This window comes from Nicotiana attenuata, unplaced genomic scaffold (assembly GCF_001879085.1).
Source record: "Nicotiana attenuata strain UT unplaced genomic scaffold, NIATTr2, whole genome shotgun sequence".
Lineage (NCBI taxonomy): Eukaryota > Viridiplantae > Streptophyta > Magnoliopsida > Solanales > Solanaceae > Nicotiana > Nicotiana attenuata.
This window is the reverse complement of record NW_017672174.1, coordinates 56,166-128,254: the sequence shown is the minus strand read 5'-3', so window position 1 is coordinate 128,254 and position 72,089 is coordinate 56,166. Positions and strand designations below refer to the sequence as shown.

The 72,089-nt window shown below is 37.9% G+C and overlaps 3 protein-coding genes across 4 annotated transcripts; 1 reads left to right on the top strand and 2 right to left on the bottom strand.

Annotated features, from left to right (window-relative positions):
* The first annotated feature begins 27,446 nt into the window (after nucleotides 1-27,446).
* LOC109212165 (thymidylate kinase-like) lies at nucleotides 27,447-32,327 on the top strand. Of its 2 annotated transcripts, none has more exons than XM_019375785.1 (6): nucleotides 27,447-27,615; nucleotides 28,218-28,628; nucleotides 29,782-29,893; nucleotides 29,971-30,030; nucleotides 30,306-30,410; nucleotides 31,598-32,327. In XM_019375785.1, the coding sequence occupies exons 1-6, from the start codon at nucleotides 27,578-27,580 to the stop codon at nucleotides 31,742-31,744; spliced, it is 873 nt and encodes a 290-aa protein (XP_019231330.1). In that variant the 5' UTR covers nucleotides 27,447-27,577; the 3' UTR covers nucleotides 31,745-32,327. The 2 variants fall into 2 exon arrangements, with proteins under 2 accessions (XP_019231330.1, XP_019231331.1); XM_019375786.1 differs by having other exon boundaries at nucleotides 27,482-27,615; nucleotides 28,254-28,628.
* A 729-nt stretch (nucleotides 32,328-33,056) lies between these two features.
* Nucleotides 33,057-36,631, bottom strand: LOC109212166 (BTB/POZ domain-containing protein At5g48130). The gene is made up of 4 exons (XM_019375788.1): nucleotides 36,329-36,631; nucleotides 36,178-36,247; nucleotides 34,562-35,740; nucleotides 33,057-33,943 (listed from the first exon to the last, which is right to left on the bottom strand). Exons 1-4 carry the CDS (start codon nucleotides 36,415-36,417, stop codon nucleotides 33,218-33,220), a joined length of 2,064 nt encoding a protein of 687 aa, XP_019231333.1. The 5' UTR covers nucleotides 36,418-36,631; the 3' UTR covers nucleotides 33,057-33,217.
* A 5,034-nt stretch (nucleotides 36,632-41,665) lies between these two features.
* Nucleotides 41,666-49,868, bottom strand: LOC109212159 (probable serine/threonine-protein kinase WNK11). The gene is made up of 2 exons (XM_019375778.1): nucleotides 49,800-49,868; nucleotides 41,666-42,037 (listed from the first exon to the last, which is right to left on the bottom strand). Exons 1-2 carry the CDS (start codon nucleotides 49,866-49,868, stop codon nucleotides 41,666-41,668), a joined length of 441 nt encoding a protein of 146 aa, XP_019231323.1.
* Between the last annotated feature and the right edge of the window lie 22,221 nt (nucleotides 49,869-72,089).

Genomic DNA, 72,089 nt, shown 5'->3' with positions numbered 1-72,089 from the left:
CAAAATGTGTCACACCCACAACCTCGAACGGGCCACTCCATTTAGACTTCAACTTTCCCGAAAACACCCGTAACCGAGAATTGAACAACAACACAAGATCACCTTCTTTAAACTCCTTGTTCCGAATGTACCTGTCATGAAGGTACTTCATCTCATCCTTGTATAAGGATGAACTTGTGTATGTATGATATTGGAACTCATCTAACTCATTCAATTGTGCCACCCTTAAGTAGGATGGTTCAAGGTTTGACGGAAAACCGATCCAAATCGAAAGCCGAATCAAATCGATTAAGTAAACCGATATGTTTCTTGATTTAGATTGGTTTTGTTTTTAAATTTTAAACACTGATAATATTTAGTTTGGTTTTGGTTCTATTATAAACAACCGAAAAATAAATCGAACCAAACTGATAAATTATATACAAAATTTAATAATTATTCATATATCGTATAATATCTTTTTGTAAATAATTTTAAATATTTTATGCATTTCAATTATTATTTTGAACTTTGGTTTATTCTACTTATATCTTTAAAGATTGCATAAGCTAAAACAATAGGAATCAACAAATTTTCTTTTCCTTACGAGACTCTAATTCTCTAATTCTACACACAACTTTGGTCTACTTTTAGTTTGTTTTTGGTTCATTCTTTTCATAGAGTCTCTAATCCTACGCACAACTTTGGTCTACTTTTAGTTTATTTTTTGTTCATTCTTTTCATATAAACAGGTAAAAGAACTTTCAGTGCTAAAAAAATATATAAAAGCATAAATTTAGCATATTATTTTCATATTGTTGCCTAGTGTTGTTTTACTATTATCGACTTATTATTAGCTTGCTAAGAACCGAAAAATTGAACCGATCCGAACCAAATCAGGAACAACCAGACCGATGGTTTGTATTTAGTTTGGTTTGGTTTTGGTTTTAAAATTTTAAAAACCGATTAAATTGTTTTGGTTTTGGTTTTAATCTAAAACCGACCAAACCGAACCGTGAATACCCCTACCTTTAAGTTGGCGGCGACATCCCACTCAAGATTAAACTTCTTTAAAGATCACATGGATTTGTGCTCAAGTTCCACCGGAAGATGACAAGCTTTTTCGAACACCAACCGGTATGGAGAAATTTCGATCGGTGTTTTGTAAGCCGTCCTATAAGCTCATATGGCATCGTCAAGTTTCTTTGACCAATCTGTCCGGTTAGCAATCACTGTTTTGGACAAAATACTCTTTATCTCCCGGTTGGATACTTCCACTTGACCGCTTGCTTGTGGATGATAGAGGGTCGTGACTTTATGAGTGACACCATACTTGGTGAGTAAGGTGTCAAAAGCTTTGTTGCAAAATGCGATCCCCCATCACTTATGACAGCCCTTAGAGTATCAAATCTTGTAAAAATATTCTTCTTTAAAAACGCCACCACACTTCTCACTTCATTGTTGGGCAAAGTAACGTCCTCAACCCATTTGGACACATAATCAACCGCGACCAAGATGTAGGTGTTTCCACAAGAATTCACAAAAGGACCCATGAAGTCAATACCCCACACATCGAAAATGTTAATCTCGAATATGGTGGTGAGGGGCATTTCATTTTTCTTTGAAATTCCACCGGCCCTTTGACATTCATCACAACGCTTGACGAGATCACTTGCATTCTTGTAAAGAGTGGGCCAAAAGAAACCGCAACTTAACACTTTGGCCGCCATTCTTGCTCCACCATGGTCACCACCATACGTCGAAGAATGACAAGCCCCAAGAATTTCAACTTGTTCATCCTCTGGTACACATCTTGTAATCACTCCATCCGTACTCTATCCATACGAATCCGGAAAAGGTATGGTTCATCCCAATAATAGTCTTGACAATCCAGTTTGAGCTTCTTCCTTTGGTTTGAAGAGAACTCAACCGGAATGATACCACTCACAAGATAATTTGCTAGATCCGCGAACCAAGGCACCTCTTTCATAGAAATAGCCAAGAGTTTCTCATTGGGGAAGGAGTCATTGATTTCAAGGCCATCATGCGGCCTCGCCTCCTCTTCCAAACGAGACAAGTGGCCCGCTGCTTGGTTTTCACCCCCTTTTAGATATTGGATGTCTATATCAAACTCTTGCAACAAAAGTCCTCGTCTCATCAACCGGGCTTTGGAATCTTTCTTGCTCATGAGATAATGAAGTGCCGCATGATCCGTACGGACAATTACTTTTGCACCCATCAAGTACGGGCGAAACTTCTCAATAGCAAACAAAATGGCAATGAGCTCTTTATCTGTAACGGTGTAGTTGACTTGGGCACTATTCATGGTCTTACTTGCATAATAAACTAGATGAAAATTTTTGTTGATGCGTTGCCCCAAAACAGCCCCTACCACTACATCACTTGCATCACACATGAGCTCAAAAGGAACACTCCAATTTGGAGCGGTGATGATGGGAGTAGTAGTCAACTTGAGCTTTAGCAACTCAAAGGCTCTCATGCAATCATCATTGAAATGGAACTTAGCATCTTTCTCCAAAAACTTGCACAACGGGTTTACCACTTTAGAGAAGTCCATGATGAAATGCCGGTGAAATCCCGCGTAGCCTAAGAAACTCCACACGCCTTTTACTGAGTTGGAGGTGGAAGTTTAGAAATCAACTCAATCTTTGCCTTGTCGACTTCAATGCCATTCTTTGAGATCTTGTAGCCAAGGACAATGCCTTCCTCAACCATGAAATGAAATTTCTCCCAATTGAGCACCAAGTTTGTTTCTTCACATATTGCCGACACTTTATCCAAGTTTGCTAGACAATCATCAAAAGAATTCCCAACCACTGAAAAGTCATCCATGAAGACTTCAAGGTAATCCTCCACCATGTCCGTGAAGATCGCCATCATACACCTTTGAAATATCGCCGGTGAATGGCATCCGCGAGAATGTGAAAGTACCATAAGGACATGTGAAAGTAGTTTTCTCTTGATCCTCCGGAGCAATAAGAATTTGATTGTAGCCGGAATACCCATCAAAGAAACAATAGAAAGCACGACCGACCAATCTATCAAGCATTTGATCTAGGAAGGAAAGTGGGAAATGATCCTTCCTTGTGACTTTGTTGAGCTTACGGTAGTCCATACACACTCTCCACCCGGTCACCGTTCTTGTAGGAATCAAGTCATTCTTATATTTGGTGACCACCGTCATGCCCCCTTTCTTTGGAACACATCGAACCGGAGAAGTCCACGAACTATCGAAAATGGGGTAAACAACCCCGGCATCCAACCACTTGATCATCTCCTTTTTGTTAACCTCTTGTATGGCTTCATTGAGTCTTCTTTGATGTTCAATAGATAGTTTGGCACCTTCCTCCAAGTTAATCTTGTGCATGCAAAATGTGAGGCTTATTCCCCGAATATCCGTCAATGTCCATCCAATAGCCTTCTTCCTCTTTTGTAGCACCGCCGATGTAGAATCTACCTGCATGTTAGTCAAACAAGAGGAAATAATAACTGGTAAAGTAGAATAAGGGCCCAGAAATTCATACCGAAGATGTGGAGGCTGTCACAACCCAAAATCCACTAAGGGTCGTGACGGCGCCGGACACCACTGTCAGGCAAGCCTGTTACCAAGAAGTTAATTAAATTCCCGTTTTAGTTTATGTTGAAATCATTTTTCTTTTATACATTAAACAATAATAATGAAATTTGCTGAAATAATAATGGTGTCTTTAACAATTCCTGAATACTGAATAATCCCATAATCATCACAGAACCCGGTGTCACAAGTGGATGAGAAATTTCTAGGAAAAAACAAGGTATAATACAATAACTGTCTGGAATACAAATTGGATAGGAAGTAAATACAATACGCTGAAAGAGACTATACTAGCTGCGAGTCGCCTCGAGGAATACAGCTCGCCTAGTCTCTGTATCATCCATGCTGCTACGCCCAGTAAGCAACTAGAAATACATGTGCCTGTGCAACAAACATGCACAGCAAGTAGCATGAGTACGAAAACAACGTGTACTCAGTAAGTATCCCGTCTAATCTCGAAGAAGTAGAGACGAGAGGTCGACTTCGACACTTACTAGTGGTCCAATAATGGTACACAATAAGATAATGAATCGAGGATTTTTATAAACATGATGGTAATTCAATAGAGTGAAGTAAGTAAACAATCCTTTCTTTTATAGGAAATTCCCAAATTTCTTTTTCATCATTTATACATATATTCTCAAACCGAGAAGAAACAATATCAACTTCAATTGATTTCAAGGCAAGCAACACAAGCATGCGCTAATCACGCCGAGGACGTACGACCCGATCCAACAATATTTAAACCGTGCACTGTCAGAGGGTCGAATGGCACGAACCATATATGCATCTATTTAATCTACCGAGGCGTTTGGCCCGTTCCACAATAGATAAACACATTCAACAGTCAAATTAATAATTCATCGAGGAGTAATTATTCAGGAAAAGGCAAGTTTCTCTTTTAAAAGTCAAGTAATGATATCTAGTCTTTTAGAAATTCATTTACACGTTCGATGTGTTTTAAGCATTTTTATATTTGTCAACAAGGTTGCATTTATTACAAGTAAGCATGCTATTGGGTCCTAGACTACCGGGACATAGACATAATAGTAGCTACGCACGGATCTCGTTACCTCGTGCGTACGTATCCCCCACAATTAATAGCACATATTCAATTAATTCACCTATGGGGACAATTCCCTCTTACAAGGTTAGAAAGGAGACTCACCTCGCTCCGAAGTTCCATAACCGGCATTCCACACCCTTCCGAAGACTCAAATCGATGAAAAATGCTCCAAAACTAGCCAATAATTATGCAAATCCATTAATATATACTTAATTACTCCTAATGATCCAATCTATAACAATTCCTAACTCCGATCGAAAAGTTGACAAGAACGTACTCGGGCCCACGTGCCCGGATTCCGAAATTTTTCGAAGACAAAGTTTACCCATAAACTCACGAACTCAAATATATAATTTACTCTCAATTTCATACTCAAAATCGTGGTCAAAATCCAACAATACAAATTCTAGGTCTTTCCACCAAAACCCCAAGTTTTCCACTAATTTTCGTGTTCAAATCCATATCTAAATAATGTATTTAACTTGTAATGAGTGGGAACAACTTACCTTGAGATATTTGAAGAACATTTCCCCTTGAAGCTCTCCAAAATCGTCTACACCAAATGAAAATGGGAGAAAAATGACAAATCCCTGATTTTAAAAGAACACACTGCCTCCAACCTTTCCGCACCTGCGGTCAATTGACCGCTTCTGCGGTTCCGCGGGTGCGGCCCCACTACTGCATCTGCGGTCGTTCACCAGGCCCCCTATTTACGCTTCTGCGCTCCTCCTTCCGCAGGTGCAGTCCCGCTTTTGCGGCGACTTGACCGCATCTGCGGTACCAGCCTTCTCCCTTCTCAATTGCATTTGCGCTCCTTTGTCCGTTTCTGCGGCTCCGCACCTGCAGCCAAAACCTCGCAGGTGCGGTTACACCAGATACCAGCCGCTGAAGCCCTTCTTCAAACTCCAAATTTGATCCGTTAACCATCCGAAATCCACCCGAGACCCCTGGGACCCCAACCAATCATGCCAACCAGTCCCAAAACATAATGCGGACCTGCTCGAGACCTCAAATCACATCAAACAACGCCGAAATCACGAATCACACCTCAATTCAAACTTTATGAACTTTAGAACTTCAAACTTCTACATTCGATGTCGAAACCTATCAAATCACGTCCGATTGACCTCAAATTTTGCACACAAGTCATATTCGACATTACGGACCTACTCCAACTTCCGGAATTGGATTTCGACCCCGATATCAAAAAGTCCACTTTCGGTCAAACTCCTCAAAACCTTCAAATTTCTATCTTTAGTCAAATGACTCCAAAATGACCCACGGACCTCCGAGTTCACTTCCGATCGCGCTCCCAACACCAGAATCACCATACGGAGCTATCCCTAGACTCGGAATCCCAATCAGACATTGATAACACTGAAATGCACTTCAACCCAAACTTATGAAATTCTTCCAAAAATGCTAACTTCCACAATAGGTGCTGAAACATTCCCGGGTCTTCCAAAACCCGATCCGGACATACGCCCAAGTCCGAAATCATCATACCGACCTGCTGGAACCTTCGAATCCTGGTTCCGAGGTCGTTTACTTAAAAATCCAATCTTAGTCAATTCGTTCAACTGATGCTTCCGAAATGAGAATTCTCTTTCCAAATCAACTCCGAACTTCCCGAAATTCGATTCCGACCATGCGTATAAGTCATAATACCTGAAGTGAAGCTGCTCATGGCCTCAAACTGCTGAACGACGCGCTAGAGCTCAAAATGACCGGTCGGGTCGTTACATTCTCTCCCACTTAAACATATGTTCGTCCTCGAACGTGCTAAGAACTGCTTTGGAGTTGTCTGAAATCACAATTAAACACCTCGTGCACCTATCCGTTCTACCACAACTCAGTTGAGAACATTAGCTCGATCAATTCTAAAGATATTCCCTTTTATTCAAGCAAATAAGTTTAGAGCCCAATTCCAACATCCGGAATTCTCTGCCAGGCCTGCTTACAATATATGAACACTGTATCAATCACTACACGAGGTACCAGAACATGACTGCATGCCTTTGCTGAATTCTCAACATGCACCACCTCATCCACAGGACCATAGTAACATTCTCTGATCATAATAACCGACATTCCCCGAATCTGATGCTCACAATGCACTTCATGATATATATATATATATATATATATATATATATATATATATATGTGTGTGTGTGTGTGTGTGTGTGTGTGTGTGTGTGTGTCTTATTCCAGCCCCCGTAATACTGCCACGATGGAAGAGATGTGTAGAAATTCATAACCAAATGCCGAGTCAACAAATCATTGAGTATACACTCCTGACAAGATCATTACCTCATTCTGAACCAAATAATGATCTTTGCTCTTTAATATACTTCATACACTCCAATTGCACTGATCTAGATCTAATAACCTTGTTTCACCTAGTACGAACTGCTCAGGCAACAAGCCACCCCAGACATGACCAAAAGTCTCATTTGATGCCACAATGTGCCAATAGGCTACGAACTCGAACGTGATACATAAGAAAGACGAGCTCTGGAAGGGACTACTCCACTCACGCAGCTAATATGAACTCTCCTCAGAAAAATGGAAACAAAACACACAGAATAAAATATAAGGGACTGTAATTATCATCACACTGTTGCGGCGTGCAACCCGATCCGCACATAAAATTCACATAAGGAGATACACATCGAGCTAAATTGCTCATTACAACAAAATACCGAATATCGATCACAAGCACGCTAAGTGCATAATACCATCTCTGAGGAGACATATAGCGCCATAAGCTAACAAACTCAAGCACAACTGAGGTGCGATATATGTTCTGAAACTAAAGAGCCATCCTGCTCACATAACACCATTGCTACGCGAAACCACAACAAATAAGAAAATTATCAAGCCGTTCACAACTCACACGGCATAATACAACGTTACATGAAATAGCCGATGATGAAATAACATCCAACATCCGAATACTGCTCCATGAGGAGAGCTATGCTGAAACGAACATAGAGCCCATATTCATATTTAAATCCATCCACAGACCTTAAGCCGATTCTGATCGTACCGAACTAGGCCAATAATCTCTTCTAGGTCCATAACAACCCTTTTTTCCCATAACACACAAGAACAACCATCATAACCGAAGTAATCCTCCACAGTCCACAACCCAATAAATCGAGTGCCCTCCATGCAAAAATTCTCAAATTAACAATATCACCACAATCTTCATACTTGGTTTCATTCTCCAATCAATCAGTGACTACATGCCACACTTATACAATCTTCCCGTGGAACACGCTCCCACGACCTTCCGTAATAGATAACAAGTCTGCACATCCATACCACCGGCCGCACTAACGCTGAAAAGCGATCAAGAATCCATAACCAGGATGCAAAGCCTCTTTCACAAAACACTGACCCAGGTGACGCTGAAGACAATGCCAGCTTACTCAAAACATTCAAATCCCTTTCATGCTCATCCGAGATCGTGACACCCTTGTCAACACCCAACCGCAACCTTGATCCTCACCTTCAAATTTCATAACACTCACTGCACCTAACAAGTCAGCATGCGATAGTACAAGAAATTCACCGCAACTCCTGGACCACTAACATCGTAAACACTTCCTCACATGGAAACTTTTTACTTAACTCATTCCAAGAGAACCATAGCAACACACGAGTGAATTCTCACAACCGTAGAAGGTGCAATTCTTCAAGTAGTGACCTAAGCCACCATAGCTCTTTTCGGGATCCACCTACACATAGCAAGCCATAATACTAGAATACTTCTGAATAAAATAAATTACGGGGGACGACAAGCCTCACACGTACCATCACAAATCACTTGCATAACTTAATCACGCTGAAGGAACTGATCACTGCCACCAGTATGCCAAATCAACCATGGCAATCAATCCAACCTCTTCCAATTTACCCTTAATTATCTTGGAATAATGATAACTTCATTCAACACATAATACACTCAACCCGAGTGGCCTTGTAACACGAGACCATGTCTTCTCAAATCCCACGAACCATATCATACCTTCCTTGTGCGCATATTCGCATCTCGACTGGTACATCCATCCTGATAATTCCTCTACGAATTCGAAGTCTTTTTCTCCTTTTCCTCCCAATGCTACATTGCAAGTCAAAACATCATAGAACATTCTGAGCCCCTTATCATAAGTTGTTTCACAGGCTCGATTCTTAAACATATCGCGGGCTTGAATCCTTAGGCATCGCATTATTTTTTTTAACCTTTGAATTCACTAGGACTGTCATTGAGAGTCACCCACTATGACATGGTCCCGAATATAATCAACTGCGAGGCTCCGCTAGCCCATGACCACCCTCTCAAAGAAGCACCCGGCCGAATCACCTTCCTTGCAACTCACTTCAACGCGAAGCATAATTCCTGAGTCTTCCCAAAGCCTGAACATGAATCGATGATGCCAATTGTAGAACACATTCTTCAATTCCTTTGCTCAAATTACTACCGATGTTCTCTTTCCTTAGCCGAAACAACTTACCAATACGCCGATAACTTGAAACCTCACAAGAAAATAATCATACAACCCCATCGTAGGCAGTGGGACTCTCCCACTAAGCTTGAAGCCACCATTACACAACCTTGGAATCCAACAAGATTCTTTCTCTCTTATTGACATGACCTTGCGCAATTAAACCGCCAGATTCCTCGAAATCCTTCCTTTAGCATTTCATGAACACTCTGAATCTCTAGCAACATTCACATATTAGACCTCTTACCGGATAGTTAATAAAATCCTTCGCCGAAGCTTTGCCAACCGCGCGACCGCTGATATGCTCATAGGAGGCATCCCCAAATGTGGAGACTACGCGCCGACATCTTCCAACGTCGCTGCACGGGGTATAATTACTACGACATCAATAACCCCATCTTGAGCTCGTGCTCATCCACCAGCTGCACAAGTCCATTCACTCCCCGTGGACATTAATTAAATGTGCGACAATATCTTCCAATTCAAAGTTATGTTGTATCCTTCTTCATATCAAGCAGCTCCTTTCCGTCATATTAAATCTCCCGCCGTCATGCTAATATTTCCAATTAAGCTCGTAGACCCAATCACCGTCCACTAAAATTCCCAAATCACTCCAAACTTTCCTCAAGGGTGTAGTTATCCTGCCACTGAATCCACGTGCTGCTCTGCCACTCTCCCACTTTGGCCAAACCCTCTTTTTTAAGCAACTATTCGACTTCCGCTTCTTACACTTGGCCTTCTATAAATTTAACCACCGCATGACACCTTCCACATGTCCTTCATCACCTTTGTTGCTCAGCTGATGCCTTAGATCGACATCTATCTCGGTAGCTCTTGAGACAATATACCGCTACTAACTTTTAAACCTTTTCGAAGATCATCTTTCTCGAGCCGTCAGCATTAGAAATACACATTAAATCCTGAACCACCGCACCCCAGGATCTCTGACAGCCGCTTCTCCAATACTATCTTAAAATATCCTGCCCCAAAGGCAAATTGTTGAAGGTCTTAATACCGGTGAACTTAGTACATTCAACAAGGACAACGACACCTCATCACAGATGAAAATTTCACCACGCTCGCAAATACCAAGCCTTGTTACTCCATCAACCCAAATCTGAACATCCTTAGCCCAATTGCCTTTCCCCCGCCGGGAATAAAATACCGAATCTCTAAATCATGCACTGAGTAAACCTCCCTTCAAGTCATTCACTGCCCCGACACGTAGGCAAGCATCCTACCATCACATCAATACTGTGCGACAATCGTTCATAAGCATCATGGCAACTTGTGCCTAGCCTCAGAGCTCTCAGAAATACAGTTACCAAGCTGAAATGACAGAATATCCTTCCACAAGGCGACGACAATAGTCAAATCAACTACGCCGGGAGAAGCATCCCGTACCACCTCTGTAGTACCTTTAAAATTTCTCAATTCCTGATTTATAATAAGCGCTCCATGTCACACCTCCTTTTTTACACACCTACCCCGAAGGATAAATGTACAAGGGAGTTTTTCCATTTAAAGTGACATTATTCGAAATGGGATTATTTATTTATTTTTCAGAGTCGCCACTTGGGATAGGATTGGCTCTTGGTGTCCCAAGTCACCGATTTAATTTAAATCCCAAATCGAGGAAAATTTCGACTTCCCAATTGGAGTCTGCGAACCAGAAATTCTGTGTAAGGAATTCTGTTGACCCGAGGGAAGGTGTTAGGCACCCCCGGATCCCGTGGTTCTAGCACGGTCGCTTAAATTATCATAAATGGCTAAAAATCTGATTTTAATACATATTCCAACCTATAATGTATTACCGCTTTTAGTTATCTTGTTTTTACGAAAGTGAACGCCGTTTAAGAGCGTGCTTTTGGATCACGTCACATGAAATGCACCCGGATCCTCAACACCTCTTATTCAACGTTTTGGAATTTGGATTTGGGTTGCATGAAATGCACACCCAGGTTTAGGAAAGTAATATTATTAAAAGCGTGCCTAAAGTGACTAACGGGTTATTAACTTTGCGGGAGGCCGTGAAATTCGCTAAACAACACGTCCCGAATTCTAATATTTTAATATAGTATTTAATGAGGGCCCCACAATTTACATGTTTTGTGCGGCGAGGCTCGTCTCATGTTTTATTTAAAGGTCATCCTGAAAGAAAACTATGATTTTCTATTACAGTGTTGTCTCTAAACGGGCCCTAATTAATTCGCATTTATAAATTAAGGCCTCAAGTTCAAGTCCGAATTCAAACAAAAGGGAAGACCCTCTTAATTTGAACCCGCCGCCTAATTTGAAACCCAAATTTATATTTGTGAATTAATTCCCGATGTTTTAATGTAGTTTTTAAAGACTTTTGGACTTAACAATTAGGATCTTGAACATTAGCCCAGGGTTTTGCGAATGCTGCTGTGTTTCATTTAAAGTTGGCCCAGCTTTGGGCTTCTGATGTCGTCCTTGGGCATAAGTCTGTCCTATTTTATTTGCAACACCACCTGCAAGGCTGCCCAATATCCAGGCCATGGCACAGGCCCAAGTCTCATTCACAAAAGCTGGACAGCCTGGGCCTGTGATAGGCCTAAAGACCTGATGCTAAATTAATTTTTGGGGCCTGTTAAATTGCTTTTTCATGGCTCTAACAGCCCAGGCATTTATAACCAAACTAAATGTTTTTGACAAAACATTAGCGTTTTAAACTACAGCTATCATCAGGAATTAATTCGTTGCATAAAGCGTGGAACTAAGCCTCAAATACGGTCCAGATTCTAAATATTTTACTAAGCTGAGTTAACACAAACAATGATAGAAAATATGGTTATATTAGAGTTATTACCATATGCAAGCATCAAACTTATCTGACACGTTGAAATGCATACTATTAATTATTCCTTAGGCCTATTAATCCTGAAGTTAACATGGATACAAATATGTACTAGCCTCAGGATCAGTTGCAAATTCCACGCTGTTCTTCACGGTTTAGCAAATACTCCGGCGTGAGATGAAATCTAAACAAACATCTGAATTAACCTACGCTAGAACTAAATATTACTGAATAAATACACACTAGTATAACAGTCCAGTTATTACAATTGTCAAAAGGTCCAGGTCGTCTAGGTTTCAAATGCTACTACCACATAATCTATTGTGTAAGTTAATGTGTACACAAACAAGCTAAACATGAAACTGATATGAGTAATTTGTCATTTATTCAATAACTCGAATACACTTGCAGATTTAGTCCTTCATACTTCAGTGAGATTGAAGAATACCTGGAATTTATTAAAAGGAGAAGGAAAATTGAGGTCAGCTTTGAGCAATAACACAACGGCAGTGAAATTTCAGCAGCAACAAGGATAATTTTGAATCAAAATTTCTTCAACAATAACCCAGCATCATAGCACAGCAACACAGCACTCAATTTGATCCAAAATTGACTCAATTAAACTCAAAAACCCACGTGAAATCAACTCTAATGAACCTTTGAAACTTCAGCTGACAGAAACTAAGCTAGAAGATGTAATTCACTCCTAAAAATGGAAATTAAGCTAAGGTCTTTAATGAAGCAGTAATTTTTGGCTTTTTCTACTGGATTTTCTATTGTTTTTGGATTTTTGAAGGTTGAAATTTCAAAATCAGATCTGATATTAGAGAAGGGACCTTTTGGGGAGAATTTTTGGAGGCTCCAAAACTCTTGGAATTTTCAGAGGGTCTCGAAACTTGTTAAACAAGGCAATGGGTGTGCCTTTTATAGGCAAAGCCTAAGGCTTCCTTCAGATTTTTGTTTTCTTTTTAGTCCTTCTCATTTTCAGCTTTTAGTCCCTTATTTTTAAACTTGTTACCCAAGTCACAACACCTATTTTATTGAAAACTATACTAAAGTCTATTCTAGAAAGTCCTATACCCATTACAATTCCTATACTATCCCTTCCCTACTTTAAAAATTGCTATTCCTAATAAAACTACCCTTTTCTATGCCTAAATTACCCTTTTATTTATTCTGAAATTACTGGACCCAACAAACTAAACCTGAACCCAGTTAATCCTTAGTCCCAAACTAACCATGGTTAGTCAGTCAATGGTTAGGGTATTCAGCTATATCCAAACCAATCCTAAAAATCAATTTAACTAATCACATTAATTCTACTTATAACCTACGCTGTTCAGTGAAAAAAAAAAACGAACCGGGTTAAAATCAAATTAACAGTAATAGCTATAGATCAACTAATCGAAATCAAGCACAAAACATGAATCAAAATTGTGTCAAAATTAACTCTAAGAACGACTGCAAGGATAAACAAAAAATTAAATCTAACTAAACTAATCAGTAAAAATTAAAACCTATACTAGTAGAAACAAACATTGGATCACACAAGACCAAAAAAATCACGAGAATAGAATCAACCATAAAAGATATAATCGAACAAGGAAGAAAGAACTTACTGACTTGGCCTTCATTTGACTAATTCAAGTCTGATGAGTTTTCTTGGATTTAAATGGATTATAATCGTCCTTAATTATGTGTTTTCATGAGAAAACATATAATTAAAGGCTATTATAGCCTAGACCTCAATAAGCCTCAAGTTTATAAAATTAGGGTTCTGGACGAACTTTCGATCTGAAATTCGAGGCATTAAAGGAATATTTGAGAGAAGATAAACAAGTATTTAAGAAGAGGAAAGCGAGGAGAGTTCAGGGTGTTATTTTTAAGTGGTTTGGAAGGTGGCGCCGCCGCACACGGCGGTGGAGGCGCTAGGGTTTGAGTTATTTGAAGAGTTGGGATGAGATTTGGAAGAAAATAAGTCCAGATATGCACTGGGGAGATGAAGAGGAAGGTGTGGTGTGAATTTGGGATCGTTTGGAGAATCGCCGCCGGCAGAGGCGATTTCCGGCCGGCGGCGGACGGTGGGGGACGGCGGAGACGCGGTGGTGTCGAACAGGGTACGAGGAGGGAATTTCTGGTCTCTAGGGTTTTCACATATTTCAGACAGTATTATTCAAAATCAAGGAGAATTATGGGCCGTCGGATTGGGGTGGATGGATGGCTTGGATTGATTTGGCACTAATTCAAAACGACGTAGTATCCCTCCTATACTACGTCGTTTTATTAGTCTCAAGGGCATGATCGTTTGGACCGGGTAGGGGTATGGATTTGGGCCATTTTGGCCGAATTTGGGGCTTTAGCTTGGGGCCTGGATTGATTTAAAGGGGGTTTGAGGTGGATTTGGCCCAAGTTCAGGTCTTTTATTAAGGAATCTATTTTTCTTTCCATTTTCTTTTCTTTTTCCTTCAAATTAAAACTAAGATCTAAATTAACTCTAAAACTAAATTAACCTACCCAACTATATTAAGTTCTAATTAATAATCAACACAAATTAATTAAATACCAATTTAAATGAAAACTGAACAAAATTCAAAGCTAAAGTTAAACAAAGCAAATAAATCAATTTTTGTGATTTTTGTATTTTTGTAAAACCCTAATTCCTAAATGCAAATGCAATGCGTAATTTTGTATTTTTTATGAATTTGTGTTAAATTAAAACTGCAAATAAACACGAAAATTATGCAATTAATTCCTACAAATTAAAAGTAAAAAAAATCCTAAATCTAAGAAATCTGTAGGAGTAATTCATGCGAGGCAAAAATCACATGCTCACACTCCACGTCGCATAAGATTGAATATGAAGGAAATAAAGGCATAAGCCTCGAAGGAATCAAACCGCACGATGAGGAATCAAGAAGGGAAGTACTCCTAACAGCCCTGTAGCCTACCGAAGATAAGTACAGACGTCTCTGTACCGATCCGCGAGACTCTACTAGACTTGCTCATGACTCATGAGACTTAAGGGAACCTAGTGCTCTGATACCATGTTGTCACGATCCAAAATCCACTAAGGGTCGTGATGGCGCCGACACCACTGTCAGGCAAGCCAACACCAAGAAGTTAATTAAATTCCCGTTTTAGTATATGTTGAAATCATTTTTCTTTTATACATTAAACAATAATAATGAAATTTGCTGAAATAATAATGGTGTCTTTAACAATTCCTGAATACTGAATAATCCCATAATCATCCCAGAACCTGGTGTCACAAGTGCATGAGCAATTTCTAGGAAAAAATAAGGTATAATACAATAACTGTCCGGAATACAAATTGGACAGGAAGTAAATACAATACGCTGAAAGAGACTATACTAGCTGCGAGTTGCCTCGAGGAATGCAGCTCACCTAGTCTCTGTATCATCCATGCTGCTACGCCCAGTAAGCCACTAGAGATACTTGTGCCTGTGCAACAAAAATGCACAGCAAGTGTAGCATGAGTACGAAAACAACGTGTACTCAGTACGTATCCCGTCTAATCTCGAAGAAGTAGAGACGAGAGGTCGACTTCGACACTTACTAGTGGTCCAATAATGGTACACAATAATATAATGAATCGAGGATTTTTATAAACATGATGGTAATTCAATAGAGTGAACCGAGTAAACAATCCTTTCTTTTATAGGAAATTCCCAAATTCCTTTTTCATCATTTATACATATATTCTCAAACCGAGAAGAAACAGTATCAACTTCAATTAATTTCAAGGCAAGCAATACAAGCATGCACAAATCATGCCGAGGACGTATGGCCCGATCCAACAATATTTAAATTGTGCACTGCCAGAGGGTCGAATGACGCGAACCATAGATGCATCTATTAATCTACCGAGGCGTTCGGCCCGTTCCACAATAGATAAACACATTCAACAGTCAAATCAATAATTCATCGAGGAGTAATTATTCAGGAAAAGGCAAGTTTCTCTTTTAAAAGTCAAGTAATGATATCTAGTCTTTTAGAAATTCATTTACACGTTCGATGTGTTTTAAGCATTTTTATATTTGTCAACAAGGTTGCATTTATTACAAGTAAGCATGCTATTGGGTCCTAGACTACCCGGACATAGGCATAATAGTAGCTACGCACGGACTCTCGTCACCTCGTGCATACGTAGCCCCAAAAATTAACAGCACATATTCAATTAATTAACCTATGTGGATAATTCCCTCTTACAAGGTTAGAAAGGAGACTCACCTCGCTCTAAAGTTCCATAACCGGCATTCCACGCCCTTCCGAAGATTCAAATCGATGCAAAATGCTCCAAAAGTAGCCAGTAATTATGAAAATCCATTAATATATGCTTAATTACTCCTAATGATCCAATTTATAACAATTCCTAACTCCGATTGAAAAGTTGACAAAAACGCCCTCGGGCCCACGTGCACGGATTCCAAAAATTTTCGAAGACAAAGTTTACCCATAACCTCACGAACTCAAATATATAATTTACTCTCAATTTCATACCCAAAATCGTTGTCAAAATCCAAAAATATAAATTCTAGGACTTTCCACCAAAACCCCAAGTTTTTCACTAATTTTCATGTTCAAATCCATATCTAAATCATGTATATAACTTGTAATGAGTGGGAACAACTTACCTTGAGATATTTGAAGAACATTTCCGCTTGAAGCTCTCCAAAATCGTCTACACCAAATGAAAATGGGAGAAAAATGACAAATCCCCAATTTTAAAAGAACACACTGCCTCCAGCCTTTCCGCACCTGCGGTCCATTGACCGCTTCTGCGGTTCCGCAGGTGCGGCCCCACTACCACATCTGCGGTCCTTCACCAGCCCCCCTATTTCCGCTTCTGCGCTCCTTCTTCCGCAGGTGTGGTCCCGCTTCTACGGCAACTTGACCGCATCTGCGGTCCCAGCCTTCTCCCTTCTCAACCGCATTTGCGCTCCTTTAGCCGCTTCTACGGCTCGCAGGTGCGGTTACACCAGATACCAGCTGCTGAAGCCCTTCTTCAAACTTCAAATTTGATCCGTTAACCATTCGGAATCCACCCGAGGCCCCGGGACCCCAACCAATCATGCCAACCAGTCCCAAAACATAATGCGGACCTGCTCGAGACCTCAAACACATCAAACAACGCCGAAATCACGAATCACACCTCAATTCGAACTTTATGAACTTTAGAACTTCAAACTTCTACATTCGATGCCAAAACCTATCAAACACATCCGATTGACCTCAAATTTTGCACACAAGTCATATTCGACATTACGGACCTACTCCAACTTCCGGAATTGGATTCCGACCCCGATATCAAAAAGTTCACTTCCGGTCAAACTCCTCAAAACCTTCAAATTTTTATCTTTAGTCAAATGACTCCAAAATGACCCACGGACCTCCGAATTCACTTCCGATCGCACTCACCACACCAGAATCACCATACGGAGCTATTCCCAGACTGAGAATCCCAATCAGACATTGATAACACTGAAATGCACTTCAACCCAAACTTATAAAATTCTTCCAAAACTGCTAACTTCCACAATAGGTGCTGAAACTTTCCCGAGTCTTACAAAACCCGACCCGGACATACGCCCAAGTCCGAAATCATCATACAAACCTGCTGGAACCTTCGAATCTCGATTCCGAGGTCGTTTACTCAAAAATCCAATCTTAGTCAATTCTTTCAACTTAAAGCTTCCGAAATGAGAACTCTTTTTCCAAATCAACTCCGAACTTCCCGAAATTCGATTCCGACCATGCGTACGAGTCATAATACCTGAAGTGAAGCTGCTCATGGCCTCAAATTGCTGAACGACGCGCTAGAGCTCAAAACAACCGGTCGGGTCGTTATAGAGCCAATGGCTTCAACTCCAAGATGGAAGGCTCCTCAATTGAAGGCTTTGTTGGAGGAGTGGTTATATTTTCAAGATCCAAGGAAAATTTGTGGGCTCATAAGTGTACAACCCCATTCCTTGCAAAGAGTTCTCACGTTCCACGAAACCCTCCATTTCTTCATCATCACAATTGAGCAAAACGGACTCCAATGTATCATCAACATTCATCACATCACTTGTTTCATCCACAATCACATCGGTCACCAAGTCCACGAAAGAGCACACCTCATTGCTATTGGGTTGCCTCATAGACATACACACGGGAAAACCATTTTTTCATCACCAACCCAGAAGGTAAGTTCTCTGGCTTCAACATCAACTAGAGCCTTCCCCGTAGCAAGGAAAGGTCTCCCAAGAATAATCAGCACCTCATAGTCAACCTCACAATCAAGAATGACAAAATCCACCGGAAGAATGAATTTATCAATACAGACCAACACATCATCAATCACTCCCAACGGTCTCTTCATGGTACGATCGGCCATTTGTAATCTCATAGATGTGTGTCTTGGTTGCCCAATTCCCAAAGTCTTGAAAATCGAATAAGGCATCAAATTGATATTTTCCCTAGGATCACAAAGAGCTTTTGCAAATTCGGCACTTCCAATGGTACAAGAATTGTGGAAGTGCCGGGATCTTCCATTGTAGGAGCCATTGAATGCACAATTGCACTCACTTGATGAGTCATCTTAATAGTTTCACAATTCATCGACCGCTTCTTTGTCACCAAATCCTTCATGAACTTTGCATAACCGGGCATTTGCTCCAAAGCTTCAACCAATGGCACATTGATAGATAGACTCTTCATCATGTCAGTGAAATTTTTGAATTGATTCTCGCCATTTTGCTTGGCAAGCCTTGAGGATATGGAGGAGGAGGCCTAGGCATTGGTGCTTTAGTCTTTTGCACTACCGGTTCCGGTATGTCAACAATGTCTCCCTAGAGCTTCCTCCACATTGTCATCGATATCGATCTGCACTTCAACATTTGCCTGCACCACATGTTCTGGATCTCATCTTCTTATACCACTTGCTCATCATCCACAAGTTTTCTTTGACTTGAGGTGGGTGCATCCCCACCTTTTCCACTCGTTGTAGTAACGGCCATGGCATGTCCCATGTTATTCCTACCCTTTAGGTTCACCACCGTGTCACTTGGTAGTGATCCCTTAGGACGAGTGTTTAAAGCTTGAGATATTTGCCCTAATTTAACTTCCAAGTCGCGAATTGATGTGTTGTGTGAGGCTAGTTGGGCATCGGAATCGGCATTCTTCTCCATCATTTGTTTGAACATATTCTCAATTCATCCCATCTCATTGTTGGAAGAACTTGGACCATAGGAAGGATAAGGAGGCGGGTTGTTTTGTTGTTGATACATCGGAGCCTTTAAAAGCCTGACCCCCGATTGCCTTGGTTATTGTTCCACCCCCTTGGTTGTTGCCTCCCTAATATCCTTGGTCGTTGTTACTCCAATTGCCTTGATTGTTCGAATTCCAATTACCTTGATTACCTTGAGGTCTCCATTGTTGTTGATTCGGGCCTTGAGAGTTGTTTCTTTGCCCTTGAAAGTTGTTCACGTATTGCACTTCCTCCTCTTGTTCACTGTACGATTCATCCTGATCAAACCCGCTATCTTCTTGCACATAATTCTCCACACAGTTTTACACTTGTGGACCCTTTTGCATTCTCTTATTTACCATCATACTAACTCCCTTCATTGCATTGACTTGCCTAGGACCTTGCACTTGTTGAAGTTGAGCCTTAGCTAATTGATTCATCGTGGTGTTCAACTCGGCAATGGCTTGCCAATGATCATGCATTTCTTTATGCAGGTGAATCACATTCAGATCACCTTGAGGAACATTTGCTATACTTTGCCATGCCAATGAAGTATCCTCTATTTCATCTAAAATCTCACAAGCTTCCGCATATGGCGTTGTCATGAAATTTCCACCGGCAAGTTGGTTGACCACACATTCATTCGTAGTATTGATCCCCCGATAGAAAGTTTGTTGAATCATAGCCTCCGTCATGTCATTATTGGGGTACTCTTTGACCATTATTCGGACCTCTCCCATATTTCATGGAACGACTCATTGGGTTCTTGTTTGAATGCTATAATCTCGTCTCTAAGAGTAGCCATATGCCTGGGAGAAAAGAACTTGGAAATAAATTTCTCTGCCAATTCATCCCATGGATGGATGGAATGGTTTGGCAATCTTTCTAACCAATCCAAGGCTTTCCCCCATAGAGAGAAAGGAAATAGCCTCAACCTTAAAGCATCCTCGGATACGTTTGTCTGTTTACTCCCCCAACAAGTGTCCACAAACCCTTTCAAGTGGTTGTATGCATTTTGACTCGGAGCCCCGGTGAAGAATCCCCGTTGCTCTAGCAATGTGAGCATTACATTCGTGATTTGAAAGATTCCCGCCCTAATGCGGGGCGGGACTATGGCACTTGCATAACCTTCATTCGGCAACACCCGGTGTGGAATTGCTCTTGGTGGAGGTGGGGGTGGAACTGGGACATCGTCTTGAGGCTGTCGACCTCTTCTTTTTGCTTGAGGTTCAAGAGGAACCTCTTCAACTTGGTTGTCCTCAACGTCCACATCCCCCATAGGCATGTTTTCGAGTGGATCATTATTGAGAGCCATTGTTTCACCTACAATTATTTCACAAAAAAGATTAGTAACACGGAAGAAAAAGAAGACAATTCACACGCAAAACCAAATATATAGCTAAATCCGTTTTAGCTCCCCAACAACGATGTCAAAAATTGAACACGTCCAAATGCACGCCTCTAACGAGGTATGACACAGTCGTTTGCAATAATAAAACCCAACAAGGAGTCGGGATTGAATCTACAGGGATCTGAGATAGGAGTTAGTAGTATATATTCGGAGTGAGTATGTGAAGTATCTAGATTTAACTTCAACAAACAGGATTTTGTTTTTACTTCTAAAATTACACTAAGGATTGCAATCTTAAAGGTATAAAACTAGAGAAGATTGTTTTTGAATGTTTTTCAAAGATATAAAAAAGCATAGGGCTTTGACCATGACCTAGGTGTTTTCCTAATGGGATAAAGCCGTTTATGTTGTTTTGTTGATTGGGGTATATTATAGCTCACAACACTACGTTACCCACTCAATACCTCTCGGTCAGAGAGTGGTTTTGCCCAATTTATTTTTCTCAAGTCCAAATGGGTATCTACCAAAACGGTTGATAATAGCTCAAGTCGGGTTGTTACTATCTCTAGGTTGAACCCTTTAATTGGGTTATCTCTCAATTGACCCAATTTTTTTTAGCTAAGTTAACCTAGACTAGGTATCTCTTTCTAAAGAAGAGAATAAGTCAAATAGGCATAAATCAATATTTGCAACCAATTGAAGTATGAACCTAGCTAAATAACAAACACCCATTCATAAACAACCATAAAATTAATCACCCATAAGGTTTTACACACTAGGGTTGGGTAACAACCCTAGTAAAAATCTAGCTACTCATAGTGGGTGTAGAAGAAAACAAAGAAGAAAATAAAATAAAACTCATATTGAAAGATTACAATATAAAAACTCAATGTTAAATCACCAAAATAAACTAAAGTTGCCTAAAGAAGCAAGGATAAACGGCTACAACACTTTTAATATTCAAAACTTAACCTAATTTCGTGAAACTATTCTATCTATACAAGTCTGGAATTTTCGAACAAAAATGCCCTTTCGGAGGTTCTGCGACCGCACAATTCCATGTGCGGTCCGCACTTTGCTTCAGCTTCACAGGATTGAATCTTTATGGCCGCACAATTCTGGACCGCGACCGCATCTCTCTGTTTTTGTGGTCCGCACATTTTTGGGTGCGGCCGTGTAGGGCCTGCTGCGGACCGCACACTTCCCTCGAACTCGATATGCAAACTCTCTGAACTTTTGCTCTTTCTTAGCTTCTGCGATCGCACAATTCATGTGCGGACCGCACTTTGCACTTGGTCTTTGATAAACTTTCATTCACAATCTGTGGCTGCAGATGAAAATCTATGGTCCGCACTTTGAGCTTTTGTGCCTGATTTTGTCATTGAGTTCATATCGCTCCTTCTTGAGTAATTTCATCTTAATGGCTCATTTTCCAATACTCCTGCAATTAAGCATATTTTATCTATTTTCGGGAATACAATTAAACGCTTTTGGACTAAAACAAAAGCTAATAGGTGTTAATAAGTAGTCAAAATTCCAACTTATCATGGCGCTCCTTTCTTCTTCTTCTTCATCTTCTTCTTTTTCTTCTTCATCTTCTTCTTCTTCTTCTTAATTGCAAAATGAGTTTGTTGGATCAATTGTTTGTTTGACAAATTGATGATTGTGCTTTGTTCTTTATGATATTTGGATGTTATATTTCAAGTTCGATATTATTTGGAGAAGATTTAGGTGTTGAATCCTCCTCCTCCTTCTTCTTCTTAATCGCAGTGAAAACAAAGGTGACGTTGAATTTACATGGTGATTGTGAGTAGGTTTTAAGGTGATTTGTGGTGCTTTACAATAGTGAGCTTCCATGGCGCTCCTTTCTTTGCTATTGCTTAGGGTTTCTTCTTCCTCCTCTTCTTCTTCATTGCAAAATGAGTTTGTTGGATCTATTGTTTGTTTGATAAATTGATGATTGTGCTTTGTTCTTTATGATATTTTGGAGGTTATGTTTCAAATTTGAAATTATTTGGAGAAGATTTAGGTGTTGAATCCTCCTCTTTCTTCTTCTTAGTCGTAGTGAAAACAAAGGTGACGCTGAATTTACATGGTGATTGTGAGTAGGTTTTAAGGTGATTTATGGTGCTTTACAATAGTGAGTTGCCGTGGCGCTCCTTTCTTTGCTATTGCTTAGGGTTTCTTCTTCTTCTTCTTCTTCTTCTTCTTCTTCTTCTTCTTCTTCTTCTTCTTCATTGCAAATGAGTTTGTTGGATCTATTGTTTGTTTGACAAATTGATGATTGTGGTTTGTTCTTTATGATATTTGGAGGTTATTTTTCTAATTTGAGAATATTTGGAGTAGATTTAGGTGTTGAATTGTGTATTGAATGTTGAAATAAAAAAACAAAGTTCTATTTATGGGCAACTTGCACTTCAGACCTATTTGGCCTTAAGTGCATGAAAACATTGGTTGCACTTCAGACTTATTTGGCCTTAAGTTCATCTTAAATGTAATTTTTTCACTTCGGACCTATTTGACCTTAACTACATGAAAATATTTATTGCACTTCAGACCTATTTGTCCTTAAGTGCATCTTAAGTGTAAATTTTTCACTTTAGACTTAATTGGCCTTAAGTGCATTGCACGTCAAGCCTGAAATTGATCCTAGAACGAGTAGACTTGTAAATTTTTGTGCAGAGTTAGTGTAGGCATATAAATTTTATTAGAATTAAATTTATTAAATAGTTTGGACTATATTTAATGCAAGATATATTAGGCCAAATACATATTATGGGCTAATATAATTGAATTAATTATATAAATACAATATATATATGGATTAAATAAATAAGTCTCAATCCATTGGGCTAGCCCATCTAATTGAGCTAAAGTGATTAGCCCACTTCATTAGGCCCAAGATATCATCTTCTTAGAGGCCCAGTTTGGTGCCACGCGTGAAATGATGTGGCACGCTAAGTCAAACAGAAGAGCCAATGGGATTATTCCACATGTCAAAATGACAAGGCATGCCAAGTCAAATTAAAAGGCCAATAAAATCACGCCACCTTGTCACTCTTCAATCTGATTGGTCGGAAAGAGTTTGTTCTCATCACAACTCTTCCCTCTCACAACTATAAATAGGGGTCTTCATAATCTAGAGAAAACATCAGAAGTTATAACAAGAAGCAAGTGAGAGCTCGTGGATCAAACGCCGAAAATTTCTCTACAAGTTTCACGCTTCAAGCAGTCAAGTTCAAGTTCAGAAATCAAGTTCAAGCTCAAGAACGAACAACTTAAGCTCAAGATATTAAGTTCAACCTCAAGAACGAAAAACAAGTCAAGATTCAAGGAGTACGAGTTCGAATCAAAGTTCGTGCTAATTGAATTCAAGATCATCGTTTGTGGATATAGATTCAAGATCAAGCTCGAAGGCCCTTGAATTTATTTACTATTTGAAAGAAGAATCAGAGGATTCATAGAGATTATACACTCAAATAATCGAAATCAAATACTACGATTGTTGCGATATTTTTCGGTCTTGATTTTACTTTCTCGACGCAAATTTATTGTCTACCAATTCTGGCAAATTTGTTTGCAGCTAATTTATACAGAGAATAATAAAACTGCAATCACAAACAACTATAAAGATAAAAGGATTTTATTGATAAATATTGTAAGTTACAACTCTGTTTATCCCTTGATTCTTCCGTCAAGACATATTTGACATGTCTTTGATCTCTTAATGAATATTCCAAGAGTTTTATGGAATTTCGAAGATCTCATATTTGATCTCTTTGTGCATATTTCGAGAATTTATGGAATTGCCAAGATCCTTTTTTAAGTACACATGTAGCCTTATTTATAGGCATGAATTAGGATTTGGGTAGAGTTGCCACCAAGTAACCCTAATAGACTCCTAATATTTCAAGAGTTGTCTTGAATTTAGGATTTATATTGATCTGTTAAAATTTCAGTGTTTACAAATGCCCCCTACTTCAAGGTTTGTCGAGGTGTAGGCTTGCTGAAACTTGAAGACGAGACTTGAAGTACCCGACCATCACAATAGATAATCTTGAAACTTAAAGTTTTTGATTTGCAGGAGGAAGAGATGAAGGGCAGAACTGGTCCCACTGGGCGTGCCAGAATTTGTTTGCAACTAATTTATGCAGAGAATAATAAAATTGCAATCACAAACAACTATAAAGAAAAAAGGATTTTACTGATAAACATTGTAGGTTACAACTTGTTTATCCCTTGATTCTTTCGTCAAGACATATTTGACATGCCTTTGATCTCTTAATGAATATTCCAAGAGTTTTATGGAATTTCGGAGATCTCATATTTGATCTCTTTGTGCATATTTCGAGAATATATAGAATTGCGAAGATCCTTTTTGAAGTACACATGTAGCCTTATTTATAGGCATGAATTAGGGTTTGGGTAGAGTAGCCACCAAGTAACCCTAATAGACTCATAATATTTCAAGAGTTGTCTTGAATTTAGGATTTATCTTGATTTGTTAAAATTTCAGTGTCTACGTTTAGTATAAGTTCAATGGTGACCCAAAGCTGAGTATATGCAAATGCCTCTCATATACCAGACTGTCACAGTTTAAAAGAAATATTGCAAATTTTTAGCATTAAATTCAATATTACAGATATGGCAGGAAAATATTTATATTTGTAGCACACAGTTCCATTAAAATAGAAATATTAATTACTAATCCCTAAACATAAGAAATTTGAATGGAAAGTTAATAATTATTTGTACAAAAATCATGTCTTTTTTTCTCTCTTTATCTATTAGCTTTCCTTCTTTTTCTTCATCTTCTTAGTTTTGTTTTCTACCGAAGCCAATATATTTTTTAAATTTGTTCCATTCATTTTATTTTTAGTTATCTTTCTTAAGTTTTTCTCTTACGTTAAGGGTTAATTGATTCTCCTTCTTTTTTTGGCCTTACCAGATCCTTTCCAAAATAAGTACACTCCTGTATTTAGACTTAATCCCCTACTATATGGTTTTACCACTCCTTTTATGGCAACAATCATTCTGCTTACAAATTGACTTTCTTTCCTTATATTAATCCTGTTAAGTGCCCGTTGAGCAGTAATCCCTTGATTAAAGGGAAAACCTGTGTTAATTGATTTTGACTGTGATTATTTCCATGTTTGTGTTGAAACTGTATTTGTTACCTTGTTTTCTACTCGTTTTCAAAACTATAAATACNTTGAATTAAAGTGATACCTGATATACAGAGTATAAAAGATGTATAAATCAATACATCTTGATTTAGGTGGCATTGAGATATGCAGCAGCTTTTCAAAATATGGAGTGAAGAAGATGAATGCTGTAAAGGGAAAATGAAGATGGACAAAAAAAAAAAGTACTTCCCGTGATTAGTGAGTGAGTTAACTTATTAGATGTTGAGCTTAATTTTTATAATGTGCCATTAATGAAAAAAAAGTGCTCTTTATGGAATAAACAATAAATGGTGCTATTTTTATAAATAATAGTTAAAAAAGGATCAAGCATGTAAAAAACTCCTAGAAATAAATCATAAAAATGTTAACAATGTTGGACCTTAAATGAGACGCTACGTTAATGATCCAAGCCCATATAATTTGTTTTGCTGTATAAATGACATTAGGTAGCCACTTTTAAACCTTAATGGTGCTATTTAAACGTAGCCAACATTTGACAATATGAAAAACTAGCCACTTCACTAATACTTGAAATTAGTATAACGCAAGAAATTAGGAGAAGAAAAGGAGAAAGGCCATACTTGGTCCATGACTATTAATAGTACTACTAATGGCCCGCATTATAATATTTCAAGTGGGGTTATTTATCTAGAAAATGGAGCGAAAAATAATATTAATCTGAACTCAGGATGAATCAAACAAACCAAGTTATTATCTCGAGGGAGGGACACCCAACCTTATAGAGGAGTTAAAATATCACGATTGCAGGGAAAGTTAGAAGGACTTAATTTCTATCCATAGCATAATATGTTAGTTTGGTCCCTCTAGTTGATAGGCTATGATGTTGTACGCAAATTTGGGGCTTCATGTCCAAATCGTGTTGAGATTTCATTTTTGTATGCTGTACATATTACAATTGGTAAATAAAATTCTTTAATTACCAAAAAAAAGCTTTACATTGCATATATACTTAACAAATGGTTTAGGAATATACAATCAATCCTTCTGCTAATACCAAAAACAATGAGTCCATACACTTATTTGGTACATCATTTCTGATTTTTATGCGCTTATGTACCAAATTTTACTTGGCAAGAGACGCTGAAAATCTCTACGATGCTTGTCCTGCCAGTATCACGTGCAAGAACATCTTCATTATTTATCGGTCATCCATGCAAGAATCGACCATTAAATGTAACGTTGAATTGAATTACTATCTCATATAGAAACTTAAACCGTTAGAAATAATGTATTTTTGATAATTTAATTATATATGTCTAAGTACTTCGCTTGCTCGTGAGCCTAATTCTTTTCCACAGGTCAAGCACCGTGAAAATCTCTGTTTGTTGTCCCTAGAGGACTTCTGCACTATAGTTTGAACTCTTGTTTCGAGTTGGCACATTTCTCGGTGCTAAGTAGCCAGAATCCTGGAGTTGTGAGCATATCAGATTCCATATTTGCACCAATTGATTCACACATGAAAGCGATAATGAAGAAGTTGGCCTCTATTTCAATTATAATTCATTTATAATATGTGTATAATCAGTATATAATCTATATATAATGGCTAAGAAAGTAAATAGTGAAACCCAATGGCTATTTATGTAAAGGTGCTATATTTTACAATACCTCTCACACAAAATATAGGAGGTACTTAAAAAATAACTGACCGACTCGCCCCCTTCAAATATTAATTAATAGTATTAAAATAAAAATAAAAAGGAACCAAAGGCGCGAAATTTTTTGAGACTTTTCAAAACAGACGCGGGAAACAAGTCTTTTTCTCGATTTTGGATGAGTAGATATTCACGGTGATATGACACATGCCTGCATTTTCAACATCACAAGGACATTGTAAGTTTCCTTAATGCTTCATCTTTGCTTTGCTCAAATTTGTTTTTTTCTTAAATATCCATTGACGATTTGATAATTTGTTTAGAAATGTTTAATTCCCCCCCTTTCCCCTTTTTTTTCCCTTTTTTCTTATGTCCTTTCTTGTTATGTACCCTCCTCATGAAAAATTATTTGATTAGTTAATTATCGTACTACGTTCAGTTGATGCAAAATGTATACGCCCATATTATGCTTGATGAAATGCCAACTAGAGTATAATCCACAGGGCAATTATCTTTATTGTGTAGTGTATGATATGAGCAGGGGTGGATGTAGGGTAATTGAAACGGGTTCATATGAACCTAGTAGCTTTAGCTTAGATTCGGTATATATGCTCTAATATCCACTAAAACAGTATAAATAATATATTTCAAACATTGTGCTATGATAGAATTCCTACTCGAACGGTCGAACTCATAAAGTTCAAATACTAGATCCGCGGATATGAGTGCATGTTGGAATTTGATGACACAGCTTAAAGAAGAAGAGCTTGCAGAGTTTTCTCTATATGTCATGGAGATCTAGTTTATTAAAATGGTTTGTGTTTAACTTTCTTTGCGAAGGAATTTAAAAGCGGAGGAAACTTTGTTCTCCGGCAGATTCTTTGTACCAAAGGTGATTTCTACTTTCCCGAGAAAATTTGGAACTTGGGCAGCTTGGTTTTCATTGAAGTCTAGCTTGGATTTGAGTTTACCTTTTAAGCCTTTGAGACTAATTCATATGGAGAACAAAGAGAACAGCAGTTCCAGAGGTGCCTTAATTGTTTTAGAAGGTCTGGACCGCTGTGGAAAGACATCGCAGTCTGGCAGACTGTACAAATACTTGGATGAGCAGGGACATTCAGTTGAGTCGTGGAGATTTCCTGACAGAAATACAGGCGTGGGGCAAATGATTTCTTCTTATCTTGCTAATGAGTTGCAGTTGGATGACCATGCAATACATCTTCTCTTCAGTGCTAATCGTTGGGAGAAGAGGTTTGTTCTAATTCACATAGCCTGACTTGTGTTGCCTATGTGTAGTCTGTATATTGTGATGCCCAATGTCTCCGATACACAGCGATCACCTGTCTGCTAGAATTTAATACTTGGTCATATCGTCTGTCAAAAATAGTTAGGCTTGTCATTTATCATTTGAATTAGTCCTTCTTCTGAAGACCGTTTCTATTTTAGCTATATGTGGAGATGAAATTGTTAAGATGGTTGATTTTTGATCAACCAACTGGCTAGCCAGCAGGCATATATCCCCCAAATTTGATATGCTGGCTAGTCATTGCTGAACTGATGGTTTGAATGCTGAGACTTCTTTTATGCCATTGGAAATACATGACTCACTCAATCTGGCTGTATATTAGTTGGTATTTCTCATTCAGCTAGTCAAGTAATAGAAACTGATTTTCAAGAAAACATGTTAGGAATGCATTATCTTTTGCTAATAATTCCCAGTTTCTTCCTTGCTATCTTCAAACTGATAAAGAAGACCTTTCCTTGCGGACCAAGAAAATGAAAATAACATTGTAGAATGGATGGAAAAGGAATTAAGTGGCGTAGACTTTCTACTCTACCAGTTTGAATAATTCATGACAAGTTGTCTGTCTATGATTGTAATTTGCCAGGAAAATGTGAGGATAATTTAGTTTGTCAATCTAAATATCAGAAAGCATGAAACTTATTTTGTGGTCTTCAATTAATAACAGTGCTTAATAATAAACTTAAAAGAGGAACTAGTTCGGATGTGCAAATATTTTCATATGCCTTTTTTCCTTGATTAGCTCAACGATGGTAATTCAGGTAACATGGTTGGAAGTTCCACCGAAATGCATAAGCAAATGATATATGCCTTTCTCTTAAAAAAAAAATCTCTGTTCCATTTGTAGTTTTGTTCTCAAGCAAAGGTGTTGATGAAAATAGAGATGTATAATGGCACTAGTTGAATTCCGCTTTTAAAATCCTTAAATACCATTGTCATTTAACTGAAAGTTTTAACTTGGTTGGGCTGCAAACATTTTTCATTCCAGGTCAGGTAGTATATTTGAGAACTTGCAGTGAGTTGGCTCATAATCATTGTAGAATTTAACATTCTCTAGGCTGGTGCTTCCGGAAAGTTTTAATTTCTGTCGTGGAACTGCAGATCATTAATGGAGGACAAGCTGAGGAGTGGAACTACTCTCATTGTTGACCGCTATTCTTATTCTGGGGTGGCATTTTCATCTTCCAAGGGACTAGATATTGGATGGTGTAAGGTAAAATCATATCTCTACTTCATTGATGTTGCAATTTCATCTCCGAGCAAGTTTAATACTGAGATCTTCCACTGCAGGCTCCTGAAATAGGATTGTTAGCTCCAGATCTGGTTGTATACCTTGACATATCACCTGAGGTAGTTTTGATATTTATTTTCTTTTTACTTGTCTAAATTTAGAGATATTGTCAATGCAATTTCCTACTTTGAAGTCTATCTTTGAACTAGTAGTGGATTTTATACCTGTTATTGATGATGAGCTGTAATATTTACTTTATATATTTTTCAGGTTTCTTATTTATACGGTTGACATGTTAACTATTCTTAATCAGCAATATTTTTTTGAGTATGAAAATTTCCTTTTCTTTGTTGTTAATATGACTATATTTATGATTTGATTTTTTAATAACTAGAAAGCTGCTGAAAGAGGAGGTTATGGAGGTGAAAGATATGAGCAGCTTGAGTTTCAGAAAAAGGTCGCCAGATCTTATTTGGCTCTTCGTGATTCCTCGTGGAAGGTAACTTTTTGATATCCTTTTGTGTATGGAAATAGAAATGTTGTTTACTTGTTTAAGTATACAACTACTCTGATAACACAATAGGTGGTAGCAGTACTTTTGGAGGTAGTTCGGATTTTTTACATATCATTTTTTTTATCAAATATAGCATGCCTATGGTAACTAAACAAAAACATATAAAGCTCTTAGGGGTCGTTTGGTAAGAGGTATAAGAATAGTGCTGAATAGAGTGTATTAATAATGCTGAGATTATTTCTTATGCATTGTTTGGTTTGGTGTATTAAAGCATTGCATAAATTTTGAAATTTAACTACATAGATAACATAATAAGAAATTCATACAACAATGAAAAACAGAATGAATACACATAAATTTGATACTATGCTATTTAGTAGAGAAAGAACTGTACCCAACTTGTGAAATAGGGGTAGAAAGAGCAAATGAACAAACCATTTCAAAAGGAAGCACCAGGAATGAAATTAACCATAACTAAGAACTAAATTATACAAAATACCTCAAATATTAGCTCTTGAATATAGAAACACACCCCCAACAGATAAAGAAACCAGTAGTTGGTGCCTTCACTCCATGAGTCGTCCAAAATGGGGGAAAAAAAGAACAAAATCACTGAAAATCCTTTTACCTGTGAACGTGTGACTTTGATCTCTGAAGAGGAAAATGAAGAAGAAGATAATACGGCTGAATTCACATGTGCTTTTCCATGGCCAAAGCGTACAAAGAGAAGTCTCTTTGCTAAAAGTATGGGGAAAGAATTTAAGATAGGTTTTTAGGGATTTGAGGGGGGCAATTAGGTCTTTAACCATGTTTATACAAGTATTAAAAACCTTTGCATTACTAATGTCATAGTTTCCTATGCATTACTTATACCTAGGATAATACGAAGTATGATGTGTATTAGTTATACATAGGTTTAAAAAATGTACCAAACAAGGTATTAGTAATGCACAGAGCTAATGCTTGCATTATTTCTTGTAATACCTCCTACCAAACGACCCCTTATTAGTAACTGACATTGATTAAATGCTACTGATCATATTCCTGTTTTGTCTTCTCTGAATACATAAATTCACTTGTATTCATGAACCAAACAACAGGTGATCAGGTTTTGATCCGAAGCATTAGAGATAGCTTTGCCTTGCTAATGTTGTTTCTGTGTTTTATTGCAGGTTATAGATGCAACCCTTCCAGTTGTAGATATAGAGAAAAAGCTCAGAGAAGTTGTTCTTGACTGTATGATGGCATGCCAGAAAGGGAAACCGTTGTCTCAGCTATGGCCATCGCAGGTCAAGCGTACAGAATGTCAGCATGAATGATATCTGTAACTCCTTTATTACAGTATCTTGGAGTTACAATTTGCTGTATATTTTATCTTCTACAAGATTTCCTTGGAAGTGTGAAATTGCTCCATGTTTAGAGGTCCATGATATCCGCTTGCTGCGATCTTGAGGGGCAAGAATTTGATTGCAGTGAGGAGTGGGATAAAGGATGAGTTCTATATAATACCATCTCTGGATTGTACTTGAGTGTCTGGAATACATGTTTCTGTTTTCGGCTCAGTTCTCAGACGGACTATTTTGTTGAATCAAGTTTGAATGTTTTGATAGATCTAGGTAGGCTGAGGCAGAATTTACTAATGTTGCCTGTATTTAGGTGGTGCTGGTACCTGAAAATGGTACTTCTCTAGTTTCCTCTGTATCAAAAGCTGCCTGCTTTAGTTTCAGGTTACTTTTGGTAACGCAAATAAATTTAAAAAGGAGTACTTGTGAGCTAATTTTTGTATCATTATATACTCATTTGGTTTGGGATCCCTGAATTTATTTTTATTTGTTACCTTATTCTTAGTATTTGTAAATTGCACTCCAGAAATGGCTTCATTCAAAACAACGTGTAGTTTCACACGAGCATATTTTTTATATGAATTATGTATCTAATAGGGAGAATGCTTGTATTAACTATAACGTTACTAATGTTTTGTGTTATTATTTTGAAATCAACAGCTCGCCAGAATTTTTTTGGTGAGTGGCGAAAAATAGAATAGAACTATAAATTATTATTTTAACAGAATTAAGAATCTTTTTTTTTTTGAAAATTAGAGAAAGAAAAAAGAAGGGAACGTTTATAAGTTTTCCTATTCTTTTTGGTTTGAGATTAAGGAAAATAAAATCAATTTAAGCTAATGAAATAGAAAGTAATTATTTTATTTTCCACATAAAATTAAACAAAAGAAATATACTAGTACTAGTTATTTTTCTTTGTTTTCTCTTCCATTTGCTCCTGATTTCTGCTGCTCTTCTTTTCTCTATTTCCAAACATAGGGAAGTTGAACGAGTTTTTACAAAATGAATTAACTCCAGTAATGGTTCGGCAAAACTATCTATGAGGAGTAGGTCGCTTCTTCAACAGGCGATCTACCTTAAAAATTTTCAGTAGCCTCATATATGAAATAGATTCTGCGTTATCGTCGATTTGTGTGTGTGTAAGTAATTTTCAGTAATCTTTTTGGTACTTAATTTACCTGTATGCGGAACAAAATATGTGATTCTATAGTATATCTAAGCAAATGCAGGGCACAGGAAAACAATTTGGCTATTGCATAAGTCCAACAAAAGAACACAGCCAACCACATGCACCAAAATGCAACTGCTTATGATTCATTATAATATCAACTTCTACTAACATGTTCTTATTTTTGCTATTTACACGAACTTTCTTACATCAAAATTGGAAAATATTATACTGTGTCATATTCGACGGTTCTTGACCAACAATGCAATTACATGAGTAGTTTATAAGTTCAATGTCTTTGGCCTAAGGCCATTGCCACCTGATTTTTTTCTTGATTTTCCTCTGCCAAACAAACTTATCCTCCGAAAAACCTTCAGTAACCTAGTAGCATATCGTCGTTGGGAAGACAAATTCACAGAACCAATGCAACTAGTCACTTGTCCAACGGGGTTATTCCTCTTCTTGCTTGGTGTTCTTCCTTCTAAACCGTATGGTCTCAGGCTCTGATAATCTGCAGAAACTGGTTCAGCTTTCTTGGAAATGGTTTCTGTTTGCTTAGAAATGTGCTGTAGTTGAAGCGTTTTTTTCAAGGATATTAATTCATGTTCAAGATTTTGGATTCTGAAGCTAGTGGATTCATATTCCTTTTTTGAGAATTCAGACTTTTGCACTGCTGAATCTTTTAACAAGAAGCTTAGTGGTTTGCTTCCGCCTTCGCTTCCTTCCATATATGGACTCTCTACCAAATTCTGGCTTTTGGAATTTGCATATATTGTACTCGAGAGGCTTCCCGAGTATTCTCCACAATGAGCATATCGGAACGAGTCTGAACATTCTTTAAAAGCTTGTTGTGTGTTTAGTTGCTGAACGAACAGCGCTTGGACAATAAGTCTCAATGGCATCAATTCATTTTGAACTGCTTCAATGCACACTTCTTGTGAAAGTTTCTGGCAGTTGAGGTATTTGCACACCAATGCTTTCTCCTCTTGTGACATATCAGGATGTGCCTGGATAGAACAGAAATTTTTTTCTTTGTTCAGGAAAAATTATTGAACAGTAAATTGGGAGCAGGAGCGGAAGTAGAAGCCCATATTGGCAGAGGCGTCGCCAGAATTTCAACCTTATGCGTTATGGATTTTGGGACCACAACTTCAAGTGTTAATGACTGAGTTCTTGATATAATATTAATACATATTTCATGATTCAAAACACCAAATACATTGTTTGAGCAAAAGCTATTGATTTTGGCTTGTGCGTCCGCCGCTGCATATAGGGGCCGAATCCATAGCTTTTGCTCAAACAGTGTATTTGTGTTATAAAATTCATTATATATGTACACATTAAATTTAGAATCCAGTTTATTAGCACCTTAAGTCGTCGTTCTAAAATCCATAACCTATAAAGTTGAAACCTGACTCCGCCTCTATTGACAGCCCTTGGTTTTTCCAATTATTGGTTTGATTTGAGTTTGAAATTGACAATTGAAGATGAAATCTAAATAGCCAACCTTCTAAAAATGCATGTAGCAATCTGGTTGGTTTTCATTGAAATACACAGAGCAATGCACCTCTCCATTTAAATTATGTTGAACTTCTACTTTAGGAATAGATATGTAGAAAACTTACCATGAGAAAAGTGCTTAAAGCTCTGTAGAGATGATCATGAGTTTGCCTGCTGGACAATGGAACAGTTTCAATGAGTTCCAGGAATCTTTTAGCACTCCATTTTGGATCAGTGGCTATCTTGGTTAGATATGCATCCCAAAGTTCAGCAACGACGTAATTTCTTGGTGAAGGTGTATGAGGTAACTCCATTCCGAAGGTTACATATTTTGAAAATATGCTCTTCATTATTGTTAACTCAATGCACGAAGAAATGGAGTCGTTGTCGCTTTCTGGAAGGAGAAAATCTTCCACTTGAGCCAAGTATAGTAGACAGGCAATCTGATCTAACAACTTTTCTCTACTTTCAATTCTTAAACCGAGCTGAACTGATCTTGAAAGCAAAGCGAAGTATAATCCAACAGGTATTACTTTACTAGCTTTCTCTCCCATTGGCAGCAAGTCAAGAATTCCCTGAAGTATTTTGGAAACTTTTTCATTTGTCTCATTATTATTATCATCATCAGTATTATTTTCAACTTCACTTTCCTTACTAGCATTCTGCCAAAACTGGTGTGTCTTTTTAGAAAGTACCCATTTGTTTGCATAGAAAAGTACTATTGGGCTGACATATTTCTCCTTCATTCCTTGTCTTCTCAGAGACGATATTATCCTCTTAAAAAATGGAAATGGCAATGCAATAAGATCTTTAATCCATAAATCTTGGCTGAGAATTTCCTTGACTGTCTCGTCGCTCCAATGCTGATTAGCCAAGGCCTCTAATGTAACAACCGGATGGTCTCTTCTCCTTTCGGGGTCAAGAATTTCCATACAAGCCATAAAGGCAAGTGATTCGATGCAACGACTAACAATCAGCAGCTCCTCAGACAAAGGAAGCAATAATTGGCATTTTTGGAGGACTATCAGAGTATCGTCCCAGCTTTGTAGTACTACCTGATTTAAATATATGTCGAAACGCTCACAAAGATTGCCAGAGCTGTATTCTTCTGTCATTTCCAGGAATTCTGCTGCACATCTTAGTGCTGCAACATTGAAAGGATCGACCAACGTGGACGATCCATAGATGAAAAGCGCCATCATTTCAAAGGTCTCCTGTCCTCCTGGGAAATTTCCGGGTAATTCAACCTCATTTGATTCATTCAATTGTCTTCTGAAGTATCCACTCTTTGAAAACAATGGGTGCTGCAACATAAAAAACCAAAGATTAACCAACAAAATGAGCTAATTGATAATATTACATGTTGAGAAGTGGTACTTTCTTCCTAGCGGAGACAAAAAACAGTAGGTGTTCTTCCCATCTATCCAAGCCTTGGTCGATAGAGTTATCCGATACCTGTTACTGGGTGGGAGATAGTAGGTATAGTGTGGAATTAGTCGAGGTGTGTGCAAGCTATGATGCGCGCACTCTCCAAAACGCTGCCGCACCCTTGTCGGATCCTCCAAAAATACACTAATTTTGGAGGATCCGACACGCATTCAGAGACATTTTCAAGGGTGTCCGAGCAACATAGCACGCAAGCTTACCCGGACGCCATCATTATCGGGAAAAAAAGTGGTACTTTCTTGGAGCTTCATGCTAAATGATTTTATTTTGTCATTAAGATGTTGAGAAATCTCACCTTATGCAAGTTAAAGGTTCTATTACCTATCCGAACTCGAATAGTGACAGGCAAGCCAGTTTCTTGACTCCTGAAATAACATTTCATTGTAAGTTAATAGATAAACAAACTATAATGGAAAAGTAGAAAAGGGAGTGTTGAAATTCATTACCATGAAATGATCTTGATCTTAAGGAGGGCACCAACATTAGGAGATGAAAGTGGACTAGAAAGAACTGAAAAGTCTGAAGAATTGCCCATTCAGTAATGAGAACTAACCAATAAGACTTGAGTGGAAGTGAGTGAGTGAGTGTTTTTAATGGCAGATGGAGTTAATGCATGAAATCTAGTCAAAGATAGAAACATTTGTTTCTGAAAGGAAGCATAAATGTTGGAAAATCCCAGCTCAAATATCAAAAAAATAGTATAAAAGGGTAGAGTGTTTCTAGAATCCAGAAATCCTGTAAAGCAAAAACCAGAGTGGAAAAATACATAAAAAGGTGCAGACTTATTATGGATTCACTGATATTTGTGCACAACTAAGATCACTATCGTTAGAGCCGAAATCAGGATTTAAAGTTTATGAGTTATTAAATTGCTACAGAACCCATAGCTTGTTTTATCGACTAAATAACAACAACAACAACAACGACCTAGTAAAATCCCACAAAGTGGGGTCTGGGGAGGGTAGTGTGTCCGCAGACCTTACCCCTACCCCGATGGGGCAGAGAGACTGTTTTCGATTGACCCTCGGCTAAGGAAGATGGAAATAAAACAAGAAGAGACAATTCATCAGTAACGTCAGTAGAAACCGTAGAAATAGTAACATAAGCATAAAAATCAAAAAATAGATGACATGCAATAACAATAACCAGTAATTAAGGCCCGGGGCTATGAAAAATAGAAAAGGATAGTGTGGACTCAACATTAACCACAAGCCGTCTAAGATCAACTCTATCCAACCCCGCCTCACCCCCGTATGAAGTAGGAAAAGCTCGACTATCCCCTAGCCTACAACCCTAATGCTTGACCTCCAGACCTTCCTATCAAGGGCCATGTCCTCGGAAATCTGCAGTCGTGCCATGTCCTGCCTGATCACCTCTCCCCAATACTTCTTAGGCCGCCCTCTACCTCTTCTCGTACCCGCCACAGCCAACCTCTCACACCTCCTCACCGGAGCATCAAGACTTCTCCTCCGCACGTGCCCGAACCATTTGAGTCTCGCGTCCCGCATCTTGTCATCCACAGGGGCCACGCCCACCTTCTCCCGAATACCTTCATTCCTAATCTTATCCATCCTAGTGATCCCGCACATCCACCTCAACATCCTCATCTCTGCTACCTTCATCTTATGGATATGAGAGTTCTTAACCGGCCAACACTCTGCCCCATACAACATGGCCGGTCTAACCACAACTCTATAAAACTTACCTTTGAGTATCGATGGCACTTTCTTGTCACACAAGACTCCAGATGCTAGCCTCCATTTCATCCAGCCCGCCCCTATACGGTGAGTGACGTCCTCGTCGATCTCTCCGTCCCCCTGAATAACCGACCCAAGGTACTTGAAACTTTCTTGTTTTATCGACTAAGTTTGCAGTATTAGTCTCTGTTTCAAAAAGATTGAAACTATTTCCTTATTAGTCTGTTCCAAAAAAATTGACATCTTTCAATATTTCCTTAATAGAAAATATTTACAGCCACACAAATGCTATGGCAAGTTTCAAACCACAAGTTTCAAAAGTTTTACAGCCACACAAATCCTATGACTTATTTAAGACCACAGATCTCAAAAGTCTTCCCTTCTTTATTAAAGTTTATGTGAAGTCAAACTAAGACAATCTTTTTTGAAACGAGGGGAGTAATACATACTTAGTGAATTTTATAATATAAATACAAGGTCTAAGCAAAAACTACTAGATTTATCCAAACATGTACTTATTGCTCTAGCTCTGCCTCTGACAATAATAGTAAAGGGTAGCCATGTGCATAAGGCATCCCGTTTTTACCCATGGTCTAGGATAGGGCCGCACCCGAAGGGTTGATGTGGACAAGCTACCCTATTGCATACATTAATAACTGTTTTCACGTTGCGAACCCGTGACCTATAGGTCACATGGATACAATTCGTGACCTTTGACTATAGTAGTTTTTATATTTAGTCAAAGTCACAAGTGAAACTCAAAAAACCTCCTAATTTTAAGGCTTCAAAGACGTTCGAGGTTGAAGTTCTTGGCTTTTGGACTGTATGCACACGTGCATTAGCCTCCCTTATTGGAAGAATTGAAGAATGCTGTATTCTCCCATAATATGAAAATCGAGTTTATGAAACATTCAAGAATTTTATACGTCGCTTTGTGTAGAAAATTATATATGATATTCAATATTCAAGATTCCCAATGAAACTTTCTAAATATTACTATACTATACTAACTTTTGAAACTCAAAATGTACACCTTTATAGTAGTATTTTGTTTTGAAGAGATTTATTGACTTTTCATCCGGAATTTACTCTTAAGGTTCACATATTTAGACTGAGGTATTTCAATATAATTCAAGCTTGCTCCCATTTGGTTATTGATTTTGGCTGTATTGTTTCAAAAAAAGTAAAATTTAAAACATTATTTGTTCATGGAATATGATTAGTTTTAAAAAAAAATTGAGAAAAATTTTAAACTTCCAAAAAATTATATTTTCTTCCACTCATAAAACTTCAACTTTTTTTCAAATAAAATAAATGTCCAAACACAACTTCGGCTTTTCAAAAATTATTTTACAACACAGTTTTAAAAACTCTTTAAAAAAAAGTAAATTTAACAAAATTTATGTCCAAACGCTAGCTTAAACTCTTGGGTTTTTACTAGCATAAGTTTCTTTCAACTTTTCTTTTCCTAAGTATTAAGAATATGGCGTAACTTAATCTTGTCTTTGTTGCTAACTATTCCTAAGAAATTATGCTTAAGCAGATTAAGATATTTTAATTAAGATTGAGTGAGTTTAATTAAGAAAAGATTGACAATTCTAACCTAGAGAAATGCAAGAAGAAGGAGAACTAATGGGGGAAATTCGAGTGTATTGGGAAAGACAAAAGGTGGAAAATTGAAGCCAAACCATAATAAGATGGAAAAACTTAAAAAAATGGGTAATTAGCTGAATTGAGGAAGAAGTTTTAAGAGTGCTTTTTGTAGTAACACCCAAGACGGCACGGCTTCTAAAATAAAATACTAGTAAGTATTAAGTTTGGATTTGCTTTTGTTTGAAGGAATTGCTTTGCTTACTACCAACATCTCTCTTAATCCCAATGACAACTTTTATCCCTTTTTCCTTTTTGTTTAATGTATAAGTGTATTTGTCGATGGAGTCCATTACTTAAATGGTTGTTACTCAATCCGAAAATTCTTTCGTTTGTAACAGAAAAGTCACTTGATTATGCTTATAACACTCAAAGGGTCACTCAACCAGATTTCTCAAACTTTTGATTGTTAGATATCTATTTTACCCTCTAAATTATCAACTTTTATAAATACTATTTTTCTAATTTATAAATAAAATTTATTTATAGGTAAATCCATAATATAAATTATAAAGAGAAAAAATCATAAAATTAAAAAGTTTTAAAAAATAAAAAGAAGAAAAAAGTTGATAATTTAAAGGGTAAAGTAGGTATTTGATAATTAAAAATTTGAGAAATCTAGTTGAGTGACCTTCTGAGTGCTATAGACATAGTTAAGTGACTTTGCTGCTACAAACGAGAGAAAGATGACTTTAGCGGATAATTTCGGATAGTTGAGTGACCATTTGAGTAATGGACTCCAAGTTTGTCTTGACTTGCATGTTTTCTATTTTTATTTTTCTCCATATACGATGTTGGTAATAAGACCTAAACTATGATTGAATAACTTAAATCAAATATGGGCAAGTAACATAGAGAGGCGGATAATGAATTTAAGCTCTATAAGTTCAACGTTTAAAGTTTCTAGCATTGAACTTATTATATTTTTAAAGTTATGGGTTCATATCAATTGTTTATTGAGATTGTAGTGAAATTTTATACACAAATTTGTACTTTTCGTCGAATGTAGTGGGTTCAGATGATTGGGTTATCAATTTAAAAATCAATTATACTTCTTTATATAACCCTTGTAAGTTGTATCATCGAGAATCCATGAGTCGGAATCACAAATTTCATTTTTAGGGGCCTAAAATTCTACTAATAAAACAATACAATGTAGCACATTGATATTCAATAGAATTGTAGAACTGAATTGGGAGCTAAATATTGTGTTACTATAAAGAAGTAGTCGTTCAATAAATGGTACAAGTATAAAAATTATTTTGCATATTACAGTAACAAAGTCTACGAGCTTAAATTCTCAGAAATCCTATATATAAGTTGATTTTGTTGCCAAATATTACTTGATAAGTCGATTATCGCCCAACACAAAACACTTTCTGGGTGATTGCATTTCAATGGATCCTCTTATTGTTGCTCCTAAACGGAGGTAAATCCAGGATCTAGAGTTATCGAGAGGATCTAGAGTTATCGAGTTATGAATGAGTGTGACCGTGTTATATGCTTATATTTTAAAGTTCTTTTCATATGGACACACATCATTAAAGTTCTTTTCATATGGACACACATCATTCGCGCTAAAAGCAATGAGTCCAATTGAAAATACCAAATATATAGTCTCTTACTCTTAATTGTTATACTATCTGAGTTCACCTTATGGTGTTTTCTCTCGAACTGCAATTTCACAATTTCGCGTTAATTTTACTTAGTTACTTTAAATTTATAATATGATGTGTGTATAAATTTGAAGTATTTATCCAACTATAAGTGCAGGTGTTGAATTGCATCCCAATTTGTTTGAGAAAAACATGAAATTTGTTGTATATATATGTTTTCAATATAGACTGTCTAGAACACAGATATAAAAAAAGAATGAAAATAAAATACCAACAGTCAAACAAATTTACAGTTGAGGGGAGACACGAATAGGGGCGTAAAATGGGAGAGTTGGGCTGATTTTGGGCATGTTAAAATAGGCTGAGTTAATAAATAGGAGGGTTAATGATCCGCTCAAAAGTTACGTGGTCTGGGTCATATTTTAGCAAAGTTACTCATTGATCAATTTGAGCGAAAAATTAATCCAACTTTAGATGTGCTGAGATGAGATGGGTCAAGATGGGTTGAGTTGAACAAATGAGCGGGTTCAGGCTCAAAATGCCACCCCTAAACATGAAGATTGTTTCTTGAACCTGGAATAAGAGGCAGATCCATGATTTAAACTTGGTGGATTCAATTTTTAAAGTTCTTGGCGTTGAACTCATTGTAGTTTTAAAATTATATACCGTATTAGAAATACTAGGTTCAATTGAATCGCTTCTGCCTAGAGTGATAATGGATACAATTGTAATTAAGAAACTGTTTCCTGAATAATCTTGAGTAGCAAAGAATAATATTTGTAAATATTTGAACAAAGGGCAATTATTAATATAATTAAGATCATTCATATTCAACAACATCAGAAAGGAATGGATCCTTAAGCAACTCAGCAGCAGATGGTCTTGCTCTCGGTTTCCCAATGCACTTTTCAATGAAAGCCTTCAATTCTTGATCACTCAATTTGTTAAAAGCTTGAGGCTTTATGCCAGATGTCACCTTCCTGTACAATTTGGCTATACTGTCACATTCACTATATGGTATTTCCATTGTGGCCATTTCTAACAAACACATTCCAAATGAGTATATATCCACCAACTCTGTATAGTTCTCTTCATATAGTTCTGGTGCCATATACTCTGGTGTCCCGAGCAATGTATGTGCTGCATGGTTCTTCCCTACAATCGTTGCCAAGCCAAGATCACCGATCTTTACCTATATAAACATTAAGAAGTACGATTAGCGTGTTGCACTGTTTTCAGGAAAGCAAAACCTCCGGACTATAAACTATGTTACTAGATTCAGTATGAGTATCAGAGTTCAGTTCGGATCCTATACAAGTATGTTCAACTTCTAACTTATTTTTGCATATTTTCAAGGATCCATAAGAAGGGGAGTGGTGGAGCAACGGTAAAGTTGTCTTTGTGTGACCTATAGGTCGCGGGTCAGGTTCGAGTCGTGGAAGTAGCCACTAATGCTTGCATTAGGATAGACTATCTATATCACACCCCTAACAGTGTGGCCCTTCTCTGGATCCTGCGTAAATGCGGGATGCTTTGTGCACCGAGCTGCCCAGTCCTTTCAAGAATTCGTAAACAGTAATCACACCTATGCCATATCCTTTGACTAGACTATGTTCATACAAATGAAGAGTGTACTTGACAAATGTGAGAGGCAAATTCATGATTTAAACTTGATAGGTTCAACCTATAAGGTTTGTTTGGCTCAAAAGTTAACGATGTACTTTATAAGCGATAAAACAATCAAAAAATAGAGAAGGGGTAAATCGTAATCAAATATAATAAGCCTAGAGATGCAAAGATGATAATGTTGTTGTAGATCTAATATTGCAAAGTGACAATGTATGTTAATAAGGTATTTTCGTCAGAAGTAGTGATATAGAGAGAGAGACAGAAAATGAGAGAGTTGTATTAGATCAGATGCCCCCCTTCTTACAATGTGGAGGTCTCCTTTATATAATAGGAGACCTTCCTCGAAAGAATCAAAAAATTACAGAGATAGGTAACGTCTCCCTAGTATAGACACTGAGTTCTAAACGACGTCGCTTTGGTCCTTACGGCCGAGTCGTACCCGCTACGTTGGTCGGCGTACACTCATTGGGCGTAGAGATACTGAGGGTCAAATTTGACCCTATACAAAATATTGAATTTTATTGGCATTTTCACATATTTACTTCTTTATATTTATAAAAATTCTGATTGATCGAACCTATAACTAAATTTAAATTTTGGATCTAGCAGTTGGGAGCTCCGGCAACTCTCACGCATGAGGGTCCCATGTTCTGGACACCTTACTTGCACACAGTGCATGCGCCTAAAGAAGTTAAATGAGGGCTAAGGAGGCCAAAGTCAAGCAAAGCATAGAGCTTTAGTTTTCAACACAAATACAGTATCTAGGGTTAAGCGCGCATGTATTTATGCTTTGGCTAACGCATGCAAAAAAGGCTTGTTTTAGGCAATTCGATCGCCATCATGGAAAGCTTATATATTACTCCCTCCGGTCCAAAATAAGTGATTTTTTGGTCTTTTTCTTGTGGTCCAAAATAAGTAATTTTTTGGCCTTTTTCTTGTGGTCCAAAATAAGTGATTTTTCTAAATTTCAAGAATGAATTAATTATATTTTTCCTACATTGTCCTTGGAGTAAATAGTGTTGGAATATGTGTTAGGAGTATATATGTGAGATAGCAAAGGTTAATATAGTTAATTCCATTGCTAATTAATGCTAAAAGATGAATTTCTTAATCTGTATGAAAATATCCAAAAAATCACTTATTTTGAACCGGAGGGAGTAACATAGTGACCTTGCCATTTTTCGTCACTAGTAAATCAATCAGTGTGTGTAAAAAGGGTTGCTCTCTCTCTCTCTTTAAGTCCCAACAAGTATCTCTCGTCTCGTGCCACCATGCATTGCAAATTGAGAAAGTAGCAGAAGATGGCGGACACGTATGAAGCACAAGTCACGTGCGGTCAAATGGTCAAAGCAAGGGGGAAGCCGACCGTGTGACGTGGTGTCACTTGTCAGACCACGTGGAGTCTGTCGGGACATCGGAACTTGGTCTATACTAGAAATTGTACACACACCCTTTTATAGGAAAAAAGAAAAGTAGCTTCGTAGTGCTGGAAATGAAAGGGAAAAAAAAAAAAGAATAAAAGAGCTTTAGAATATCTGTTTTGGAAAATTTCTTGAACTGTAGAGTGCAAGTTAAAGCTTTACTACCGAAAATCTAGCAGTTCGGAGGCGACCTTATCCTCATAATTTATATTCTAATAACAAAGACAACAAATCTAGTGAAATTTTACCAAGTGAGATAAGAAGAAGATGGTGTTTGACCAAAAAATGTTGAACCTTTTAGCTAAATTAATTAATGATGAAATAAAGAGTAAATTCCAACCAAACATAATTAACTTTAGATCTAAGTATATTGGATACTAGAATCAAATGAGGTTGAGTTTATGTAAAGTTTCTCAGAATGATTAAAACATCAAACGTAAATGATAAACTTACATCTTTGATATATTGTTCTGCATTTATAAAGCAAAGAAGATAAACAGAGGAATCTCGTTGATAACTATGAGATCTAGCTCTATTGACTCAACTATGGTATTTACAAAGGTTTGTAACCCGTAATCTAGACTCTTGCTTTGTTCCTCAGAGGTCTCTTCCAAGTCTTCTACTTCTTTTTCTCTCCTGGGAAACCCCCTTCTTTCTGCCTTTCCTTTCATATATATATATATATATATATATATATTCCTCTTTATCCAACGGTCTTTTACCAGCATACCCCTTCTTTACTATCTTCCTCTTTACTTGCTCAAGCATGACCACATATATTCCGTTGTGCAAGCCTTTTCGATGGCTCGATCCTGGCAGTGGCCGAGACACTCGTCGCCGTTACGCCTTATGGGTGCGTCCAAGACTTGGTCAACCCCTTACCATTCCCCTTAATGGGGGATAGAATGGGGTCGCCTTATTGGGATCGTCTCTTGGCGAGCTCGATGAGTAATCCACTTGTAGTCAGATTTTGACTCATACAGACGGCGTATATACATATCTTATAATCCCAATCCTAAGAATGTAGGAGATTATGGCAATAGATTTTCGGTTCAATATAATACTAAGAAAATTGAAGCAAAAAAAAATTCTATAATAAAAGCAACAAGAATGTTCAAAGCATCGTCCTCACCAAGTCTCTACATTAATAGCAAGAAAATCTTACAAAGCTAGATGGCATCAACATTTTTTTGTACATGAGTTATCTTGTAACCCACTCTTGTCAATTTATTCTTCACTTAATCTATGAGAAAAGGATTTACTTAACTCGTGAGAAAATAGGGACAGACGAAGTCTCTTTCAAGCATTTAATTTTGACTATATGCATGAGAGGTAAAAGACAGCGACTATTTCAAACGGCTTGTCATTTGTCAAGAAATGGAAACGTACACCACTGAACGCGAACAAGCGTACGTGCAAGGAAATGGCCCTAGTGCAGGCGAAAATGAATGGATAGGGCCATAGGGGCTTCTCTTACAATATTTCTAGAAAAAAAGAAAAAAAAAAAAAAAAAAAAAAAAAAAAAAAGGAGAAGAATATAAACCCTATGAGAAAAAGTTATCTGGGGGAGGGGTTTTTTTTTTAGTGGGGGTTGGGGCCCTCTTGGGAAAAATGTACTAACTGAAAATGGGAAGAATTCATGGTACCAGCAGATAAGCATACAGACAATTGACATGAAGGGGGTGCGCCTCCATTTTTAGCTGTCAATGTTGAATATTTATACTACGTACGCATCCATATCTTCATTATCATCAGCGTCGTCTGTGGCTTTTGTGCACAATAAAAGAAGCTCCAAACAAACACGGTCAGATGCAAGGTTTTGGCACTTAATTAATTATACGCTTTTTCTCACACTACATAATACAATATACAATGAAAAAAACGTACTTACTATCACAATAGAGGAGTAATATGGCAATGAAATTTTAATATCATTGATTTGAAATTCAAAATCTCTATTATAGCAGAAAAAAGGAGCATCGACCCCGTTGAAAACGAACTTGAGTTGCAGACGAAAACCTTGAGGCTTCGGCATACGTCATTATGTTACAAAATATTGGCTAGCTAGGTAATAGGTTAGTATACGTTGGTGTCAGTGCATTTTAATATTAAAATTATAATATTAAAGTTCATTATTTCTTGTGAGATAGTGGTTATAAATTGGCAAGAAAGTGGTCATTATTTTGGTGTAACTCTTGAAATCACTAGTGCCATGATCTACCACTAAATACCCACTAAATATTAAATTTTGTAACCACCAACCCATGTTCTACTATTTTATTCTCCCACTATCTTATTATTTATTTCATGGAAGAAATTCTACACCTATAAAAAGTGGTGTTTCTTCCTTGTGTTTGGTGTGGGAAAGTATGGTAGTGTGTATGAAAAAATGTGAACTTGGTGTAGTGAAAAAGAGAGTTATGAGAAGGAGAAAATCTAAGTCTCCAACTTATTCTCTACAAAAGAGAATATTATTTTTTTTGAAGGAAGGTGCTCATTTTGGTGGAGCTTTGGAATCAATAACTTGTCCAGAGTTTGTTCGAGTCATACGACGTTGTCGGGCTGTTGTATCATGGAGGGGACAAGTCAAGAGTATTACTGCTAGACCGATGAAGATGCTACCGCAGTGGGCTTGAATCTCCTTAAAGAGAGCGAGATACTCGCGCCTCAGCCTGAAGAATATTTATTTATTTTCCTTCATCTTATTTTCAACTGTAATTTCACCAACAATTTTAAGGAGATTCATTTTTTTTATGCAGTTGAAAAAATAGCGGATATCAACACAGAAGTTCACTCTCTTTATGAGATTGAAAGGTAAAAAAATTATATGATTAACTCAAGCGGGGCAAAGGTAAAATAATAATTTACCTTATATTTTTATGAGTATGTGATTATATTATGTATAATTTTGAATTTTCATCATTCTAGAAATAGTGGGGGTAAATAATTAAAAAAAAAATTCTTGCATGAAAATTTTGAATATTCATGCATGAGTGAAAATTGATTAAATAAAAATGTGATGAGTGGATCTATCATAAGTCTTGGAATAATTCACATGTAATTATTTGCCTCTATATTGATGATTGATTAATATTTGGCTTTAACATGAATGTTATTGGAGAAGTTAAAAGAATGCTTAGTAGCCATTTTGATGAAAGAATTGGGTGAGGCAAATTTCATTCTTGGAATGAAAATTACTAGAACATGTGATGGAATTTTCCTTGACCAGTCACATTATGTTGAGAAAATTTTGAAAAAATATAATTTTTTTGATTGCAAGCATGTTGTAACCCCTTTTGATTCAAGTGTTCACTTATTTCCTGTACAAAGTGACAATGATGTGATAAATCAAAAGGAATATGCTAACTTAATTGAAAACTTGAGATATATTGTACTCGGCCTGATATTACATACGCAGTAGGAGTACTTAGCAGGTTTACAAGCAAGTCAGGTAAAGAACATTGGCATGCCATAACAAGAGTTATGTGGTATTTACATGGTACAAAAATCTATGGCTTATTTTATAAAAAATATCCTGCTGTACTCGAAGGCTTTCTGATGTAGATTGGAACATTTTATCTTTGAGAGGTGGTGCTATTTGTTGGAAATAAAAAAAGGATTGCTAACTCTACCATGGAGGCTGAGCTAATTGCTTTAGCTTCAGCTAGTGAGGAAGCGAATTGGTTGAGAGATGTATTATTTCAAATTCTTTATTTTGAAAAACCAATTCTTTCTATTTTACTTTATTGTGATAGCACCTCTGCTATTGGTAGAGTACAAAACCGTTATTAGAACGGTAAATCCAGACCCATAAGGAGAAAAATATAATATTGTGAGTTATTTGACAAGTGGTACTATTAATGTTGATTATGTGATAATCTTGCAGATCCACTAACCAAGGCATTGGCAAGAGAAATGGTCTGGAGCACATCGAGGGGGATGGAATTGAAGCCCATAAGCTCATAAGTCATATATGAGGAAACCCAACCTGGGGACTAGAGATCCTATAACCAGGTTCAATGGGAAGAACGAATCATATGATGGCTTGGTTTGAAATGCACTATTTTTTATTGTTCCATTCCTATGGTGTGAGTGCGTTTATCCTGTAATGATTTGTGAGGTTGAGTTTTATTAACTCTTAATTAAAATCTGTAGCTCATATGAGTGGGGTGTTAGAGTTAGAGGAGCACCCTTGACAGATTTCACCTATGTGAGTATGGAAGTAGGCCGCTTCCTAAGAGAATTGGGCTTATTCTCAAAAAACACTCATGAAAACCGGGATAGCACAAGGCCGTAATGTGCTGGCTAATAAAGCTCATGTCAACAGCTTGATTATTATGTGTAAGCAGTGATACTTTATTTCCCTAAAGCAGTCATAGTTCAAGTCTGAGACCACTACTGACTCTGGAGTAGAGATCGCTGTTTTACTAAGTGGAGGTTCAATGCAGAGCACACCTTCATTATGCATAATAGTCTCCCTTCAATTGGTAAACTCTCTTATTTTAATATTAAAATGAGTGGGGGAATGTTGGTGTTAGTGCATTTTAATATTAAAATTATAATATTAAAATGCATTATTTCTTGGGAGATAGTGGTTATAAATTGGCAAGAAAGCGATCATTATTTTGGTGTAACTCTTGAAATCACTAGTGCCATGATCTACCACTAAGTACCCACTAAATATTAAATTTTGTAACCACCAACCCATGTTCTACTATTTTATTATCCCACTATCTTATTATTTATTTTATGGAAGAAATTCTACACCTATAAATAGTGGTGTTTCTTCCTTGTGTTTGGTGTGGGAAAGTATGGTAGTGTGTATGAAAAAATGTGAACTTGGTGTAGTGAAAAAGAGAGTTATGAGAAGGAGAAAATCTAAGTCTCCAACTTATTCTCTACAAAAGAGAATATTATTTTTGTTGAAGGAAGGTGTTCATTTTGGTGGAGCTTTTTACTCAATAACTTGTCCAGAGTTTGTTCGAGTCATACGACGTTGTCGGGCTGTTGTATCGTGGAGGGGACAAGTCAAGAGTATTACTGCTGGACCGGTAAAGATGCTACCGCAGTGGGCTTGAATCTCCTTAAAGAGAGCGAGATATCCGCGCCTCAGCCTGAAGAATATTTATTTATTTTTCTTCATCTTATTTTCAACTGTAATTACTTGTAATTTCACCAACAATATAATATTCACAAATTATCAAATAATAGTATTTTATTTGTGTTTGTAATATTTGAGTTGGAAGTGAGAAAAATATTTGAAGTTGAAGTGATAAAATATTTATGAAAGTGTTCCTCAGGCAAATGTACGGTTTAAGTTTTGTTTAAAACAAGGGATAATGAAAAAAGAATAAGCTAGAAGCTATAAGTACATTAATGCATAGAAAGAGAGGTAATCTTTTACTAAAGATTTATAAGTACTAAGACCATCTCCAACCCTAACATCAAATTTCACACCAAAATGGTGTAAAACCAAATTTACTCCAACCATTACACCATTTTTTACACCAAAAGATAATATTTCTTCTCTCTCTATATTATATTATTATCTTCTATTTAAATTTTATTTTTTATTTCCTTCAAACAAATACTATCTTTTTTCTTTTTTCCATATTCATTATATATAATTCACATTCACCACTTATATAATCATTTATTACAAAATTATTTTTAAAGGATAAATCAACTAAAAGTGAAATCATTGATAAAAGATAATTAAATAAATATTACATCATAGTCAAATTTAATTTAAGTACCACATAAATATTCAACTTTCGCCTCTATTCTCCCATAAATGCTCGATTAATGCATTACGAAGTGCGAAATGCGCATCTTTATCCTTAATTTTTTTTGTCGAGCTAAAAATTATTCAAATCGGTGATCTTCATCTACTACTATTTCTACCGCAGGAGCTGGACATTCACGTGCATCTTCAACTGGTGCATTAAGATCACGCTCGTCCTCAATTATCATGTTGTGCAGTATAATACATGTTTTATATTTTTAACGTAATTTCAATTTTAATGTATCCTCCTTTGATGTACTTTAATTATAATGTATTTTTATTTTTTGTATTGTTAATTTTTTTTTTTAATTTTAGTTTTCACTTTTCAATTTTAGCAACATTAGATATCTTACATTTGCATTTTTTATTTTTAAATAATGGTTATATTTCTTTTTATACAATTATAATAATAATAAAATTAACTTATAATTTTATATAAATATAATATATACAAAAATTNTTATTGACGAACTTGAATTCCATTGACGATCCAAATCTTCGTGAATTTTTGCGACAAGAACAAAAACGAAATAATCGATAAAAGAAGTCAACAATTTCAACAACCACAAGCACAACAATCTTCTACCCCGTTCTCTCAGTATTTTGGTAATTTTGGTGCACCTGGAAATGACATAGGGGATTACTAAACTTATGTTTTATGTTTTTTAATGTTAATTCAATTTTAATGTATCCTCCTTTGATGTACTTTAATTATAATGTATTTTTATTTTATGTATTGTTAATTTTTTTTTTTAAATTTTAGTTTTCACTTTTCAATTTTAGCAACATTAAATATCTTATATTTGTATTTTTTATTTTTAAATAATGGTTATATTTATTTTTATACAATTATAATAATAATAAAATTAACTTATAATTTTATATAAATATACAAAAATTAATATATATATATATATATATATATATATATATATATATATATATAAAATAGGATATAAAATTAAAATTATAAAGATCTTAATATAAAAATTAATTATATACACAATATATGATAAACTAAAAGTCCAAAAAAATAAAAGGATGAATAAAATAATAATAAATCAAATTTGGTGTGATGAATAGTGTTGCACCAAATTTGGTGCAACACTATTCTTGCACTATAATGGTGCAAGATTTGGTGTTCCATTGGAGCAAAAAAATACAAAATTTAGATTTAGTATAAAATTTGGTGCAGCCTTGGAGATGGCCTAATGAATATTATCGCCATCGCTTATGGCATCCACTTAGTTATTTTAAACAAAAGTTAAAGAGTACGATCTGATTAGGTGGATAGAGAAGCATGTAGTGCCCGTATTTTTAAAAGAACTGACTGATACTTTGAGTTCCAAACCAATCACGAAATGTTGAAACTTACTATTGTAAGGAAAATCAGTAGATAATATTGACTAAGAACAACAAGGAAAGGAGACTACAACTTATCAAAAATACTGTGTCGTGGCAAGCCACTGCCTTGAAAGCGATTTCTGCTCGACTGGGTGCAAATCGTTAAGGCCGGTCGCTCCCCAAGGTTCCACTGCACCTCCAAACACGTGCACTCGTGGCTGGACGTTTAGAATTTGCACAAAACAGTTGCCCAGGAAGAAGAGAAGATGAAGGTATTTTATGTGTTGGATAATTCACAAAGAAGACTAAGAAGAAAGGAATGATTAGCTAGATGTATTCTTGGCTGAGAATTGAGTGATTATGATGGCTAATTCATAACCTATTTATAGGAAATTAAGGAGGTTGCATGTATGACAAGTGTCGAGAGACTTTTGACACTTGTCCCATTATGTTAGTCCACTTGGCTCCGATATTGACAAGTGTATCTTGTCTTCTATGCATGAAGACATTTGGCTCCAATATTGACAAGTGTATCTTGTCTTCCATGCATAAAGATATATGGTAGATTTGCATAGCCATTTGTCAAAGCCATTCAACACTTGGCTTTAAGGTTTCATGCAAGAGGCCACTTGAAAATAGATAGGACATTTAAAAAATAAAAAACTCATGGCTATTGGTTGTAAATGAAATTTCAAAAAGAAATTTTTGATTTTGCATTATGCCCACTAATGCAAAGACAAAAATAGAACAATTCTGGGCAAAAGAAGGAACATGTACTTAAGTGTCAATATCTTTCGATTTGAATTGACACGTAGTGAAATGAGGCAACAACTAACATCCACAAAGTGAAGTACTCTTGAACTGAGTGGACATTAGCTGAAACCCCCACAACACATACTATATCCTTAATTTTATGCAAATTCTGCGATACTAACAAAGTGCTTTTATGGTCATGCACATACCTTGGGTCTCATGAGTGCTCTAGAAAGGCATCCCAAGTCTTTGATAAAAGGCGACCGCACCTTTACACTCACGTAGGTGATTCCATCAAGTCTATCTACACATAGACTACCTTAAGGCTATGGAATCATTAAGAGCACAATAAGCTCAACCTTATAAAGCACTACCACACGCCATAGGGATAAAAGAAATGTAGTGCATATTGAGGTCTCATATGGCTTCGTTTGACCACAAACGGGTATCTACCATACTTCCTCAATCCATGGGCTTTAGCCCCATCCCCTTTGACGTTTCAAGGATAACTCTCCTTGCCAAACCCTTGGTTAAAGGATCCGCCAAATTTCTTTCAGATCTTACATATTCCAAGGAAATAACACCATGTTTCAACAACTGTTTTACCGCACCATGCCTAATGCGGATATGTCTTCTTTTTCCATTGTACACACTATTTTTCGCAATTCCAATTGCTGCCTGTGAGTCACAATGTAGAGAAACTAGTGAAGTTTGTCTTCCCCACAAAGGCACGTCTGCCAATAAGTTTCTCAACCACTCAGCTTCTTGCCCTGCCAACTCAAGAGCAATGAATTCAGACTCCATAGTAGAACGTGCTATACAAGTCTGTTTTGAAGACTTCCATGAAATAGCACCTGCACCCAAAGTGAACACATAGCCACTAGTGGAGATAACTTCATCATTGTCAGTAACCCAGTTTGCATCACAAAATCCTTCTAAAACAGCAGGAAATTTATTAAAATGCAAACACCAATCCATAGTACCTCTCAAATATCTTAGCAAACGATGAAGAGCATTCCAGTGTTCACTACTAGGGTTGTGAGTATATCTACTCAATCTACTAACAGCATAAGCAATATCAGGTCGTGTATAATTCATGAGAAACATTACACTACTAATTATCTTAGCATACTCAGTTTGAGAAATACTAGATTCCTTATTCTTTTTCAAGTGTATGCTAGGATCATAAGGAGTTCTCACAGGTGCTACATCAAAACAATTAAACCTTTTCAATATTTTCTCAATATAATGAGACTGAGACAATGAAAAACCATTAGAAGTTCTTTTGATTTTAACCCCTAAAATCACATTTGCTTCTCCAAGGTCTTTCATTTCAAATTTAGAAGACAAAAAATTCTTAGTCTCATTAACAACATTCACATTAGGGACAAAGATTAACATGTCATCCACATACAAACATATAATAACACAATCTGATCCTATCATCTTGAAATAAACACAAGTATCAGATGCATTAACAACAAAACCATTATCCACTAATGTGCTAAACTTTTCATACCATTGCTTAGGTGCCTTCTTTAGACCATACAAAGACTTTCTCAATTTGCATACTTTATTCTCCTGTCCTTGGATCATAAATCCCTCAAGTTGAGACATATAGATCTCTTCCTCTAAATCACCATTTAGGAAAGCTGTTTTAACATCCATTTGATGTATTACCAAATTATGAATAGCGGCTACAGCAACTAGAGTTCTAATAGTCGCTATCTTAGTCACAGGAGAATAAGTGTCAAAGTAATCAATGTCTTTCTTTTGATTAAAACCTCTAATAACAAGTCTAGCCTTATATTTCTCAATTGTACCGTCAGGTCTCAACTTCTTCTTAAATACCCACTTGCTACTTATGGGTTTACAACCTTTAGGCAAATCAGACAAGTCCCAAGTATGATTAGAAACTATAGAGTCTAATTCACTTTTAATGGCCTCTTTCCAAAAGCTAGCATCTATTGACCTCATTGCTTCACTATATGTCTTAGGGTCTTCTTCTATTAAATAGATTGATACTAATTCATCACTCAAAACATCAAGATCAATATTTTCAGTCAAGAAAGTAGTAATAAAGTCAGGACCAAAGCTAGCTTCAATTTTACGCCTCTTGCTTCTTCTAAGGTTATTTTCATGCTCATTAGCAGTAGCACTAGAAGAAGGCACAATATGAGAATTAACATGCATAAATGTAGAAGCATTATTAATCACATCACTAGGCACATTATTTTTCAATGGGAAAACATGCTCAAAAAATTCTGCATCTCTAGATTCGCAAATAGAACTATCATTCAAAGACATAAATCTATATGCAGCACTATTTTGAGCATAACCAATGAAAATAGCATTAAAAGTCTTGGGTCCAACAGTTACTTATTTAAAATCAGGTAGACCAACCTTAGCCAAACACCCCCACACTTTCAAAAATTTTAAGTTAGGGGCAAACCCTTTCCATAACTCATATGGAGTTTTATCTAACTTCTTATGAGGGACTTTATTAAGAACATAGCATGCAGATAAAACAGCTTCCCCCCACATATTATCAGATAAACCCGAACTCAAAAGCATAGAATTCATCATTTCCTTAAGGGTTCTATTTTTCCGTTCGGCTACACCATTTTGTTGGGGAGTATAGGGAGCACTAATCTCATGTATAATACAATTTTCCTCACAAAAGGCTTTTAGAGTATTAGTACTATATTCACCACCCCTGTCAGACCTAAGTCTCTTGATTTTTCTATCTAATTGATTCTCTACTTCTGCCTTGTATTTAAAACACATGCTTTCAGCTTCATCTTTTGACTTAAGAAGATATACCTTAGTGTATCTAGAAAAGTCATCTACAAAGGTGATGTAGTATTCTTTCCACCTTTACTAACAGTGTTTTTGAAATCTGCTAAGTCTGAATGTGCTAGTTCAAGCAATTCTGTTTTTCTACTAGTTACATTCTTAAAAGGCTTTTTGGTATGTTTTGCTTCTACACAAACAGGACACTTAGAAAAATTATCAACATTAACTGCCGGAATTAATTCCATTTTTCTAAGTCTTTTAATAGAAGCAATATTAACATGCCCTAGTCTACCATGCCACAAATAAATAGACTCAGTAATATAAGCAGAATTGAAAGTACTAGCATTAATTTTTTTTTGGTAATTAAATATTTTTATTACCAAGTAAATATTTACAATATATACCAAGAGACTAAACGTCTGTATTCTCCTTTGTTGGACATGAAGCCCCAACGTAAGGATACTACTCTACCCCCAAATCAACTGAATTCCTTGCTATACTATATTGGGTACCAGTTCAAATTACTTAAGTAGGTAGCCAACTTTTTACAACTTTGAGCTCGTATATGAACCTCCTGCACTATCACTTTCACTATACTCATAACACTGACTTTTTTCTTCTGAAATATACTCTTATTCCTAGCCTGCCAGACATGATAAACAGCTGTAGCCAAAGTGATTCTGTATAACTCAGCTCCAGCACTCTTTCCTGCTGCTTTCTCCACTGCCCATTGTATTTCTTCATGCCATTGTTTTTTCCTTCTCACGATCCCTTGCCACTGTAACAGTTTCTGCCATAGTTCCCATGTTATATCACATTCAAAGAAAAGATGTTGAACTGTTTCATTGCTCCACTGACATAGTGAACATACTGTTTCATCCATTGTACCCCATCTAGCAAGTCTTTCCTTGTTAGCTAGTCTGTCTAGGATTGCCAACCTTAGGATGAAGATCCATTTAGGCATCCCCTTGTTATTGCATACTAGTCCTCTCCATGGCACCTTTTGGAAGTCCCCTTGTAGTCTTTTGTACAGCTCCTTTGCCTTGAAAATCTTCTGTATTACCCAGGATGCATTTCTAGGCTTTGTGTCCCAAATACTGCTCCCTTTTATATAATACGTATGAACCCATTGCACCCACATTTTCTCCTTCTTTTTACATATATTCCATAGCAATTTACAAATAGTTGCTTTGTTCCATATCTCTATGTTGATGAAGTTTAGTCCCCCTGCTGATTTAGGCATACATAATTTGTCCTAAGCAATCAGTGCCTTTCTTGTTGGTTCAGCATTCCCAGTCCATAGAAATCTCCTGCATATTGTCTCAATGAATTGTATAATCTTCTTTGGTAGTGTGAAGACTTGTGCCTAGAAATTTTGAAGTGTTCCCAATACGCTTTTGATCAATGTTGATCTCCCTGCATAAGATAGTAACTTGGCTGTCCAGCATTGCACTCTACTCAGCATCTTGTCAATCAAGGGCTCACATTGGACTATTGACAGTCTCTTTGTACTCAATGGGACACCAAGATATCTAAAGGGTAGCTCACCTTTAGTATATCCTAGTATTTCCAGAATTCTTTGCTGCACCCTGTTGTCAACTCCACCAAAGTATACATTGCTCTTATTTGTGTTTGCTACTAGTCCAGAAGCTTTGGAGAATCTTTGAAACTGATTGTGAATTTCCACAACAGATTTCTCCTCTCCCTTGCAGAATAACAGAAGGTCATCAGCAAATCCTAATTGGATGAGATTCAGTTTAGCACATCTTGGATGGAACTTGAAGTTTTTGTTGTTTCCTAGCTGCTTAAGTAATCTACACAGGTACTCCATTGCTATGACGAAAAGTAGTGGTGAGAGTGGATCTCCTTGCCTTAGCCCTCTCTTTGTTTCAAATGGTTTGATTGGCTTCCCGTTTACAATGATTGAGTAGGATACTATGCTTATGCATGCCATCACCCAAGTTACATATTTTTCTGGAATTCCCAGCTGCCTCATTACTTGCTCCACATAAACCCATTCTACTAAATCATAGGCCTTCTGCATATCTATCTTGAGCATACATCTGGGTGATGTATTCTTCCTTCCATATCCTTTTATCAATTCATGGCTCATTATAATATTATCCGTGATTACTCTTCCTGGTACAAAGGCTGTTTGGCAATTATCTATCACCTCTAGCAAGACTTCCTGCAATCTGTTTGTTAAGATTTTGGATATGATCTTGTATAGAATAGTGCAACATGATATAGGTCGAAACTCTTTGATATTACTGGGATTTTTCACTTTTGGGACCAGAGTTATAGTAGTACAGTTGATTTGCTTACACATTTCTGGATTGTCAAAGAATTCCAATACTGCTTGGGTCACCTCCTTGCCTATTATATGCCATGTTTTCTTGTAGAAAAAAGCATTGTATCCATCACATACTGGAGCTTTGTTGTCATCAATACTCTGGAGTGCTTGTTTAACCTCCTCTTCAGTGACTTGCCTTATCAAATTCAATTGTTGTTGTCTATTCAGGTTGTTCCCCTGCTTCATTACTTCTGAGTTTACTGCTGGCAATTGTACTGCTGCTGCTCCCAGTAGATTTTTGTAGAAGTTTAGGATCTCATCTTCCACATCTGTAGCTGTGTTTAGTAGCTGACCTGCATTATTATACAAACAACCTATATGGTTAGTGGCTTGTCTACTCTTAGTACAAGCATGGAAATATGCTGTGTTTGCATCTCCCAGGTTGAGCCTTTTGATCCTTGACTTTTGCCTCATGATGCTTTCTTCAATTTCAATCCATTTAGCTAGCTCCTTCCTTGCTTCTTTTTCTTGTGTTATGCCTTCTGTACTGCAGCCAGGTACATCCATTTGCTTCTGAATCTCCTCCAATTTTAGTCTTGCTTCTTGGATATTTTGCATAGTATTGTTAAATTCTTGTCTATTCATCTGCTTCAGTTTGCTCTTTAGCATCTTGAGTTTCCTCCCTACTCTGTTCATTGTTTTTCCTTCTTCTCTGTTTCTCCAGCATTTATATACAGTTTCCTCAAATCCTTTATGTTGTGCCATACAATTAAAGAACTTGAAAGGTCTCCCACCATTCTGTTGCTCATAGTCCATTGGTAGACTTAATGGACAATGATCTGAGAACCCAGGTTGCAATTCCCTTCCTTCCATTACAGGCCATTTTTGGATCCAGGCAGCATTAACAAGAATTCTATCAATTTTACTGTGGACATGGTTATTAGTCCACGTATACTTTCTACCTACTGTCTTTAATTCAGTTAGTCCATTTCTCCAGATGAAATCTTTGAAGTCTTTTACTTCAAATTCATGTACTTGTGTTCCTTGAGCCCTATCTTCACTAGTCAAGATGGTGTTGTAATCTCCCATTAGCACACAAGGATCAGTAGCACCAGCTATTGCTTTTTCCATATCTTCCCATAGTCTTTTCCTATCTTGTATTGTATGCATTCCATAAATAGCACCAAATCTGAATTTATTGCCATTTTGCCTCTCTGTGACTTCCCCTATTATGTATTTTTGGTGCATTTCATACCCTTCAAAGTCTACCTTTGTTTGATCCCAAGCAATCCATATTCTACCACCTGGAGCCTGTGAGTAATTTGCTATCCATCTCCAGTTATTGAATATCTTCTTTATGATACCTTCTACCTTTGTTTCTTTGACTCTATTCTCCAGGACTGCTATAAGCACTACCTTGTTCTCCCTAATAAATTTTTTTAGTTCTTTTTGCTTATACACCTTATTCATACCTCTAACATTCCACACTATGATGTTCATCATTATAGCTTTCTTTGATTGGCGTTACCCCATCTGCCTCTTTTCCTAGGCAGTTCCCTCTCTTTGTCTTGCTCCCTTGTCATTTGGACTAGTCTTTGTGCACTATCTACTAGAGCTGTGAAAGCATTGCCAGTGTTAACTTCCATCTCATCCCTTCCATCTCCATTTTTCTTTGTAGCAGATTTGCCTTTTGCCAATTGCCATTGCTCTTCCTTTGAATTGTTGCTTTGTATCCCATCACTATCTTCTTCCAATTGCTCCAGGAACCTGCCTCTTGTATCAATTTTATCAGTCTTGGGATCTAAAGTTCTTACAACTTTCCATATCTTTCCTTGACTCTGTATTCCATATGTTTGCTGTCCCACCTCTTGCTTCTGAACTTTCATGTTATGGCATGAGTGACCAATTTGACAACAAGTTTGACGGCATTGGGGCTTCCAGTCATACTGTACCATTTGCTCAATCACTTTGCCATTAGGGTCAATCAGCTTAATTGTCCCAGGTAGAGCTCTAGTTATATCCATTTCTTTAAGGACCCTAGCATAGGAAATTCTATCAGCCACATTGTGCAAGCATCAGCATACAAAGGCTTCCCTAGTCCAATTCCAATTTTGCTAAGTGCCTTATTACTCCAGTAGTTCAGTGGGAGTTTTGGGAATTTAACCCACAGTGGAATAGTTTTCAAAACCTCTTCATTAAAATCAAAACCCTCAGCCCAAGCTTTTAGTATTACAGGTCTACTGTTCATAGTATAAGGTCCATTCATCAACACTTCATCTCTTTCTTCAACACTATTCAACAAAATTGTAAAATAACCATCACTATGATATAGTACCTTAGGTTTCCTGACTTTTCCCCATTGAGCAGCAACAAATCGTTTAACAGCACCTATAGTTGGAGTGTTTCCAACTACATACATTATTAGAGCTCGATTCCATTTCTGCTTTTCCTCAGCTATATCTTCCTCCAGGATCTGTACTACTACTTCACCCTCTTGTATCGCCGATGGAACATATGTTAGATCCATTCCTTTTGCAGCTAATTTGTTATCATGCAATAATCCAGCCCATGATCTTCCCAAATTGATTGGTTTCGTCTGGTTCTGCTTGCCTGCCTCAGCTCGTACAGTCACTGTTCCATTGCCCTGCTCCTTTTCAATACTGTTTGTTACCGTTTCATTGGGTTTTGCTCTGCTAGTGCTTGCATCTCCAATGGCAACTGGCGATACATTCGCCCTGGGTATCCCTAGAATATCAGTATTCAATGGGGTACCTGAATTAACACGATTGCAGCTCAAATCTGGCCAACTTAGCTCACAATCACTGTCGAGATCCAGTTCCTCTTCCTGCATTTTCCCCTTTACATGTTGTTTTCCTTGTTCTTTTGAGCTACTTTCCTTGATTCCGCGATCAATTACTAGCAATTTGGTCTAATTTTTCCTTGGCCTCCCTCTTCCTCCCATTTCCGGTGGTGGCACAGGTTATCTCATCTAACGTGCGCCGAGAGAAAAAAGACAGCTCTTTAAAGTACTAGCATTATTAGTAATCTCTTGAGCGATATTTAGTACAAATAAACCCCCACTAAGGTAACCTTTCCCAACAAAGTCTCCCCCACGAGAAATAATAACTTTATCAGATTCAAAAACAAGTTTAAGACCTGCTTTGTTGAGAAGCGCACTAGAAACTAAGTTTCTACGAAGGGAGGGTACATACAGAACATTGTTCAAGGCTAAGGTTTTTTCAGAAGTTAGCTTAAGGAGAATTTTTCCTTTACCCATTACTCCAGGTGTAGTGGAGTTACCCATGTAGACACACTCGCCATCAGCAGATTCCTCAAAGTCGTGAAACAGCTCTTTGTTGGTGCAAAGATGCCTTGAAGCGCCTGTGTCGAGTATCCAGTCAGTCTTGTTAGCCACCATGTTTGCCTCAACAACTACAGCAGCAATGATATCACCACCCTCAGTAAGGTTGGCTTGGACTGGAGCTTTTCCTCCATTCTTTGAGCTTTGTCCTTGTCTTCGGTTGCACTGAAAAGCCTTGTGACCAATTTTGCCGCGACATAGCAAGGTCCTTTGGACTTTTGAATATGGCCCTCCGGCTTATTGAAGTAATTCTGCTTCTTCACATGTCCTTTCTTCTGGCCTTTCTTTTATTTTCCTTTAAACCTATCTTTCACAAAAGTACTAGAAGATTCCACAAGGTTAGCTTTAGAAGAATTAAGAGAGAGAGATTTCATCTTATCCTTAAGTCGTTCAGACTCCTCATCTTTGAGACGGTTTGCTTCCTCAGTCCTCATGTGACTGATTAGTTCTTGAAGAGTTAAGTTTTTCTTCTTGTGTTTTAGTTGATTCCTGTAATCACTCTAGGAAGGTGGAAACTTTTCAAGCAAAACATTAGCCTGAAGAATCTCACACATCTCTATGCCTTCGTTCAAAATATCAGCAGTTAAGTTCTCATACTCGTAAACCTGTTCCATGATTGGCTTATCATCAACCATCTGAAACTTGATCCACTTTCCAACGACATACTTCTTTTTTCCTGCATCATCATCACCATATTTCTTCTCCAAACTGTCTCATATGACTTTAGCAGATTTATATTTTATAAACAAATCAAAGAGAGGGTTAGTCATATGGTTAAGCAGATGCCCTCTTACTGTTTCATTATCCTTTTCAAATTTTTTCTTAGCAGCATCATCAGCAACATCAATATTAGCAGCATTAGAACTATTAGCAACAATATCAGCAGGAGGATCGTTAAACAAAACATAATCAACTTCTAATTGTTCAAAGAAAATTAAAAGTTTCTGGGACCAACGCTTATAATTATTTCCATCTAAAGGCTCAAGCTTTGAGAGATCAGGAAGTATTTTGTTCAAAGTGGTGGCCATTAGTCAATATTATATGTAAAATCGCTTTCAAATTGTAAGGAAAATCAGTAGATAATATTGACTAAGAACAACAAGGAAAGAAGACTACAACTTATCAAAAATACTGTGTCGTGGCAAGCCACTGCCTTGAAAGTGATTTCGGCCCGACTGGGTGCAAATCGTTAAGGTCGGTCACTCCCCAAGGTTCCACAGCACCTCCAAACACGTGCACTCGTGGCTGGATGTTTAGAGTTTGCACAAAACAGTTGCCCAGGAAGAAGAGAAGATGAAGGTATTTTATGTGTCGGATAATTCACAAAGAAGACTAGGAAGAAAGGAATGATTAGCTAGATGTATTCTTGGTTAAGAATTGAGTGATTATGATGGCTAATTCATAACCTATTTATAGGAAATTAAGGAGGTTGCATGTATGACAAGTATCGAGAGACTTTTGACACTTGTCCCATTATGTTAGTCCACTTGGCTCCGATATTGACAAGTGTATCTTGTCTTCCATGCATGAAGATATTTGGCTCCAATATTGACAAGTGTATCTTGTCTTCCATGCATGAAGACATATGGTAGATTTGCATAGCCATTTGTCAAAGCCATTCAACACTTGGCTTTAAGGCTTCATGCAAGAGGCCACTTGAAAATAGATAGGACATTTGAAAAATAAAAAACTCATAGCTATTTGTTATAAATAAAATTTCAAAAAGAAATTTTTGATTTTGTATTATGAATAATTCTAACAACTATTTGTCACTTAAGTTTTGTTTCACTTGTAAGAAATGTACATATATTCCTACAACTATAAACTAATGTCACTAATGAGAAGTGTACCTTCCACCTTTCCCCAACTATAATATTACCTTTCGCCAACTATAATATTGCAATATGAATTAAAGATTTCCACAACCATAATATAACCAGCTTCCACTCTGTACAAATAAACTGAAACATGTCAAAGTTTATGGATTCTAAACTCGTTATTAGATTCATAGGTCATTTTAGCTATTGAGTTCATAAAAAATATTTATAAATATTTTAAACATATTTATTTAAATATAAATATATTATTTAAGCAAAAACTATTGGTTCTTTCGAGACTAATACTAATATTGTATCTACGCTCCTGTCGTCAGAATGCACAATAGGCCTTCATCATCTATAATAGCTAAGGCAATCGGGAACTGCCAGAACCGTCTGGAGTCTCCACACACTTTTGTCCTAAGATTTTTATTAAACTTCCTCATTTCTTTCTTCTCGCAATTACGTTCAACTCAGAGAGTTTCACAATACTGAATTAAATCTCCACAAGAGTAAAGTTCTTCTGATCTCTACGTATACGGTTGAAACCGGGCTCATCTATTGCAAGACAAATTGGGGTTGAAACAGGATGGGTCGTTAAAGATCGACCCCGGATTGTATCGAACCTAAGATACGGAGTTAGAGCATGTGTCTTCAAGATCATCGAGCCCGTAGCTCCGGAACCGACCCCGACTCCGACCAAGCTCAAGGAAATATTATCAGACCGAATAACGGAAGGCTGAAAAATCCGTAACCGGTCCGATATTACGGCAGGAATATCGGCACGTATCAACGAGTGGCCAAATAATTAGCAAATCATGAGATTTCTTACCTTTTGTGGAATTGTATCTAAGTAGGACTCCCCTACTATATAAAGGGGGTCTGATCATTTGTAATACACATTGTGACATGCATCCAAAATTATTTCCAGTTCTTATTACTTTGCTACTCTGTTCTGATATCGATTGAGGTAATTTCTTGCTCGAGGGTGACCAACCTTCAAGGCTAACATTGTTCAACTTGTGTGGTTTGCATTCATTTTACTTGTTTGACCAAAAAGAGTTAAGCTTTTGGTTAAACTAATTAATGAGAAAATAGAAGGTGAATCCTAGTTAAACATAATAAATTCTAGATCTAAGATTAAAGGAGATCAGTGGGATGAGACCGTGTTCACGAGCAATAAATATCAAGTGTACGTTCAGTGATTGTCAATGAATGTAGTAATAAAAGCATGCAATAAGTGTAGATAACGGCAATAACAGTAATAAAGAGGAATTTATCACCCAAATCGGTGACTTGGGTGATTCTTTTTCCTGACAGCAACGTGGAATAATAGAAAGTCAGGATGGATAAGGAATCTTTGAATCTTGTAAACAAAGAGAGAACAACATATGTTGAGCAATGTAGTCAGTGAACAAGACAAGCTTTTTGTATATTTTTTATAGTCAACCCTTTACAATGTGCTCTTATCAAAAAGTGAAGATCCCCTTTTGTTCTTTCTCTCTTCCTATTTATAAGGATATCCCTAAGAAACCCTAAAAAGTACAACATAAAGAATATCCAATGGAATATTCCTTATGTCTATTACTAAATCTATCTTACCATTGCTTCCTTGCTCCCTTTACTTGACCTCGACAATAATCCCACTTAAGACGACTCCTAGCCATTGTGCCGTGGTCGGCTCTGTCCTCGACCATGTTTATTCGCAGTTATCAAGTCGCCCAAATTTAGACCAATACAGTTAGTCCCTCCACTTATTGAGGTCGTGATCTTGGACGTCCTCGATAAGCGGATCCGATCTGCAACCATTTAGAAGAAATTTAGTCGTGTTGATTGAATCGAATTGGCCAAGATCAAAAAAACGGCATGGTCAGCGGGGCTGCGGTTGGCGTGGCTAACGCAGTGTGACACCATGGCCACGTGCGTCATCATTACGCGTTTTCCCAATACAGTGCCTGAGCTTCTGTCGTTTTTATTTTGGTGCCATTGACGGTCCTTTGCTTCGATTCTGGTGTCACCCAACCCTATAAATAGATGGGGGGGTTTCATTTTCGAAAATTTTCATCATCTCTCATTCTGCATGTGTATTGTTCTTCTTTGATCTTCTTTTCCGATCTCCGCTATCAATTTCTCGCAGCCTCTTCAATTCCAGTCCCTGACTTCTTACCCAGTTGATATCTTCTTCTCCACACTTTGTTGCATACATTTCACTACGGAAATATGTCAAAATCTCCTCATATTCACGACGAAGTCTCCGATGCCACTCCTTTATCGTTGGCCCTTCCTCCCGGCGGTGAGGAATTCATGGTTGAAGAGGAGGAAAGATTCCCCACCGTAGAGGAGGTAGTCCCCAAGAACCCTTTGGTCAAGCATGACTTCCCAAAGGAACCTGCTCCCACTTCTGCTCAGAAGCTTTCTGAGATGGGACCACCTCAAATAGCCGACCTCCGGTCTAAATATCGCATTCCTCCTCACGTCAAAATTGTTCTGGCCGGGGGCGACACAGTACAGGTTCACCGACCCGGATATTGTGCTTTCTACATTTATCCGTTCTTAATTGGTTATTCTCTTCCTCCCCTCCCCCCCATTAGCGGAGGAGTTTTCCCGATTTTACAACGTCTGCCCGGCGCAGCTCTCCCCTTACTTGTACAAAGTTTTTCTGATGCTGGCGAAGTACGCAGAGTTGGCCGGCTGTGAGGTCAACATTCGCCACCTGCTGCATCTATTCTCGCCCAGATTTTATAGATGTACATTGATACACCTGCGGCATCGTGGGATCAAAGGGTTGGTGGCCGGGATGGATAATAAGACGAACCGGCGGTTCTGGCATAAGTACTTCTTAGTCAAGACCGAGCACCCAGTGGCGAATCCGACCGGGTTTCCCGATCAATGGAACTACAATCGTAAGTATATTGTCGTATGCTCGTTATTTTCTTTCATTCTTTCATTTTTGACTAACTCGCGGCTTCCTTGTTTTCAGCTGAGTGATGTGCACCTTCTCCCGTCTTCGATATTGAAGATTGGGTGGCTCGCGTGTTACCCCACACCATGGGAATTCGCAACTGGGCGTCCTTCCACAAGCGTTTTGGGCCCAAGACCCCGTCCAGTAAGTGTTATTTCTACCTCTCAACTTATTATCGTTTACTATTGCTTTTTTATGCGACCTCCTTTTGGTGCCAGGTCGGCGAGTTTCCAAAAAGGCGAAGGCTCCGGTGCCTGCATTTCGCCAAGCTATCGCGTCGGCTGGAATGCAGTTCGCCTTAGCTGAGTCTACTCGAGGAGGTCAGACTCAAGTTTTGCCAATGAGGGACTCCGCGCCTCAAACTGTTGCCGTGCGGGACGAGATCTCTTCTCAGCCTATCTTTCACCTTGTAGACGAGCGATCTAAATGCGAGGAGACATCGTCGAGGAAAAGACGAAGGGTGGAGACCGGGAAGGCCATTGTCGCTAACGTTGAGTTGGAAAGATTTATTGCTTGGAAGAGGAATCTATGCTTACACCAGACGTCGAGACCGTTTCTACGGCGGGTGTCGTCATGGAGAGGAGACCCCGTGTGGTTGAAGGGGTTCATGGTCGTGGAGAGCTTACATGGGCTGCAGAAGGTGGCTCATCATCGGCGGCCGGGGGAAGTAGAGCTATCTCTGCGGAGGAGGACGACTCTAGCTCGGACATCGACCCTGAGGAGATACGGACCTTCATGGAGAGGACTACTCGTGTGGAGATAAAGAAGGAGGGTCAATCGGCATGTAGTCATTCCCGTGGACTACGACCTCTTGGCCAACTCAAAACGGGCGGTGCCGGCCTTTGCTCCTCTGTACGCGGCTTCCGAGAATACGGTGCTACAGACGATGAAAGATGTGGATCTGTCGTTGGGTATATCTGGCGTGGCCCTGCGAGTTAGTGTTTTTCCATGTTAGGTTAAGTTTGTTTCGTATGTGTAATATGCTTACACTGACTTCTCTTTTTTATTTTGCATGTCAGACTCTTATTATAGGGATTGAGCACGACCGGCGGGAGGAGCGGAGGACGGCCATTTTTAAGAAGATGACCTCCAAGTACAAGGAGTACCGTACCAAACACCGAACGCTGGCGGACTTGCTCAGCCAGGATGGCAAGTTTCAGTCGCTTTTTGATGGTCTCAAACAAAAAGACGATGAGCTGACGAAGAAAGATGAAGAGCTGAGGGAGAGGGACGATGAGCTTATGAGGGCCATCAGTAGGTGCAGCGAGCTTGAGGCAGCGCTAAAGGACAAGGAGGACGAACTCGAGGTGAGTAAGGGGGTGATGGCTGAGAACGCTGACCTTCAGGTGCAGGTGGCGTCCTTAACGGTTGAAACTCGGGCAGAGGGAGGCAAGGGTTGTCGATCTGAGGGATGAGCTGAATACCAAGATCGAAGAATTGGGTCGGGCCGAGAAAGGCAGAATGGCCGCTATGGCTGAAGCAGCAGCCAGAGATGACGCCCTCCGTGTTTGCAGGTTCGAGCGGGCTAACGAGGTGGAGACATCGGCGCTAAAGGTGGCGAGGTTGGAAGAACGGATCCAGGGTTTGGAGACGGAGTTGTCCGAGTTAAATGAGCGAGTCGTTATCTTGAGGGACGAGGAGACACGACGACAGGCACAGTCGTCTACATCTCATACTTCTGCCGATCCCGGTATGCCGTGGGAGTTGTATGAGATGTGGGTTCATGCCGAGTCTCAACTTGACGTGTACAAGTCTTTGAAGGCTATCGGGAAAGTTTCCAAAGTGGAGCTTGAGGGCGTCCGTGTCAAGGCACATGCAGCCCGTGAAGCTTGTGGTTACGACCCTGGTACACCTGGCGGGGATGAGGAAGACGACGCCGCGGATAGGCTTGCCTCTGATCCCTGGTATGATGATGAGTACGCCGATGGGGATGATGTGGCGTGAAGCTTTTGTACTTAGTTTTTTGCTTTGCTATTTTTGTGAGGGCGTCCTCGAGCCCTTTGTAAAAAGTATTGTAATTTGATAATTGAAATGGAACAATTGCCTTTTTGCTATGTATTTCTGGATTCCCGTTCTCTTTTCCTTTTATTTTATTTTTTTTATTGTGGGGAAGTCCCTGATTTCTCGGTCGTTTGTATATGGTTGATATTGGCTGAGTCGAACATAGACCGACTTGAGGCCCAGTATTAATTAGGTCGAACGAGATCGAGGTTTGATGAGGTCAAAAAATCAAATAATTCGAGCGAGTCGAATATAAAGTACTTCGAGCGAGGTCAAACGTAAAGTAATTCGAGTGAGTCGAATGTAAAGTAATTCGAGCGCGGTCGAATATAAAGTAATTCGAGCGGGTCGAATGTAAAGTAATTCGAGTGAGTCTAATGTAAAGTAACTCGAGCAGGTCGAATGTAAAGTAATTCGAGCGGGTCGAATGAAAAGTAATTCGAGCGGGTCGAATGAAAAGTAATTCGAGCGAGGTCGAATGTAAAGTAATTCGAGCGAGTTCGAATGTAAAGTAATTCGAGCGAGGTCAAATGTAAAGTAATTCGAGCGGGTCGAATGTAAAATTTAAAATGACTTGGTGGAGTTGTGCAAAGATGCTGCTTTGTTTATTTCATTCATTGGAGAATATTACATGTTTCTATTTGTTCCATACATACATTGGAGAAGTTCCAGTCTACCTAGTCCCTTCATCATTCAGCCTAGAGAAGTAGTTGATAGGCGGGGCAATGAATTATACTTGATCTTTGAGACGTCCCCTTCGTCGCCTCATTAAAAACCTCCCCAATAAAGCCCAATTGGGACAAAACCCGGTGAGAGAAAAAGAGTACGACTTGGAGGGCGTCCGTTCTCACAAGTTGAAGTATTTAAGGTGGGCGATGTTCCAATTGTTGTGTAGTAGCTTTCCCTCAATTGTTTCTAGTTGGAATGATCCTTTGTTTGCTGCTGTCGTGATTTTGTATGGCCCGTCCCAATTGGTTCCTAGTTTACCTTCTCTTGGGTCTTTGCTTGCCTGTGTTTTGGCTTTGAGTACATAGTCCCCGACTTTGAGTGGTCGTACTTTGGCCTTTTTGTTGTAATATCGTTCTGCTTGCTATTTTTGGGCTATCATTCTTACGTAAGCCATGTCTCTTCGCTCCTCTGCTTCGTCGAGGTCTTGCCTTTTGTTCTCTTCGTTGCTTGGTCCTCTATAATTGGAGTATCTCAAACTTAGTTCCCCGACCTCGACTGGTATCACTGCGTCAATCCCATAGACTAGTGAATATGGCGTTTCCCCTGTGTTTGTTTTTGGCGTGGTACGGTATGCCTACAGCACTTCTGGTGGCGATTCCCCATAGTCCCTTGGTGTCCTCAAGCTTTTTCTTCAAGATGTTCAGTATTGTTTTGTTGGAGAATTCGGCATGGCCGTTGCCGGCAGGGTGATATGGCGTGGAGAGTATTCGCTTGATGTGCCATTTCTTGAAGAATTCGGCGGTCTTTTTTCTGGTGAATTGGGGTCTGTTGTCACAGCTGATTTCTTTGGGGATGCGAAGCGGCATATGATGTTTCTCCATATAAATGTGATAACTTCTTGTTCGCGTATTTGGGTGAATGCACCTGCTTCTACCCACTTGGAAAAATAGTCAGTTAAAACCAAAAGAAATCGTATACTACCTCGTCTTGTTGGAAGGGGTCCGATAATGTCCATTCCCAATTTGATGAACGGCCATGGCGATGTGACCGAGTAGAGGTGCTCGCCCGCTTGGTGTATCATAGTAGCGTATTTCAGGCACTGCTCGCATTACTTGACGTAGTCGGCGGCTTCCTTCTTCATTGTGGGCCAGTAATAACCTGCTCGTATGAGGCATCTGACGAGGGCTCGGTTACCGGTATGGGCACCGCAGTGACCTTCGTGTACTTCCTCGAGGACGCGTCTTGTTTGGTTCAGTCCTAGGCATTTCGCCAAGGGGCCTCCAAACGTTCTTTTGTACAGGTTGTGGTTTACGATGTTGTACCTTGCTACCTGCATTCGAAGCTTTTTGGCTTCCTTTTTGTCTGATGGGAGTACTCCCTCCTGCAAATATGTTATAATACGGTTGCGCCAGTCCCAAGTCAAATTTACTGAGTGTACCTCAAGTTGGTCTATTGACGAGTGGAGGAGGGTAACCACCTTTTCTTTTGTAATGTTCTTGGTGGCTGCTGCTAACTTGGCGAGGCCATCTGCCTCGATGTTTTGTGCTCGAGGTATCTGGTCGAGTCGACATTCGTCGAATTCTGGTAGTAGTTTATGAATTTTTGCCTGGTACTTTTGTAGCCTCTGCTCTTTGATTTGGAAAGTCCCTGTGACTTGGTTGACAACGAGTTGTGAGTCGCATCTGAGGACGACTCGTCGTGCTCCGTATTTGAGAGCTAGCTTTAGTCCTGCAATTACGGCCTCGTACTCGGCCTCATTGTTAGTCATATCGGGGCACCGTATGGATTGGCGGATACTTCGCCTGTTGGAACCTCGAGTTCGAGTCCCAGTCTCGATCCTGACGCGTTGGAAGCTCCATCGGTGTATAGGACCCATAGGTCGGGTAACTTGGGAGAGGTACGAGAAGTTTCCTGCTCGACCTCGGGCATTTTTTGGCACTGAAATCGGCGACAAAGTCGTCGAGTACCTGCGATTTTATCGTTGTTTGTGGCTGATATGTTATATTGTGTTCGCTCAAATCCATAGCCCACTTGGCCAATCTCCCCGGCAGTTCAGGTTTATGTATGATACTCCTTAGGAGGAAGGTCGTCACCACCGATATGGGGTGGCATTGAAAATATGGTCTAAGCTTTCGTGAAGCTATGACCAATGCCAAGGCCAATTTTTCGAGGTGGGGGTACCTTGTTTCGGCGTCGACCAGGGTTTTGCTAATGTAATAGATTGGAGATTGCGTACCTTTGTTTTCACGGACCAGTACTGCACTTACTGCGACCTCTGACAGGGCCAAGTATATCAGGAGGCGTTCGCCGGGTTCTGCTTTGGCGAGAAGCGGGGGCGAGGATCAGAGGCGGATGTAGTGTAATAATTACGGGTTCAACTGAACCCATAACTTTCGACGAGGAGTAAAAATTTGTATGTAAAAATTTATTAAAATTGCAAAAATAGTAGATATGAACCCATAACTTTAAATATATAATGGGTTCAATGTTAGAAACCTTAAAATTGAACCCATAAGATTTAAATCCTGGATCCGCTTCTGGCGAAGACAAGTATGCCTTTAGTTCTCTTAAGGCCTCGATGCATTCTGAATTCCACTTGAGTTGGAAGTGAGAAAAATATTTGAAGTTGAAGTGATAAAATATTATGAAAGTGCTCCTCAGGCAAATGTACGGTTTAAGTTTTGTTTAGAACAAGGGATAACGACAAAAGAATAAGCTAGAAGCTATAAGTACATTTTATTAATGCATAGAAAGAGAGGTAATCTTTTACTAAAGATTTATAAGTACTAATGAATAATATCGCCATCGCTTATGGCATCCACTTTAGTTATTTTAAATAAAAGTTAAAGAATACGATCTGATTAGGTGGATAGAGAAGCATGTAGTGCCCCCGTATTTTTAAAAGAACTGACTGATACTTTGAGTTCCAAACCAATCACGAAATGTACTATTTGTCACTTAAGTTTTGTTTCACTTGTAAGAAATGTACATATATTCCTACAACTATAAACTAATGTCACTAATGAGAAGTGTACCTTCCACCTTTCCCCAACTATAATATTACCTTTCGCCAACTATAATATTGCAATATGAATTAAAGATTTCCACAACCATAATATAACCAGCTTCCACTCTGTACAAATAAACTGAAACATGTCAAAGTTTATGAATTCTAAACTTGTTATTAGATTCATATGTCATTTTAGCTATTGAGTTCATAAAAAATATTTATAAATATTTTAAATATATTTATTTCACTAGATCAACGATGTAGCTTTACACTTCGCTCCAAGAAAACATTTAAAAATTAAAAATCGAAAGTTTAATCAAAGAAAATTACACTACAGTAATCAAGGATTTACACCCTTTTTAAAAAATAATGAAGCCATTTATACCTTAAAAATAGAAAATGCACCTCCTCAAATTATATACTGCGTATATGCTCCGTAGCTGGTAACTAGAAACGTGGTGGATATTACATGCTAGCTATAATTAAAATAAAATAAAATCATTTTAACAAAAAGGGGGGAGCAGATATCATCTACGCTACTATAATATATTCTTGACGAACCAAATCAATCCTTATTTAAATCTATGATTCCTTATCTTCTCTACAGTATGCATCATTTAACGAGTTTGACTGTTTATAGAAAAACATAACTAAACCATCTTAAACGATATTCATCCATCTCATCTTCTCGTCTGTCTACTACTTTACACCCTATGTGACACATGAGCAAAATCTGTGACAGGAATATTACTGGAATTATATTCGTACAACGCTCTCCGATCCTGGCATACCTGAGAGATGAGTTCCTTTATTCCTTCTTCTTTTCTCTTCTTCTGGGGTCTATTTTGGGGTGTTTGGGACGAAGGTGAAGAGGTCGAGTAGGATATTCTGGAGATTGATTTTTACATAGAAGGCACTACATATGGAAATATTAACAGAAGAAACCACGAAAATGTATTATGCTGAAAAGGTAAGGCATCTATTACCCTGATATTTCCCAATCTAAACACTAATCCAGAAGCAGTATTAAGCTCAAGCAATGAGAGACGAAATATAAAATAAAACTTTAAGAGAAAGGCAAGATTCCAATCTCCATAAACAACAAGTTCGTGTCTCCCTTTACAGCAGGTTACATTATAGTTCCCAGGAAAGTAATTTCATCGATACAGGAAAACTGGACCAGATAGAACATTAAATTCAAAATCTAGCAAAGAATGAATCATACGAAATACTAATCCACATATCATCAAAAAGGTCCCAATATCCCAATACTAAAGAAAGATAATTGGGTTAAGAGAACAAGGAAAATCCAACAGCATATGTAAAGAATTCAGAGAGGGTCCAAAGGAAACTATGACCCATAACTTGGGAAACATTGTCACACAGAGAGCATGATTTGGCTC

Bases quoted from the DNA above. Each gene is read 5' to 3' on its own strand.
- LOC109212159 (XM_019375778.1), bottom strand. From the start codon at position 49,868: ATGATAATTGAGGACGAGCGTGATCTTAATGCACCAGTTGAAGATGCA. The intron at 42,038-49,799 runs GTAGAAATAGTA...ATGTTTATATAG, and splicing joins GTGAATGTCCAGCTCCTGCG to GTAAAGATCGGTGATCTTGG.
- LOC109212165 (XM_019375785.1), top strand. From the start codon at position 27,578: ATGACACATGCCTGCATTTTCAACATCACAAGGACATT. The intron at 30,031-30,305 runs GTAGTTTTGATA...TTTAATAACTAG, and splicing joins ACCTTGACATATCACCTGAG to AAAGCTGCTGAAAGAGGAGG. The intron at 30,411-31,597 runs GTAACTTTTTGA...GTTTTATTGCAG, and splicing joins TTCGTGATTCCTCGTGGAAG to GTTATAGATGCAACCCTTCC.
- LOC109212166 (XM_019375788.1), bottom strand. From the start codon at position 36,417: ATGGGCAATTCTTCAGACTTTTCAGTTCTTTCTAGTCCACTTTCATCT. The intron at 36,248-36,328 runs GTAATGAATTTC...ATGTTATTTCAG, and splicing joins AAGATCAAGATCATTTCATG to GAGTCAAGAAACTGGCTTGC. The intron at 35,741-36,177 runs GTGAGATTTCTC...TTTATGTTGCAG, and splicing joins GAACCTTTAACTTGCATAAG to CACCCATTGTTTTCAAAGAG.